This window comes from Canis aureus, chromosome 8, assembly GCF_053574225.1.
Source record: "Canis aureus isolate CA01 chromosome 8, VMU_Caureus_v.1.0, whole genome shotgun sequence".
Classification (NCBI taxonomy): Eukaryota; Metazoa; Chordata; class Mammalia; order Carnivora; family Canidae; genus Canis; species Canis aureus.
In genome coordinates, this window is record NC_135618.1 from 78,078,740 (window position 1) to 78,150,828 (window position 72,089).

Sequence of the window (72,089 nt, forward strand, 5' to 3'; positions counted from 1 at the left end):
GATGCGGGAGGGTTGTGCCCTGTCTTAGCTCTCACAGGGAAGCATGCCTAGAAGCCAGCTGTCAACTAGCTGCATTCTTATGGCAGGGTGAAGGTAGCAGTATTCTGAGACAGGAGGTTCCCAGATTACCACTCTACTGCACCTGGAGATACCCTCCAGGTCTGCATTGTTAACTTGCGTCTCAGAAGCCTCTGGCAAACGTGTCTGGTGAAGACGTGCGAAACTCACTCTGCAGGCAGTGTGGAACTGTGAGGGACTGAGGGTGAGCTCAACTCTCAGAAGTAAGATGTTTTTGGACAAGGCGTTCAGCTACCTACTCACGTATGGAACTTAGTATGTAGCACCAGTCTACCCCAGGAATTACTAGGAAATCGCTTGATTGAGCTTGGAGGCACTCGTCTTGTGAGCCGGGAGATTCCAGTTACCTCTCCCAACACTTGCGTCAAGCAGCGAGCCTAGGCCTTTTGGAAGCGAAAGGTAGCTGCAGGCAGGAGGTAGGGTTACAGGCCATAAGCTCAACTCTCAGAAGTGGGTATGCATGGGAGGCAGATGTCTGCTACCCTTTCGGACATGCGAGTGGGAACCTACCTACACTCGGATGAAGAAGGACTTTGGAAATCGCTGTATTCAACTCAGATACACGTGGGTTCAGGCACAACGATTCCACATGCTTTTCTCTCAACCTTTCCCTGCCACTAACATGAGGACGTTAGCAGCTCCTTCTACAGTCAAGCAGGATGCGAGAGGGTTGTGCCCTGTCCTTAGCTCTCACAGGGAAGCATGCCTTGAAGCCAGCTGTCAACTAGCTGCATTCTTATGGCAGGGTGAAGGTAGCAGTATTCCGAGACAGGAGGTTCCCAGATTACCACTCTACTGCACCTGGAGATACCCTCCAGGTCTGCATTGTTAACTTGCGTCTCAGAAGCCTCTGGCAAACGTCTCTGGTGAAGACGTGCGAAACTCACTCTGCAGGCAGTGTGGAACTGTGAGGGACTGAGGGTGAGCTCAACTCTCAGAAGTAAGATGTTTTTGGACAAGGCGTTCAGCTACCTTCTCACGTATGGAACTTAGTATGTAGCAACAGTCTACCCCAGGAATTACTGGGAAATCGCTTGATTGAGATTGGAGGCACTCGTCTTCTGTGCCGGGAGATTCCAGTTACCTCTCCCAACACTTGCGTCAAGCAGCGAACCTAGGCCTTTTGGAAGCGAAAGGTAGCGGCAGGCACGATGTAGGGTTACAGGCCATAAGCTCAACTCTCAGAAGTGTGTATGCATGGGAGGCAGATGTCTGCTACCCACTCGGACATGGGAGTTGGAACCTAGCTACACTCCTATTGAAGAAGGATGTTGGAAATCGCTGTATTCAATTCAGATACACAGGAGTTCAGGCCCAATGGTTACACATGCTTTTCCCACAATCTATCCCAGCCACTAACATAAGGAGGTTAGCAGGTACGTCTACAGTCAGGCAGGATGCGGGAGGGTTCTGCCCTGTCCTCAGCTCTCACAGGGAAGCATGCCTAGAAGCCAGCTCTCACCTAGCTGCATTCTTATGACAGTGTGAAGGTAGCAGTATTCTGAGTAAGGAGGTTCCCACATTACCACTCTACTGCACCTGGAGATAAACTCCAGGTCTGCATTGTTAACTTGCGTCTCAGAGGCCTCTGGCAAACGTCTCTGGTGAAGACGTGTGAAACTCACTCTGCAGGCAGTGTGGAACTGTGAGGGACTGAGGGTGAGCTCAACTCTCAGCAGTAAGATGATTTTGGACAAGGCATTCAGCTACCTTCTCACGTATGGAACTTAGTATGTAGCACCAGTCTACCCAGGAATTACTAGGAAATCGCTTGATTGAGCTTAGAGGCACTCGTCTTGTGTGCCGGGAGATTCCAGTTACCTCTCCCAACACTTGCGTCAAGCAGCGAGCCTAGGCCTTTTGGAAGCGAAAGGTAGCGGCAGGCACGATGTAGGGTTACAGGCCATAAGCTCAACTCTCAGAAGTGTGTATGCATGGGAGGCAGATGTCTGCTACCCACTCGGACATGGGAGTTGGAACCTAGCTACACTCCTATTGAAGAAGGATGTTGGAAATCGCTGTATTCAATTCAGAGTCACGGGAGTTCAGGCCCAATGCTTACACATGCTTTTCCCACAACCTATCACAGCCACTAACATAAGGAGGTTAGCAGGTACGTCTACAGTCAGGCAGGATGCGGGAGGGTTCTGCCCTGTCCTCAGCTCTCACAGGGAAGCATGCCTAGAAGCCAGCTCTCAACTAGCTGCATTCTTATGACAGTGTGAAGGTAGCAGTATTCTGAGTAAGGAGGTTCCCAGATTACCACTCTACTGCACCTGGAGATACCCTCCAGGTCTGCATTGTTAACTTGCGTCTCAGAGGCCTCTGGCAAAAGTCTCTGGTGAAGACGTGTGAAACTCACTCTGCAGGCAGTGTGGAACTGTGAGGGACTGAAGGTGAGCTCAACTCTCAGCAGTAAGATGATTTTGGACAAGGCGTTCAGCTACCTTCTCACATATGGAACTTAGTATGTAGCACCAGTCTACCCCAGGAATTACTGGGAAATCGCTGGATTGAGCTTGGAGGCACTCGTCTTGTGTGCCGGGAGATTCCAGTTACCTCTCCCAACACTTCGGTGAAGCAGCGAGCCTAGGCCTTTTGGAAGCGAAAGGTAGCTGCAGGACGGAGGTAGGGTTACAGGCCATAAGCTCAACCCTCAGAAGTGGGTATGCATGGGAGGCAGATGTCTGCTACCCCCTCGTACATGCGAGTGGGAACCTAGCTACACTGTGATGAAGAAGGACTTTGGAAATCGCTGTATTCAACTCAGATACACGTGGGTTCAGGCACAACGATTCCACATGCTTTTCTCTCAACCTTTCCCTGCCACTAACATGAGGACGTTAGCAGCTCCTTCTACAGTCAAGCAGGATGCGAGAGGGTTGTGCCCTGTCCTTAGCTCTCACAGGGAAGCATGCCTTGAAGCCAGCTGTCAACTAGCTGCATTCTTATGGCAGGGTGAAGGTAGCAGTATTCTGAGTAAGGAGGTTCCCACATTACCACTCTACTGCACCTGAAGATACCCTCCATGTCTGCATTGTTAACTTGCGTCTCAGAAGCCTCTGGCAAACGTGTCTGGTGAAGACGTGCGAAACTCACTCTGCAGGCAGTGTGGAACTGTGAGGGACTGAGGGTGAGCTCAACTCTCAGAAGTAAGATGTTTTTGGACAAGGCGTTCAGCTACCTACTCACGTATGGAACTTAGTATGTAGCACCAGTCTACCCCAGGAATTACTAGGAAATCGCTTGATTGAGCTTGGAGGCACTCGTCTTGTGAGCCGGGAGATTCCAGTTACCTCTCCCAACACTTGCGTCAAGCAGCGAGCCTAGGCCTTTTGGAAGCGAAAGGTAGCGGCAGGCAAGATGTAGGGTTACAGGCCATAAGCTCAACTCTCAGAAGTGTGTATGCATGGGAGGCAGATGTCTGCTACCCACTCGGACATGGGAGTTGGAACCTAGCTACACTCCTATTGAAAAGGATGTTGGAAATCGCTGTATTCAATTCAGATACACGGGAATTCAGGCCCAATGCTTACACATGCTTTTCCCACAATCTATCCCAGCCACTAACATAAGGAGGTTAGCAGGTACGTCTACAGTCAGGCAGGATGCGGGAGGGTTCTGCCCTGTCCTCAGCTCTCACAGGGAAGCATGCCTAGAAGGCAGCTCTCAACTAGCTGCATTCTTATGACAGTGTGAAGGTAGCAGTATTCTGAGTAAGGAGGTTCCCACATTACCACTCTACTGCACCTGGAGATACCCTCCAGGTCTGCATTGTTAACTTGCGTCTCAGAGGCCTCTGGCAAACGTCTCTGGTGAAGACGTGTGAAACTCACTCTGCAGGCAGTGTGGAACTGTGAGGGACTGAGGGTGAGCTCAACTCTCAGCAGTAAGATGATTTTGGACAAGGCGTTCAGCTACCTTCTCACATATGGAACTTAGTATGTAGCACCAGTCTACCCCAGGAATTACTGGGAAATCGCTGGATTGAGCTTGGAGGCACTAGTCTTGTGTGCCGGGAGATTCCAGTTACCTCTCCCAACACTTCGGTGAAGCAGCGAGCCTAGGCCTTTTGGAAGCGAAAGGTAGCTGCAGGCAGGAGGTAGGGTTACAGGCCAGAAGCTCAACTCTCAGAAGTGGGTATGCATGGGAGGCAGATGTCTGCTACCCACTCGTACATGCGAGTGGGAACCTAGCTACACTCTGATGAAGAAGGACTTTGGAAATCGCTGTATTCAACTCAGATACACGTGGGTTCAGGCACAACGATTCCACATGCTTTTCTCACAACCTTTCCCTGCCACTAACATGAGGACGTTAGCAGCTCCTTCTACAGTCAAGCAGGATGCGGGAGGGTTGTGCCCTGTCTTAGCTCTCACAGGGAAGCATGCCTAGAAGCCAGCTGTCAACTAGCTGCATTCTTATGGCAGGGTGAAGGTAGCAGTATTCTGAGACAGGAGGTTCCCACATTACCACTCTACTGCACCTGGAGATACCCTCCAGGTCTGCATTGTTAACTTGCGTCTCAGAAGCCTCTGGCAAACGTGTCTGGTGAAGACGTGCGAAACTCACTCTGCAGGCAGTGTGGAACTGTGAGGGACTGAGGGTGAGCTCAACTCTCAGAAGTAAGATGTTTTTGGACAAGGCGTTCAGCTACCTACTCACGTATGGAACTTAGTATGTAGCACCAGTCTACCCCAGGAATTACTAGGAAATCGCTTGATTGAGCTTGGAGGCACTCGTCTTGTGAGCCGGGAGATTCCAGTTACCTCTCCCACACTTGCGTCAAGCAGCGAGCCTAGGCCTTTTGGAAGCGAAAGGTAGCGGCAGGCACGATGTAGGGTTACAGGCCATAAGCTCAACTCTCAGAAGTGTGTATGCATGGGAGGCAGATGTCTGCTACCCACTCGGACATGGGAGTTGGAACCTAGCTACACTCCTATTGAAAAGGATGTTGGAAATCGCTGTATTCAATTCAGATACACGGGAATTCAGGCCCAATGCTTACACATGCTTTTCCCACAATCTATCCCAGCCACTAACATAAGGAGGTTAGCAGGTACGTCTACAGTCAGGCAGGATGCGGGAGGGTTCTGCCCTGTCCTCAGCTCTCACAGGGAAGCATGCCTAGAAGCCAGCTCTCAACTAGCTGCATTCTTATGACAGTGTGAAGGTAGCAGTATTCTGAGTAAGGAGGTTCCCACATTACCACTCTACTGCACCTGGAGATACCCTCCAGGTCTGCATTGTTAACTTGCGTCTCAGAGGCCTCTGGCAAACGTCTCTGGTGAAGACGTGTGAAACTCACTCTGCAGGCAGTGTGGAACTGTGACTAACTGAGGGTGAGCTCAACTCTCAGCAGTAAGATGATTTTGGACAAGGCGATCAGCTACCTTCTCACATATGGAACTTAGTATGTAGCACCAGTCTACCCCAGGAATTACTGGGAAATCGCTGGATTGAGCTTGGAGGCACTAGTCTTGTGTGCCGGGAGATTCCAGTTACCTCTCCCAACACTTGCGTCAAGCAGTGAACCTAGGCCTTTTGGAAGCGAAAGGTAGCGGCAGGCACGATGTTGGGTTACAGGCCATAAGCTCAACTCTCAGAAGTGTGTATGCATGGGAGGCAGATGTCTGCTACCCACTCGGACATGGGAGTTGGAACCTAGCTACACTCGTATTGAAGAAGGATGTTGGAAATCGCTGTATTCAATTCAGATACCCAGGAGTTCAGGCCCAATGCTTACACATGCTTTTCCCACAATCTATCCCAGCCACTAACATAAGGAGGTTAGCAGGTACGTCTACAGTCAGGCAGGATGCGGGAGGGTTCTGCCCTGGTCTCAGCTCTCACAGGGAAGCATGCCTAGAAGCCAGCTCTCAACTACCTACATTCTTATGACAGTGTGAAGGTAGCAGTATTCTGAGTAAGGAGGTTCCCAGATTACCACTCTACTGCACCTGGAGATACCCTCCAGGTCTGCATTGTTAACTTGCGTCTCAGAGGCCTCTGGCAAACGTCTCTGGTGAAGACGTGTGAAACTCACTCTGCAGGCAGTGTGGAACTGTGAGGGACTGAGGGTGAGCTCAACTCTCAGCAGTAAGATGATTTTGGACAAGGCGTTCAGCTACCTTCTCACATATGGAACTTAGTATGTAGCACCAGTCTACCCCAGGAATTACTGGGAAATCGCTGGATTGAGCTTGGAGGCACTAGTCTTGTGTGCCGGGAGATTCCAGTTACCTCTCCCAACACTTCGGTGAAGCAGCGAGCCTAGGCCTTTTGGAAGCGAAAGGTAGCTGCAGGCAGGAGGTAGGGTTACAGGCCAGAAGCTCAACTCTCAGAAGTGGGTATGCATGGGAGGCAGATGTCTGCTACCCACTCGTACATGCGAGTGGGAACCTAGCTACACTCTGATGAAGAAGGACTTTGGAAATCGCTGTATTCAACTCAGATACACGTGGGTTCAGGCACAACGATTCCACATGCTTTTCTCACATCCTTTCCCTGCCACTAACATGAGGACGTTAGCAGCTCCTTCTACAGTCAAGCAGGATGCGGGAGGGTTGTGCCCTGTCCTTAGCTCTCACAGGGAAGCATGCCTTGAAGCCAGCTGTCAACTAGCTGCATTCTTATGGCAGGGTGAAGGTAGCAGTATTCTGAGACAGGAGGTTCCCAGATTAGCACTCTACTGCACCTGGAGATACCCTACAGGTCTGCATTGTTAACTTGCGTCTCAGAAGCCTCTGGCAAACGTCTCTGGTGAAGACGTGCGAAACTCACTCTGCAGGCAGTGTGGAACTGTGAGGGACTGAGGGTGAGCTCAACTCTCAGCAGTAAGATGATTTTGGTCAAGGCGTTCAGCTGCCTTCTCACATATGGAACTTAGAATGTAGCACCAGTCTACCCCAGGAATTACTGGGAAATCGCTTGATTGAGATTGGAGGCACTCGTCTTGTGTGCCGGGAGATTCCAGTTACCTCTCCCAACACTTGCGTCAAGCAGCGAACCTAGGCGTTTTGGAAGCGAAAGGTAGCGGCAAGCACGATGTAGGGTTACAGGCCATAAGCTCAACTCTCAGAAGTGTGTATGCATGGGAGGCAGATGTCTGCTACCCACTCGGACATGGGAGTTGGGACCTAGCTACACTCCTATTGAAGAAGGATGTTGGAAATCGCTGTATTCAATTCAGATACACAGGAGTTCAGGCCCAATGCTTACACATGCTTTTCCCACAATTTATCCCAGCCGCTAACATAGGGAGGTTAGCAGGTACGTCTACAGTTAGGCAGGATGCGGGAGGGTTCTGCCCTGTCCTCAGCTCTCAATGGGAAGCATGCCTAGAAGCCAGCTCTCAACTAGCTGCATTCTTATGACAGTGTGAAGGTAGCAGTATTCTGAGTAAGGAGGTTCCCACATTACCACTCTACTGCACCTGGAGATACCCTCCAGGTCTGCATTGTTAACTTGCGTCTCAGAGGCCTCTGGCAAACGTCTCTGGTGAAGACGTGTGAAACTCACTCTGCAGGCAGTGTGGAACTGTGAGGGACTGAGGGTGAGCTCAACTCTCAGCAGTAAGATGATTTTGGACAAGGCGTTCAGCTACCTTCTCACATATGGAACTTAGTATGTAGCACCAGTCTACCCCAGGAATTACTGGGAAATCGCTGGATTGAGCTTGGAGGCACTAGTCTTGTGTGCCGGGAGATTCCAGTTACCTCTCCCAACACTTCGGTGAAGCAGCGAGCCTAGGCCTTTTGGAAGCGAAAGGTAGCTGCAGGACGGAGGTAGGGTTACAGGCCATAAGCTCAACCCTCAGAAGTGGGTATGCATGGGAGGCAGATGTCTGCTACCCCCTCGTACATGCGAGTGGGAACCTAGCTACACTGTGATGAAGAAGGACTTTGGAAATCGCTGTATTCAACTCAGATACACGTGGGTTCAGGCACAACGATTCCACATGCTTTTCTCTCAACCTTTCCCTGCCACTAACATGAGGACGTTAGCAGCTCCTTCTACAGTCAAGCAGGATGCGAGAGGGTTGTGCCCTGTCCTTAGCTCTCACAGGGAAGCATGCCTTGAAGCCAGCTGTCAACTAGCTGCATTCTTATGGCAGGGTGAAGGTAGCAGTATTCTGAGTAAGGAGGTTCCCACATTACCACTCTACTGCACCTGAAGATACCCTCCAGGTCTGCATTGTTAACTTGCGTCTCAGAAGCCTCTGGCAAACGTGTCTGGTGAAGACGTGCGAAACTCACTCTGCAGGCAGTGTGGAACTGTGAGGGACTGAGGGTGAGCTCAACTCTCAGAAGTAAGATGTTTTTGGACAAGGCGTTCAGCTACCTACTCACGTATGGAACTTAGTATGTAGCACCAGTCTACCCCAGGAATTACTAGGAAATCGCTTGATTGAGCTTGGAGGCACTCGTCTTGTGAGCCGGGAGATTCCAGTTACCTCTCCCAACACTTGCGTCAAGCAGCGAGCCTAGGCCTTTTGGAAGCGAAAGGTAGCGGCAGGCACGATGTAGGGTTACAGGCCATAAGCTCAACTCTCAGAAGTGTGTATGCATGGGAGGCAGATGTCTGCTACCCACTCGGACATGGGAGTTGGAACCTAGCTACACTCCTATTGAAAAGGATGTTGGAAATCGCTGTATTCAATTCAGATACACGGGAATTCAGGCCCAATGCTTACACATGCTTTTCCCACAATCTATCCCAGCCACTAACATAAGGAGGTTAGCAGGTACGTCTACAGTCAGGCAGGATGCGGGAGGGTTCTGCCCTGTCCTCAGCTCTCACAGGGAAGCATGCCTAGAAGCCAGCTCTCAACTAGCTGCATTCTTATGACAGTGTGAAGGTAGCAGTATTCTGAGTAAGGAGGTTCTCACATTACCACTCTACTGCACCTGGAGATACCCTCCAGGTCTGCATTGTTAACTTGCGTCTCAGAGGCCTCTGGCAAACGTCTCTGGTGAAGACGTGCGAAACTCACTCTGCAGGCAGTGTGGAACTGTGAGGGACTGTGGGTGAGCTCAACTCTCAGCAGTAAGATGATTTTGGACAAGGCGTTCAGCTACCTTCTCACATATGGAACTTAGTATGTAGCACCAGTCTACCCCAGGAATTACTGGGAAATCGCTGGATTGAGCTTGGAGGCACTAGTCTTGTGTGCCGGGAGATTCCAGTTACCTCTCCCAACACTTGCGTCAAGCAGTGAACCTAGGCCTTTTGGAAGCGAAAGGTAGCGGCAGGCACGATGTTGGGTTACAGGCCATAAGCTCAACACTCAGAAGTGTGTATGCATGGGAGGCAGATGTCTGCTACCCACTCGGACATGGGAGTTGGAACCTAGCTACACTCGTATTGAAGAAGGATGTTGGAAATCGCTGTATTCAATTCAGATACCCAGGAGTTCAGGCCCAATGCTTACACATGCTTTTCCCACAATCTATCCCAGCCACTAACATAAGGAGGTTAGCAGGTACGTCTACAGTCAGGCAGGATGCGGGAGGGTTCTGCCCTGGTCTCAGCTCTCACAGGGAAGCATGCCTAGAAGCCAGCCCTCAACTAGCTACATTCTTATGACAGTGTGAAGGTAGCAGTATTCTGAGTAAGGAGGTTCCCACATTACCACTCTACTGCACCTGGAGATACCCTCCAGGTCTGCATTGTTAACTTGCGTCTCAGAGGCCTCTGGCAAACGTCTCTGGTGAAGACGTGTGAAACTCACTCTGCAGGCAGTGTGGAACTGTGAGGGACTGAGGGTGAGCTCAACTCTCAGCAGTAAGATGATTTTGGACAAGGCGTTCAGCTACCTTCTCACATATGGAACTTAGTATGTAGCACCAGTCTACCCCAGGAATTACTGGGAAATCGCTGGATTGAGCTTGGAGGCACTAGTCTTGTGTGCCGGGAGATTCCAGTTACCTCTCCCAACACTTCGGTGAAGCAGCGAGCCTAGGCCTTTTGGAAGCGAAAGGTAGCTGCAGGCAGGAGGTAGGGTTACAGGCCAGAAGCTCAACTCTCAGAAGTGGGTATGCATGGGAGGCAGATGTCTGCTACCCACTCGTACATGCGAGTGGGAACCTAGCTACACTCTGATGAAGAAGGACTTTGGAAATCGCTGTATTCAACTCAGATACACGTGGGTTCAGGCACAACGATTCCACATGCTTTTCTCACAACCTTTCCCTGCCACTAACATGAGGACGTTAGCAGCTCCTTCTACAGTCAAGCAGGATGCGGGAGGGTTGTGCCCTGTCCTTAGCTCTCACAGGGAAGCATGCCTTGAAGCCAGCTGTCAACTAGCTGCATTCTTATGGCAGGGTGAAGGTAGCAGTATTCTGAGACAGGAGGTTCCCAGATTACCACTCTACTGCACCTGCAGATACCCTCCAGGTCTGCATTGTTAACTTGCGTCTCAGAAGCCTCTGGCAAACGTCTCTGGTGAAGACGTGCGAAACTCACTCTGCAGGCAGTGTGGAACTGTGAGGGACTGAGGGTGAGCTCAACTCTCAGCAGTAAGATGATTTTGGTCAAGGCGTTCAGCTGCCTTCTCACATATGGAACTTAGAATGTAGCACCAGTCTACCCCAGGAATTACTGGGAAATTGCTTGATTGAGATTGGAGGCACTCGTCTTGTGTGCCGGGAGATTCCAGTTACCTCTCCCAACACTTGCGTCAAGCAGCGAACCTAGGCGTTTTGGAAGCGAAAGGTAGCGGCAAGCACGATGTAGGGTTACAGGCCATAAGCTCAACTCTCAGAAGTGTGTATGCATGGGAGGCAGATGTCTGCTACCCACTCGGACATGGGAGTTGGGACCTAGCTACACTCCTATTGAAGAAGGATGTTGGAAATCGCTGTATTCAATTCAGATACACAGGAGTTCAGGCCCAATGCTTACACATGCTTTTCCCACAATTTATCCCAGCCGCTAACATAGGGAGGTTAGCAGGTACGTCTACAGTTAGGCAGGATGCGGGAGGGTTCTGCCCTGTCCTCAGCTCTCACAGGGAAGCATGCCTAGAAGCCAGCTCTCAACTAGCTGCATTCTTATGACAGTGTGAAGGTAGCAGTATTCTGAGTAAGGAGGTTCCCACATTACCACTCTACTGCACCTGGAGATACCCTCCAGGTCTGCATTGTTAACTTGCGTCTCAGAGGCCTCTGGCAAACGTCTCTGGTGAAGACGTGTGAAACTCACTCTGCAGACAGTGTGGAACTGTGAGGGACTGAGGGTGAGCTCAACTCTCAGCAGTAAGATGATTTTGGACAAGGCGTTCAGCTACCTTCTCACATATGGAACTTAGTATGTAGCACCAGTCTACCCCAGGAATTACTGGGAAATCGCTGGATTGAGCTTGGAGGCACTAGTCTTGTGTGCCGGGAGATTCCAGTTACCTCTCCCAACACTTCGGTGAAGCAGCGAGCCTAGGCCTTTTGGAAGCGAAAGGTAGCTGCAGGCAGGAGGTAGGGTTACAGGCCATAAGCTCAACTCTCAGAAGTGGGTATGCATGGGAGGCAGATGTCTGCTACCCTTTCGGACATGCGAGTGGGAACCTACCTACACTCGGATGAAGAAGGACTTTGGAAATCGCTGTATTCAACTCAGATACACGTGGGTTCAGGCACAACGATTCCACATGCTTTTCTCTCAACCTTTCCCTGCCACTAACATGAGGACGTTAGCAGCTCCTTCTACAGTCAAGCAGGATGCGAGAGGGTTGTGCCCTGTCCTTAGCTCTCACAGGGAAGCATGCCTTGAAGCCAGCTGTCAACTAGCTGCATTCTTATGGCAGGGTGAAGGTAGCAGTATTCTGAGACAGGAGGTTTCCAGATTACCACTCTACTGCACCTGGAGATACCCTCCAGGTCTGCATTGTTAACTTGCGTCTCAGAAGCCTCTGGCAAACGTCTCTGGTGAAGACGTGCGAAACTCACTCTGCAGGCAGTGTGGAACTGTGAGGGACTGAGGGTGAGCTCAACTCTCAGAAGTAAGATGTTTTTGGACATGGCGTTCAGCTATCTACTCACGTATGGAACTTAGTATGTAGCACCAGTCTACCCCAGGAATTACTAGGAAATCGCTTGATTGAGCTTGGAGGCACTCGTCTTGTGTGCCGGGAGATTCCAGTTACCTCTCCCAACACTTGCGTCAAGCAGCGAGCCTAGGCCTTTTGGAAGCGAAAGGTAGCGGCAGGCACGATGTAGGGTTACAGGCCATAAGCTCAACTCTCAGAAGTGTGTATGCATGGGAGGCAGATGTCTGCTACCCACTCGGACATGGGAGTTGGAACCTAGCTACACTCCTATTGAAGAAGGATGTTGGAAATCGCTGTATTCAATTCAGATACACGGGAGTTCAGGCCCAATGCTTACACATGCTTTTCCCACAACCTATCCCAGCCACTAACATAAGGAGGTTAGTAGGTAAGTCTACAGTCAGGCAGGATGCGGGAGGGTTCTGCCTTGTCCTCAGCTCTCAAAGGGAAGCTTGCCTAGAAGCCAGCTCTCAACTAGCTGCATTCTTATGACAGTGTGAAGGTAGCAGTATTCTGAGTAAGGAGGTTCCCAGATTACCACTCTACTGCACCTGGAGATACCCTCCAGGTCTGCATTGTTAACTTGCGTCTCAGAGGCCTCTGGCAAAAGTCTCTGGTGAAGACGTGTGAAACTCACTCTGCAGGCAGTGTGGAACTGTGAGGGACTGAGGGTGAGCTCAACTCTCAGCAGTAAGATGATTTTGGACAAGGCGTTCAGCTACCTTCTCACATATGGAACTTAGTATGTAGCACCAGTCTACCCCAGGAATTACTGGGAAATCGCTGGATTGAGCTTGGAGGCACTCGTCTTGTGTGCCGGGAGATTCCAGTTACCTCTCCCAACACTTCGGTGAAGCAGCGAGCCTAGGCCTTTTGGAAGCGAAAGGTAGCTGCAGGCAGGAGGTAGGGTTACAGGCCATAAGCTCAACTCTCAGAAGTGGGTATGCATGGGAGGCAGATGTCTGCTACCCACTCGTACATGCGAGTGGGAACCTAGCTACACTCTGATGAAGAAGGACTTTGGAAATCGCTGTATTCAACTCAGATACACGTGGGTTCAGGCACAACGATTCCACATGCTTTTCTCTCAACCTTTCCCTGCCACTAACATGAGGACGTTAGCAGCTCCTTCTACAGTCAAGCAGGATGCGGGAGGGTTGTGCCATGTCCTTAGCTCTCACAGGGAAGCATGCCTTGAAGCCAGCTGTCAACTAGCTGCATTCTTATGGCAGGGTGAAGGTAGCAGTATTCTGAGACAGGAGGTTCCCAGATTACCACTCTACTGCAAGTGCAGATACCCTCCAGGTCTGCATTGTTAACTTGCGTCTCAGAAGCCTCTGGCAAACGTCTCTGGTGAAGACGTGCGAAACTCACTCTGCAGGCAGTGTGGAACTGTGAGGGACTGAGGGTGAGCTCAACTCTCAGCAGTAAGATGAATTTGGACAAGGCGTTCAGCTACCTTCTCACATATGGAACTTCGTATGTAGCACCAGTCTACCCCAGGAATTACTGGGAAATCGCTGGATTGAGCTTGGAGGCACTAGTCTTGTGAGCCGGGAGATTCCAGTTACCTCTCCCAACACTTCGGTGAAGCAGCGAGCTTAGGCCTTTTGGAAGCGAAAGGTAGCTGCAGGCAGGAGGTAGGGTTACAGGCCATAAGCTCAACTCTCAGAAGTGGGTATGCATGGGAGGCAGATGTCTGCTACCCTTTCGGACATGCGAGTGGGAACCTACCTACACTCGGATGAAGAAGGACTTTGGAAATCGCTGTATTCAACTCAGATACACGTGGGTTCAGGCACAACGATTCCACATGCTTTTCTCTCAACCTTTCCCTGCCACTAACATGAGGACGTTAGCAGCTCCTTCTACAGTCAAGCAGGATGCGAGAGGGTTGTGCCCTGTCCTTAGCTCTCACAGGGAAGCATGCCTTGAAGCCAGCTGTCAACTAGCTGCATTCTTATGGCAGGGTGAAGGTAGCAGTATTCCGAGACAGGAGGTTCCCAGATTACCAATCTACTGCACCTGGAGATACCCTCCAGGTCTGCATTGTTAACTTGCGTCTCAGAAGCCTCTGGCAAACGTCTCTGGTGAAGACGTGCGAAACTCACTCTGCAGGCAGTGTGGAACTGTGAGGGACTGAGGGTGAGCTCAACTCTCAGAAGTAAGATGTTTTTGGACAAGGCGTTCAGCTACCTTCTCACGTATGGAACTTAGTATGTAGCAACAGTCTACCCCAGGAATTACTGGGAAATCGCTTGATTGAGATTGGAGGCACTCGTCTTCTGTGCCGGGAGATTCCAGTTACCTCTCCCAACACTTGCGTCAAGCAGCGAACCTAGGCCTTTTGGAAGCGAAAGGTAGCGGCAGGCACGATGTAGGGTTACAGGCCATAAGCTCAACTCTCAGAAGTGTGTATGCATGGGAGGCAGATGTCTGCTACCCACTCGGACATGGGAGTTGGAACCTAGCTACACTCCTATTGAAGAAGGATGTTGGAAATCGCTGTATTCAATTCAGATACACAGGAGTTCAGGCCCAATGGTTACACATGCTTTTCCCACAATCTATCCCAGCCACTAACATAAGGAGGTTAGCAGGTACGTCTACAGTCAGGCAGGATGCGGGAGGGTTCTGCCCTGTCCTCAGTTCTCACAGGGAAGCATGCCTAGAAGCCAGCTCTCACCTAGCTGCATTCTTATGACAGTGTGAAGGTAGCAGTATTCTGAGTAAGGAGGTTCCCACATTACCACTCTACTGCACCTGGAGATAAACTCCAGGTCTGCATTGTTAACTTGCGTCTCAGAGGCCTCTGGCAAACGTCTCTGGTGAAGACGTGTGAAACTTACTCTGCAGGCAGTGTGGAACTGTGAGGGACTGAGGGTGAGCTCAACTCTCAGCAGTAAGATGATTTTGGACAAGGCATTCAGCTACCTTCTCACGTATGGAACTTAGTATGTAGCACCAGTCTACCCAGGAATTACTAGGAAATCGCTTGATTGAGCTTAGAGGCACTCGTCTTGTGTGCCGGGAGATTCCAGTTACCTCTCCCAACACTTGCGTCAAGCAGCGAGCCTAGGCCTTTTGGAAGCGAAAGGTAGCGGCAGGCACGATGTAGGGTTACAGGCCATAAGCTCAACTCTCAGAAGTGTGTATGCATGGGAAGCAGATGTCTGCTACCCACTCGGACATGGGAGTTGGAACCTAGCTACACTCCTATTGAAGAAGGATGTTGGAAATCGCTGTATTCAATTCAGATACACGGGAATTCAGGCCCAATGCTTACACATGCTTTTCCCACAACCTATCCCAGCCACTAACATAAGGAGGTTAGTAGGTAAGTCTACAGTCAGGCAGGATGCGGGAGGGTTCTGCCCTGTCCTCAGCTCTCACAGGGAAGCATGCCTAGAAGCCAGCTCTCAAGTAGCTGCATTCTTATGACAGTGTGAAGGTAGCAGTATTCTGAGTAAGGAGGTTCCCAGATTACCACTCTACTGCACCTGGAGATACCCTCCAGGTCTGCATTGTTAACTTGCGTCTCAGAGGCCTCTGGCAAAAGTCTCTGGTGAAGACGTGTGAAACTCACTCTCCAGGCAGTGTGGAACTGTGAGGGACTGAGGGTGAGCTCAACTCTCAGCAGTAAGATGATTTTGGACAAGGCGTTCAGCTACCTTCTCACATATGGAACTTAGTATGTAGCACCAGTCTACCCCAGGAATTACTGGGAAATCGCTGGATTGAGCTTGGAGGCACTCGTCTTGTGTGCCGGGAGATTCCAGTTACCTCTCCCAACACTTCGGTGAAGCAGCGAGCCTAGGCCTTTTGGAAGCGAAAGGTAGCTGCAGGCAGGAGGTAGGGTTACAGGCCATAAGCTCAACTCTCAGAAGTGGGTTTGCATGGGAGGCAGATGTCTGCTACCCCCTCGTACATGCGAGTGGGAACCTAGCTACACTCTGATGAAGAAGGACTTTGGAAATCGCTGTATTCAACTCAGATACACGTGGGTTCAGGCACAACGATTCCACATGCTTTTCTCTCAACCTTTCCCTGCCACTAACATGAGGACGTTAGCAGCTCCTTCTACAGTCAAGCAGGATGCGAGAGGGTTGTGCCCTGTCCTTAGCTCTCACAGGGAAGCATGCCTTGAAGCCAGCTGTCAACTAGCTGCATTCTTATGGCAGGGTGAAGGTAGCAGTATTCTGAGACAGGAGGTTCCCAGATTACCACTCTACTGCACCTGGAGATACCCTCCAGGTCTGCATTGTTAACTTGCGTCTCAGAAGCCTCTGGCAAACGTCTCTGGTGAAGACGTGCGAAACTCACTCTGCAGGCAGTGTGGAACTGTGAGGGACTGAGGGTGAGCTCAACTCTCAGAAGTAAGATGTTTTTGGACAAGGCGTTCAGCTACCTTCTCACATATGGAACTTAGTATGTAGCACCAGTCTACCCCAGGCATTACTGGGAAATCGCTTGATTGAGATTGGAGGCACTCGTCTTGTGTGCCGGGAGATTCCAGTTACCTCTCCCAACACTTGCGTCAAGCAGCGAACCTAGGCCTTTTGGAAGCGAAAGGTAGCGGCAGGCACGATGTAGGGTTACAGGCCATAAGCTCAACTCTCAGAAGTGTGTATGCATGGGAGGCAGATGTCTGCTACCCACTCGGACATGGGAGTTGGAACCTAGCAACACTCCTATTGAAGAAGGATGTTGGAAATCGCTGTATTCAATTCAGATACACAGGAGTTCAGGCCCAATGCTTACACAAGCTTTTCCCACAATTTATCCCAGCCACTAACATAAGGAGGTTAGCAGGTACGTCTACAGTTAGGCAGGATGCGGGAGGGTTCTGCCCTGTCCTCAGCTCTCACAGGGAAGCATGCCTAGAAGCCAGCTCTCAACTAGCTGCATTCTTATGACAGTGTGAAGGTAGCAGTATTCTGAGTAAGGAGGTTCCCACATTACCACTCTACTGCACCTGGAGATACCCTCCAGGTCTGCATTGTTAACTTGCGTCTCAGAGGCCTCTGGCAAACGGCTCTGGTGAAGACGTGTGAAACTCACTCTGCAGGCAGTGTGGAACTGTGAGGGACTGAGGGTGAGCTCAACTCTCAGCAGTAAGATGATTTTGGACAAGGCGTTCAGCTACCTTCTCACATATGGAACTTAGTATGTAGCACCAGTCTACCCCAGGAATTACTGGGAAATCGCTGGATTGAGCTTGGAGGCACTAGTCTTGTGTGCCGGGAGATTCCAGTTACCTCTCCCAACACTTCGGTGAAGCAGCGAGCCTAGGCCTTTTGGAAGCGAAAGGTAGCTGCAGGCAGGAGGTAGGGTTACAGGCCATAAGCTCAACTCTCAGAAGTGGGTATGCATGGGAGGCAGATGTCTGCTACCCATTCGGACATGCGAGTGGGAACCTACCTACACTCGGATGAAGAAGGACTTTGGAAATCGCTGTATTCAACTCAGATACACGTGGGTTCAGGCACAACGATTCCACATGCTTTTCTCTCAACCTTTCCCTGCCACTAACATGAGGACGTTAGCAGCTCCTTCTACAGTCAAGCAGGATGCGAGAGGGTTGTGCCCTGTCCTTAGCTCTCACAGGGAAGCATGCCTTGAAGCCAGCTGTCAACTAGCTGCATTCTTATGGCAGGGTGAAGGTAGCAGTATTCCGAGACAGGAGGTTCCCAGATTACCACTCTACTGCACCTGGAGATACCCTCCAGGTCTGCATTGTTAACTTGCGTCTCAGAAGCCTCTGGCAAACGTCTCCGGTGAAGACGTGCGAAACTCACTCTGCAGGCAGTGTGGAACTGTGAGGGACTGAGGGTGAGCTCAACTCTCAGAAGTAAGATGTTTTTGGACAAGGCGTTCAGCTACCTTCTCACGTATGGAACTTAGTATGTAGCACCAGTCTACCCCAGGAATTACTGGGAAATCGCTTGATTGAGATTGGAGGCACTCGTCTTCTGTGCCGGGAGATTCCAGTTACCTCTCCCAACACTTGCGTCAAGCAGCGAACCTAGGCCTTTTGGAAGCGAAAGGTAGCGGCAGGCACGATGTAGGGTTACAGGCCATAAGCTCAACTCTCAGAAGTGTGTATGCATGGGAGGCAGATGTCTGCTACCCACTCGGACATGGGAGTTGGAACCTAGCTACACTCCTATTGAAGAAGGATGTTGGAAATCGCTGTATTCAATTCAGATACACAGGAGTTCAGGCCCAATGGTTACACATGCTTTTCCCACAATCTATCCCAGCCACTAACATAAGGAGGATAGTAGGTAAGTCTACAGTCAGGCAGGATGCGGGAGGGTTCTGCCCTGTCCTCAGCTCTCACAGGGAAGCATGCCTAGAAGCCAGCTCTCACCTAGCTGCATTCTTATGACAGTGTGAAGGTAGCAGTATTCTGAGTAAGGAGGTTCCCACATTACCACTCTACTGCACCTGGAGATAAACTCCAGGTCTGCATTGTTAACTTGCGTCTCAGAAGCCTCTGGCAAAAGTCTCTGGTGAAGACGTGTGAAACTCACTCTGCAGGCAGTGTGGAACTGTGAGGGACTGAGGGTGAGCTCAACTCTCAGCAGTAAGATGATTTTGGACAAGGCGTTCAGCTACCTTCGCACATATGGAACTTAGTATGTAGCACCAGTCTACCCCAGGAATTACTGGGAAATCGCTGGATTGAGCTTGGAGGCACTCGTCTTGTGTGCCGGGAGATTCCAGTTACCTCTCCCAGCACTTCGGTGAAGCAGCGAGCCTAGGCCTTTTGGAAGCGAAAGGTAGCTGCAGGCAGGAGGTAGGGTTACAGGCCATAAGCTCAACTCTCAGAAGTGGGTATGCATGGGAGGCAGATGTCTGCTACCCACTCGTCCATGCGAGTGGGAACCTAGCTACACTCTGATGAAGAAGGACTTTGGAAATCGCTGTATTCAACTCAGATACACGTGGGTTCAGGCACAACGATTCCACATGCTTTTCTCTCAACCTCTCCCTGCCACTAACATGAGGACTTTAGCAGCTCCTTCTACAGTCAAGCAGGATGCGGGAGGGTTGTGCCCTGTCCTTAGCTCTCACAGGGAAGCATGCCTTGAAGCCAGCTGTCAACTAGCTGCATTCTTATGGCAGGGTGAAGGTAGCAGTATTCTGAGACAGGAGGTTCCCAGATTACCACTCTACTGCACCTGGAGATACCTTCCAGGTCTGCATTGTTAACTTGCGTCTCAGAGGCCTCTGGCAAACGTCTCTGGTGAAGACGTGTGAAACTCACTCTGCAGGCAGTGTGGAACTGTGAGGGACTGAGGGTGAGCTCAACTCTCAGAGGTAAGATGATTTTGGACAAGGCGTTCAGCTACCTTCTCACATATGGAACTTAGTATGTAGCACCAGTCTACCCCAGGAATTACTGGGAAATCGCTGGATTGAGCTTGGAGGCACTAGTCTTGTGTGCCGGGAGATTCCAGTTACCTCTCCCAACACTTCGGTGAAGCAGCGAGCCTAGGCCTTTTGGAAGCGAAAGGTAGCTGCAGGCAGGAGGTAGGGTTACAGGCCAGAAGCTCAACTCTCAGAAGTGGGTATGCATGGGAGGCAGATGTCTGCTACCCACTCGTACATGCGAGTGGGAACCTAGCTACACTCTGATGAAGAAGGACTTTGGAAATCGCTGTATTCAACTCAGATACACGTGGGTTCAGGCACAACGATTCCACATGCTTTTCTCTCAACCTTTCCCTGCCACTAACATGAGGACGTTAGCAGCTCCTTCTATAGTCAAGCAGGATGCGGGAGGGTTGTGCCCTGTCTTAGCTCTCACAGGGAAGCATGCCTAGAAGCCAGCTGTCAACTAGCTGCATTCTTATGGCAGGGTGAAGGTAGCAGTATTCTGAGTAAGGATGTTCCCACATTACCACTCTACTGCACCTGGAGATACCCTCCAGGTCTGCATTGTTAACTTGCGTCTCAGAAGCCTCTGGCAAACGTCTCTGGTGAAGACGTGCGAAACTCACTCTGCAGGCAGTGTGGAACTGTGAGGGACTGAGGGTGAGCTCAACTCTCAGAAGTAAGATGTTTTTGGACAAGGCGTTCAGCTACCTACTCACGTATGGAACTTAGTATGTAGCACCAGTCTACCCCAGGAATTAGTAGGAAATCGCTTGATTGAGCTTGGAGGCACTCGTCTTGTGTGCCGGGAGATTCCAGTTACCTCTCCCAACACTTGCGTCAAGCAGCGAGCCTAGGCCTTTTGGAAGCGAAAGGTAGCGGCAGGCACGATGTAGGGTTACAGGCCATAAGCTCAACTCTCAGAAGTGTATATGCATGGGAGGCAGACGTCTGCTACCCACTCGGACATGGGAGTTGGAACCTAGCTACACTCCTATTGAAGAAGGATGTTGGAAATCGCTGTATTCAATTCAGATACACGGGAATTCAGGCCCAATGCTTACACATGCTTTTCCCACAACCTATCCCAGCCACTAACATAAGGAGGTTAGTAGGTAAGTCTACAGTCAGGCAGGATGCGGGAGGGTTCTGCCCTGTCCTCAGCTCTCACAGGGAAGCATGCCTAGAAGCCAGCTCTCAACTAGCTGCATTCTTATGACAGTGTGAAGGTAGCAGTATTCTGAGTAAGGAGGTTCCCAGATTACCACTCTACTGCACCTGGAGATACCCTCCAGGTCTGCATTGTTAACTTGCGTCTCAGAGGCCTCTGGCAAACGTCTCTGGTGAAGACGTGTGAAACTCACTCTGCAGGCAGTGTGGAACTGTGAGGGACTGAGGGTGAGCTCAACTCTCAGCAGTAAGATGATTTTGGACAAGGCGTTCAGCTACCTTCTCACATATGGAACTTAGTATGTAGCACCAGTCTACCCCAGGAATTACTGGGAAATCGCTGGATTGAGCTTGGAGGCACTCGTCTTGTGTGCCGGGAGATTCCAGTTACCTCTCCCAACACTTCGGTGAAGCAGCGAGCCTAGGCCTTTTGGAAGCGAAAGGTAGCTGCAGGCAGGAGGTAGGGTTACAGGCCAGAAGCTCAACTCTCAGAAGTGGGTATGCATGGGAGGCAGATGTCTGCTACCCACTCGTACATGCGAGTGGGAACCTAGCTACACTCTGATGAAGAAGGACTTTGGAAATCGCTGTATTCAACTCAGATACACGTGGGTTCAGGCACAACGATTCCACATGCTTTTCTCACAACCTTTCCCTGCCACTAACATGAGGACGTTAGCAGCTCCTTCTACAGTCAAGCAGGATGCGGGAGGGTTGTGCCCTGTCCTTAGCTCTCACAGGGAAGCATGCCTTGAAGCCAGCTGTCAACTAGCTGCATTCTTATGGCAGGGTGAAGGTAGCAGTATTCTGAGACAGGGGGTTCCCAGATTACCACTCTACTGCACCTGCAGATACCCTCCAGGTCTGCATTGTTAACTTGCGCCTCAGAAGCCTCTGGCAAACGTCTCTGGTGAAGACGTGCGAAACTCACTCTGCAGGCAGTGTGGAACTGTGAGGGACTGAGGGTGAGCTCAACTCTCAGAAGTAAGATGTTTTTGGACAAGGCGTTCAGCTACCTACTCACGTATGGAACTTAGTATGTAGCACCAGTCTACCCCAGGAATTACTAGGAAATCGCTTGATTGAGCTTGGAGGCACTCGTCTTGTGAGCCGGGAGATTCCAGTTACCTCTCCCAACACTTGCGTCAAGCAGCGAGCCTAGGCCTTTTGGAAGCGAAAGGTAGCGGCAGGCACGATGTAGGGTTACAGGCCATAAGCTCAACTCTCAGAAGTGTGTATGCATGGGAGGCAGATGTCTGCTACCCACTCGGACATGGGAGTTGGAACCTAGCTACACTCCTATTGAAAAGGATGTTGGAAATCGCTGTATTCAATTCAGATACACGGGAATTCAGGCCCAATGCTTACACATGCTTTTCCCACAATCTATCCCAGCCACTAACATAAGGAGGTTAGCAGGTACGTCTACAGTCAGGCAGGATGCGGGAGGGTTCTGCCCTGTCCTCAGCTCTCACAGGGAAGCATGCCTAGAAGCCAGCTCTCAACTAGCTGCATTCTTATGACAGTGTGAAGGTAGCAGTATTCTGAGTAAGGAGTTTCCCACATTACCACTCTACTGCACCTGGAGATACCCTCCAGTTCTGCATTGTTAACTTGCGTCTCAGAGGCCTCTGGCAAACGTCTCTGGTGAAGACGTGTGAAACTCACTCTGCAGGCAGTGTGGAACTGTGAGGGACTGAGGGTGAGCTCAACTCTCAGCAGTAAGATGATTTTGGACAAGGCGTTCAGCTACCTTCTCACATATGGAACTTAGTATGTAGCACCAGTGTACCCCAGGAATTACTGGGAAATCGCTGGATTGAGCTTGGAGGCACTAGTCTTGTGTGCCGGGAGATTCCAGTTACCTCTCCCAACACTTGCGTCAAGCAGTGAACCTAGGCCTTTTGGAAGCGAAAGGTAGCGGCAGGCACGATGTTGGGTTACAGGCCATAAGCTCAACTCTCAGAAGTGTGTATGCATGGGAGGCAGATGTCTGCTACCCACTCGGACATGGGAGTTGGAACCTAGCTACACTCGTATTGAAGAAGGATGTTGGAAATCGCTGTATTCAATTCAGATACCCAGGAGTTCAGGCCCAATGCTTACACATGCTTTTCCCACAATCTATCCCAGCCACTAACATAAGGAGGTTAGCAGGTACGTCTACAGTCAGGCAGGATGCGGGAGGGTTCTGCCCTGGTCTCAGCTCTCACAGGGAAGCATGCCTAGAAGCCAGCTCTCAACTAGCTACATTCTTATGACAGTGTGAAGGTAGCAGTATTCTGAGTAAGGAGGTTCCCACATTACCACTCTACTGCACCTGGAGATACCCTCCAGGTCTGCATTGTTAACTTGCGTCTCAGAGGCCTCTGGCAAACGTCTCTGGTGAAGACGTGTGAAACTCACTCTGCAGGCAGTGTGGAACTGTGAGGGACTGAGGGTGAGCTCAACTCTCAGCAGTAAGATGATTTTGGACAAGGCGTTCAGCTACCTTCTCACATATGGAACTTAGTATGTAGCACCAGTCTACCCCAGGAATTACTGGGAAATCTCTGGATTGAGCTTGGAGGCACTCGTCTTGTGTGCCGGGAGATTCCAGTTACCTCTCCCAACACTTCGGTGAAGCAGCGAGCCTAGGCCTTTTGGAAGCGAAAGGTAGCTGCAGGCAGGAGGTAGGGTTACAGGCCATAAGCTCAACTCTCAGAAGTGGGTATGCATGGGAGGCAGATGTCTGCTACCCACTCGTACATGCGAGTGGGAACCTAGCTACACTCTGATGAAGAAGGACTTTGGAAATCGCTGTATTCAACTCAGATACACGTGGGTTCAGGCACAACGATTCCACATGCTTTTCTCTCAACCTTTCCCTGCCACTAACATGAGGACGTTAGCAGCTCCTTCTACAGTCAAGCAGGATGCGGGAGGGTTGTGCCCTGTCCTTAGCTCTCACAGGGAAGCATGCCTTGAAGCCAGCTGTCAACTAGCTGCATTCTTATGGCAGGGTGAAGGTAGCAGTATTCTGAGACAGGAGGTTCCCAGATTACCACTCTACTGCAAGTGCAGATACCCTCCAGGTCTGCATTGTTAACTTGCGTCTCAGAAGCCTCTGGCAAACGTCTCTGGTGAAGACGTGCGAAACTCACTCTGCAGGCAGTGTGGAACTGTGAGGGACTGAGGGTGAGCTCAACTCTCAGCAGTAAGATGATTTTGGACAAGGCGTTCAGCTACCTTCTCACATATGGAACTTAGTATGTAGCACCAGTCTACCCCAGGAATTACTAGGAAATCGCTTGATTGAGCTTGGAGGCACTAGTCTTGTGAGCCGGGAGATTCCAGTTACCTCTCCCAACACTTCAGTGAAGCAGCGAGCCTAGGCCTTTTGGAAGCGAAAGGTAGCTGCAGGCAGGAGGTAGGGTTACAGGCCATAAGCTCAACTCTCAGAAGTGGGTATGCATGGGAGGCAGATGTCTGCTACCCACTCGTACATGCGAGTGGGAACCTAGCTACACTCTGATGAAGAAGGACTTTGGAAATCGCTGTATTCAACTCAGATACACGTGGGTTCAGGCACAACGATTCCACATGCTTTTCTCTCAACCTTTCCCTGCCACTAACATGAGGACGTTAGCAGCTCCTTCTACAGTCAAGCAGGAAGCGGGAGGGTTGTGCCCTGTCCTTAGCTCTCACAGGGAAGCATGCCTTGAAGCCAGCTGTCAACTAGCTGCATTCTTATGGCAGGGTGAAGGTAGCAGTATTCTGAGACAGGAGGTTCCCAGATTACCACTCTACTGCACCTGGAGATACCCTCCAGGTCTGCATTGTTAACTTGCGTCTCAGAAGCCTCTGGCAAACGTGTCTGGTGAAGACGTGCGAAACTCACTCTGCAGGCAGTGTGGAACTGTGAGGGACTGAGGGTGAGCTCAACTCTCAGAAGTAAGATGTTTTTGGACAAGGCGTTCAGCTACCTACTCACGTATGGAACTTAGTATGTAGCACCAGTCTACCCCAGGAATTACTAGGAAATCGCTTGATTGAGCTTGGAGGCACTCGTCTTGTGAGCCGGGAGATTCCAGTTACCTCTCCCAACACTTGCGTCAAGCAGCGAGCCTAGGCCTTTTGGAAGCGAAAGGTAGCGGCAGGCACGATGTAGGGTTACAGGCCATAAGCTCAACTCTCAGAAGTGTGTATGCATGGGAGGCAGATGTCTGCTACCCACTCGGACATGGGAGTTGGAACCTAGCTACACTCGTATTGAAGAAGGATGTTGGAAATCGCTATATTCAATTCAGATACACAGTTCAGGCCCAATGCTTACACATGCTTTTCCTACAATCTATCCCAGCCACTAACATAAGGAGGTTAGCAGGTACATCTACAGTCAGGCAGGATGCGGGAGGGTTCTGCCCTGTCCTCAGCTCTCACAGGGAAGCATGCCTAGAAGCCAGCTCTCAACTAGCTGCATTCTTATGACAGTGTGAAGGTAGCAGTATTCTGAGTAAGGAGGTTCCCACATTACCACTCTACTGCACCTGGAGATACCGTCCAGGTGTGCATTGTTAACTTGCGTCTCAGAGGCCTCTGGCAAACGTCTCTGGTGAAGACGTGTGAAACTCACTCTGCAGGCAGTGTGGAACTGTGAGGGACTGAGGGTGAGCTCAACTCTCAGCAGTAAGATGATTTTGGACAAGGCGTTCAGCTACCTTCTCACATATGGAACTTAGTATGTAGCACCAGTCTACCCCAGGAATTACTGGGAAATCGCTGGATTGAGCTTGGAGGCACTAGTCTTGTGTGCCGGGAGATTCCAGTTACCTCTCCCAACACTTCGGTGAAGCAGCGAGCCTAGGCCTTTTGGAAGCGAAAGGTAGCTGCAGGCATGAGGTAGGGTTACAGGCCATAAGCTCAACTCTCAGAAGTGGGTATGCATGGGAGGCAGATGTCTGCTACCCACTCGGACATGCGAGTGGGAACCTAGCTACACTCTGATGAAGAAGGACTTTGGAAATCGCTGTATTCAACTCAGATACACGTGGGTTCAGGCACAACGATTCCACTTGCTTTTCTCACCTTTCCCTGCCACTAACATGAGGACGTTAGCAGCTCCTTCTACAGTCAAGCAGGAAGCGGGAGGGTTGTGCCCTGTCTTAGCTCTCACAGGGAAGCATGCCTAGAAGCCAGCTCTCAACTAGCTGCATTCTTATGGCAGGGTGAAGGTAGCAGTATTCTGAGACAGGAGGTTCCCAGATTACCACTCTACTGCACCTGGAGATACCCTCCAGGTCTGCATTGTTAACTTGCGTCTCAGAAGCCTCTGGCAAACGTCTCTGGTGAAGACGTGCGAAACTCACTCTGCAGGCAGTGTGGAACTGTGAGGGACTGAGGGTGAGCTCAACTCTCAGAAGTAAGATGTTTTTGGACAAGGCGTTCAGCTACCTACTCACGTATGGAACTTAGTATGTAGCACCAGTCTACCCGAGGAATTACTAGGAAATCGCTTCATTGAGCTTGGAGGCACTCGTCTTGTGTGCCGGGAGATTCCAGTTACCTCTCCCAACACTTGCGTCAAGCAGCGAGCCAAGGCCTTTTGGAAGCGAAAGGTAGCGGCAGGCACGATGTAGGGTTACAGGCCATAAGCTCAACTCTCAGAAGTGTGTATGCATGGGAGGCAGATGTCTGCTACCCACTCGGACATGGGTGTTGGAACCTAGCTACACTCCTATTGAAGAAGGATGTTGGAAATCGCTGTATTCAATTCAGATACACGGGAGTTCAGGCCCAATGCTTACACATGCTTTTCCCACAACCTATCTCAGCCACTAACATAAGGAGGTTAGCAGGTACGTCTACAGTCAGGCAGGATGCGGGAGGGTTCTGCCCTGTCCTCAGCTCTCACAGGGAAGCATGCCTAGGAGCCAGCTCTCAACTAGCTGCATTCTTATGACAGTGTGAAGGTAGCAGTATTCTGAGTAAGGATGTTCCAACATTACCACTCTACTGCACCTAAGATACCGTCCAGGTCTGCATTGTTAACTTGCGTCTCAGAAGCCTCTGGCAAACGTCTCTGGTGAAGACGTGGGAAACTCACTCTGCAGGCAGTGTGGAACTGTGAGGGACTGAGGGAGAGCTCAACTCTCAGAGGTAAGATGATTTCGGACAAGGCGTTCAGCTACCTTCTCACATATGGAACTTAGTATGTAGCACCAGTCTACCCCAGGAATTACTGGGAAATCGCTGGATTGAGCTTGGAGGCACTAGTCTTGTGTGCCGGGAGATTCCAGTTACCTCTCCCAACACTTCGGTGAAGCAGCGAGCCTAGGCCTTTTCGAAGCGAAAGGTAGCTGCAGGCAGGAGGTAGGGTTACAGGCCATAAGCTCAACTCTCAGAAGTGGGTATGCATGGGAGGCAGATGTCTGCTACCCACTCGTACATGCGAGTGGGAACCTAGCTACACTCTGATGAAGAAGGACTTTGGAAATCGCTGTATTCAACTCAGATACACGTGGGTTCAGGCACAACGATTCCACATGCTTTTCTCTCAACCTTTCCCTGCCACTAACATGAGGACGTTAGCAGCTCCTTCTACAGTCAAGCAGGATGCGGGAGGGTTGTGCCCTGTCCTTAGCTCTCACAGGGAAGCATGCCTTGAAGCCAGCTGTCAACTAGCTGCATTCTTATGGCAGGGTGAAGGTAGCAGTATTCTGAGACAGGAGGTTCCCAGATTACCACTCTACTGCAAGTGCAGATACCCTCCAGGTCTGCATTGTTAACTTGCGTCTCAGAAGCCTCTGGCAAACGTCTCTGGTGAAGACGTGCGAAACTCACTCTGCAGGCAGTGTGGAACTGTGAGGGACTGAGGGTGAGCTCAACTCTCAGCAGTAAGATGATTTTGGACAAGGCGTTCAGCTACCTTCTCACATATGGAACTTAGTATGTAGCACCAGTCTACCCCAGGAATTACTAGGAAATCGCTTGATTGAGCTTGGAGGCACTAGTCTTGTGAGCCGGGAGATTCCAGTTACCTCTCCCAACACTTCGGTGAAGCAGCGAGCCTAGGCCTTTTGGAAGCGAAAGGTAGCGGCAGGCACGATGTTGGGTTACAGGCCATAAGCTCAACTCTCAGAAGTGTGTATGCATGGGAGGCAGATGTCTGCTACCCACTCGGACATGGGAGTTGGAACCTAGCTACACTCGTATTGAAGAAGGATGTTGGAAATCGCTGTATTCAATTCAGATACCCAGGAGTTCAGGCCCAATGCTTACACATGCTTTTCCCACAATCTATCCCAGCCACTAACATAAGGAGGTTAGCAGGTACGTCTACAGTCCGGCAGGATGCGGGAGGGTTCTGCCCTGGTCTCAGCTCTCACAGGGAAGCATGCCTAGAAGCCAGCTCTCAACTAGCTACATTCTTATGACAGTGTGAAGGTAGCAGTATTCTGAGTAAGGAGGTTCCCAGATTACCACTCTACTGCACCTGGAGATACTCTCCAGGTCTGCATTGTTAACTTGCGTCTCAGAGGCCTCTGGCAAACGTCTCTGGTGAAGACGTGTGAAACTCACTCTGCAGGCAGTGTGGAACTGTGAGGGACTGAGGGTGAGCTCAACTCTCAGCAGTAAGATGATTTTGGACAAGGCGTTCAGCTACCTTCTCACATATGGAACTTAGTATGTAGCACCAGTCTACCCCAGGAATTACTGGGAAATCGCTGGATTGAGCTTGGAGGCACTAGTCTTGTGTGCCGGGAGATTCCAGTTACCTCTCCCAACACTTCGGTGAAGCAGCGAGCCTAGGCCTTTTGGAAGCGAAAGGTAGCTGCAGGACGGAGGTAGGGTTACAGGCCATAAGCTCAACCCTCAGAAGTGGGTATGCATGGGAGGCAGATGTCTGCTACCCCCTCGTACATGCGAGTGGGAACCTAGCTACACTCTGATGAAGAAGGACTTTGGAAATCGCTGTATTCAACTCAGATACACGTGGGTTCAGGCACAACGATTCCACATGCTTTTCTCTCAACCTTTCCCTGCCACTAACATGAGGACGTTAGCAGCTCCTTCTACAGTCAAGCAGGATGCGAGAGGGTTGTGCCCTGTCCTTAGCTCTCACAGGGAAGCATGCCTTGAAGCCAGCTGTCAACTAGCTGCATTCTTATGGCAGGGTGAAGGTAGCAGTATTCTGAGTAAGGAGGTTCCCACATTACCACTCTACTGCACCTGAAGATACCCTCCAGGTCTGCATTGTTAACTTGCGTCTCAGAAGCCTCTGGCAAACGTGTCTGGTGAAGACGTGCGAAACTCACTCTGCAGGCAGTGTGGAACTGTGAGGGACTGAGGGTGAGCTCAACTCTCAGAAGTAAGATGTTTTTGGACAAGGCGTTCAGCTACCTACTCACGTATGGAACTTAGTATGTAGCACCAGTCTACCCCAGGAATTACTAGGAAATCGCTTGATTGAGCTTGGAGGCACTCGTCTTGTGTGCCGGGAGATTCCAGTTACCTCTCCCAACACTTGCGTCAAGCAGCGAGCCTAGGCCTTTTGGAAGCGAAAGGTAGCGGCAGGCACGATGTAGGGTTACAGGCCATAAGCTCAACTCTCAGAAGTGTGTATTCATGGGAGGCAGATGTCTGCTACCCACTCGGACATGGGTGTTGGAACCTAGCTACACTCCTATTGAAGAAGGATGTTGGAAATCGCTGTATTCAATTCAGATACACGGGAGTTCAGGCCCAATGCTTACACATGCTTTTCCCACAACCTATCCCAGCCACTAACATAAGGAGGTTAGCAGGTACGTCTACAGTCAGGCAGGATGCGGGAGGGTTCTGCCCTGTCCTCAGCTCTCACAGGGAAGCATGCCTAGGAGCCAGCTCTCAACTAGCTGCATTCTTATGACAGTGTGAAGGTAGCAGTATTCTGAGTAAGGAGGTTCCAACATTACCACTCTACTGCACCTGGAGATACCGTCCAGGTCTGCATTGTTAACTTGCGTCTCAGAAGCCTCTGGCAAACGTCTCTGGTGAAGACGTGGGAAACTCACTCTGCAGGCAGTGTGGAACTGTGAGGGACTGAGGGAGAGCTCAACTCTCAGAGGTAAGATGATTTTGGACAAGGCGTTCAGCTACCTTCTCACATATGGAACTTAGTATGTAGCACCAGTCTACCCCAGGAATTACTGGGAAATCGCTGGATTGAGCTTGGAGGCACTAGTCTTGTGTGCCGGGAGATTCCAGTTACCTCTCCCAACACTTCGGTGAAGCAGCGAGCCTAGGCCTTTTGGAAGCGAAAGGTAGCTGCAGGCAGGAGGTAGGGTTACAGGCCATAAGCTCAACTCTCAGAAGTGGGTATGCATGGGAGGCAGATGTCTGCTACCCACTCGTACATGCGAGTGGGAACCTAGCTACACTCTGATGAAGAAGGACTTTGGAAATCGCTGTATTCAACTCAGATACACGTGGGTTCAGGCACAACGATTCCACATGCTTTTCTCTCAACCTTTCCCTGCCACTAACATGAGGACGTTAGCAGCTCCTTCTACAGTCAAGCAGGATGCGGGAGGGTTGTGCCCTGTCCTTAGCTCTCACAGGGAAGCATGCCTTGAAGCCAGCTGTCAACTAGCTGCATTCTTATGGCACGGTGAAGGTAGCAGTATTCTGAGACAGGAGGTTCCCAGATTACCACTCTACTGCAAGTGCAGATACCCTCCAGGTCTGCATTGTTAACTTGCGTCTCAGAAGCCTCTGGCAAACGTCTCTGGTGAAGACGTGCGAAACTCACTCTGCAGGCAGTGTGGAACTGTGAGGGACTGAGGGTGAGCTCAACTCTCAGCAGTAAGATGATTTTGGACAAGGCGTTCAGCTACCTTCTCACATATGGAACTTAGTATGTAGCACCAGTCTACCCCAGGAATTACTAGGAAATCGCTTGATTGAGCTTGGAGGCACTAGTCTTGTGAGCCGGGAGATTCCAGTTACCTCTCCCAACACTTCGGTGAAGCAGCGAGCCTAGGCCTTTTGGAAGCGAAAGGTAGCTGCAGGCAGGAGGTAGGGTTACAGGCCATAAGCTCAACTCTCAGAAGTGGGTATGCATGGGAGGCAGATGTCTGCTACCCACTCGTACATGCGAGTGGGAACCTAGCTACACTCTGATGAAGAAGGACTTTGGAAATCGCTGTATTCAACTCAGATACACGTGGGTTCAGGCACAACGATTCCACATGCTTTTCTCTCAACCTTTCCCTGCCACTAACATGAGGACGTTAGCAGCTCCTTCTACAGTCAAGCAGGAAGCGGGAGGGTTGTGCCCTGTCCTTAGCTCTCACAGGGAAGCATGCCTTGAAGCCAGCTGTCAACTAGCTGCATTCTTATGGCAGGGTGAAGGTAGCAGTATTCTGAGACAGGAGGTTCCCAGATTACCACTCTACTGCACCTGGAGATACCCTCCAGGTCTGCATTGTTAACTTGCGTCTCAGAAGCCTCTGGCAAACGTCTCTGGTGAAGACGTGCGAAACTCACTCTGCAGGCAGTGTGGAACTGTGAGGGACTGAGGGTGAGCTCAACTCTCAGAAGTAAGATGTTTTTGGACAAGGCGTTCAGCTACCTACTCACGTATGGAACTTAGTATGTAGCACCAGTCTACCCCAGGAATTACTAGGAAATCGCTTGATTGAGCTTGGAGGCACTCGTCTTGTGTGCCGGGAGATTCCAGTTACCTCTACCAACACTTGCGTCAAGCAGCGAGCCTAGGCCTTTTGGAAGCGAAAGGTAGCGGCAGGCACGATGTAGGGTTACAGGCCATAAGCTCAACTCTCAGAAGTGTGTATGCATGGGAGGCAGATGTCTGCTACCCACTCGGACATGGGAGTTGGAACCTAGCTACACTCCTATTGAAGAAGGATGTTGGAAATCGCTGTATTCAATTCAGATACACGGGAATTCAGGCCCAATGCTTACACATGCTTTTCCCACAACCTATCCCAGCCACTAACATAAGGAGGTTAGTAGGTAAGTCTACAGTCAGGCAGGATGCGGGAGGGTTCTGCCCTGTCCTCAGCTCTCACAGGGAAGCATGCCTAGAAGCCAGCTCTCAACTAGCTGCATTCTTATGACAGTGTGAAGGTAGCAGTATTCTGAGTAAGGAGGTTCCTAGATTACCACTCTACTGCACCTGGAGATACCCTCCAGGTCTGCATTGTTAACTTGCGTCTCAGAGGCCTCTGGCAAAAGTCTCTGGTGAAGACGTGTGAAACTCACTCTGCAGGCAGTGTGGAACTGTGAGGGACTGAGGGTGAGCTCAACTCTCAGCAGTAAGATGATTTTGGACAAGGCGTTCAGCTACCTTCTCACATATGGAACTTAGTATGTAGCACCAGTCTACCCCAGGAATTACTGGGAAATCGCTGGATTGAGCTTGGAGGCACTAGTCTTGTGTGCCGGGAGATTCCAGTTACCTCTCCCAACACTTCGGTGAAGCAGCGAGCCTAGGCCTTTTGGAAGCGAAAGATAGCTGCAGGCAGGAGGTAGGGTTACAGGCCATAAGCTCAACTCTCAGAAGTGGGTATGCATGGGAGGCAGATGTCTGCTACCCACTCGTCCATGCGAGTGGGAACCTAGCTACACTCTGATGAAGAAGGACTTTAGAAATCGCTGTATTCAACTCAGATACACGTGGGTTCAGGCCCAACGATTCCACATGCTTTTCTCTCAACCTTTCCCTGCCACTAACATGAGGACGTTAGCAGCTCCTTCTACAATCAAGCAGGATGTAAGAGGGTTGTGCCCTGTCCTTAGCTCTCACAGGGAAGCATGCCTTGAAGCCAGCTGTCAACTAGCTGCATTCTTATGGCAGGGTGAAGGTAGCAGTATTCTGAGACAGGAGGTTCCCAGATTACCACTCTACTGCACCTGGAGATATCCTCCAGGTCTGCATTGTTAACTTGCGTCTCAGAAGCCTCTGGCAAACGTGTCTGGTGAAGACGTGCGAAACTCACTCTGCAGGCAGTGTGGAACTGTGAGGGACTGAGGGTGAGCTCAACTCTCAGCAGTAAGATGATTTTGGACAAGGCGTTCAGCTACCTTCTCACATATGGAACTTAGTATGTAGCACCAGTCTACCCCAGGAATTACTGGGAAATCGCTGGATTGAGCTTGGAGGCACTAGTCTTGTGTGCCGGGAGATTCCAGTTACCTCTCCCAACACTTCGGTGAAGCAGCGAGCCTAGGCCTTTTGGAAGCGAAAGATAGCTGCAGGCAGGAGGTAGGGTTACAGGCCATAAGCTCAACTCTCAGAAGTGGGTATGCATGGGAGGCAGATGTCTGCTACCCACTCGTCCATGCGAGTGGGAACCTAGCTACACTCTGATGAAGAAGGACTTTAGAAATCCCTGTATTCAACTCAGATACACGTGGGTTCAGGCCCAACGATTCCACATGCTTTTCTCTCAACCTTTCCCTGCCACTAACATGAGGACGTTAGCAGCTCCTTCTACAATCAAGCAGGATGCGAGAGGGTTGTGCCCTGTCCTTAGCTCTCACAGGGAAGCATGCCTTGAAGCCAGCTGTCAACTAGCTGCATTCTTATGGCAGGGTGAAGGTAGCAGTATTCTGAGACAGGAGGTTCCCAGATTACCACTCTACTGCACCTGGAGATATCCTCCAGGTCTGCATTGTTAACTTGCGTCTCAGAAGCCTCTGGCAAACGTCTCTGGTGAAGACGTGCGAAACTCACTCTGCAGGCAGTGTGGAACTGTGAGGGACTGAGGGTGAGCTCAACTCTCAGAAGTAAGATGTTTTTGGACAAGGCGTTCAGCTACCTACTCACGTATGGAACTTAGTATGTAGCACCAGTCTACCCGAGGAATTACTAGGAAATCGCTTCATTGAGCTTGGAGGCACTCGTCTTGTGTGCCGGGAGATTCCAGTTACCTCTCCCAACACTTGCGTCAAGCAGCGAGCCAAGGCCTTTTGGAAGCAAAAGGTAGCGGCAGGCACGATGTAGGGTTACAGGCCATAAGCTCAACTCTCAGAAGTGTGTATGCATGGGAGGCAGATGTCTGCTACCCACTCGGACATGGGTGTTGGAACCTAGCTACACCCCTATTGAAGAAGGATGTTGGAAATCGCTGTATTCAATTCAGATACACGGGAGTTCAGGCCCAATGCTTACACATGCTTTTCCCACAACCTATCCCAGCCACTAACATAAGGAGGTTAGCAGGTATGTCTACAGTCAGGCAGGATGCGGGAGGGTTCTGCCCTGTCCTCAGCTCTCACAGGGAAGCATGCCTAGGAGCCAGCTCTCAACTAGCTGCATTCTTATGACAGTGTGAAGGTAGCAGTATTCTGAGTAAGGAGGTTCCAACATTACCACTCTACTGCACCTGGAGATACCGTCCAGGTCTGCATTGTTAACTTGCGTCTCAGAAGCCTCTGGCAAACGTCTCTGGTGAAGACGTGGGAAACTCACTCTGCAGGCAGTGTGGAACTGTGAGGGACTGAGGGAGAGCTCAACTCTCAGAGGTAAGATGATTTTGGACAAGGCGTTCAGCTACCTTCTCACATATGGAACTTAGTATGTAGCACCAGTCTACCCCAGGAATTACTGGGAAATCGCTGGATTGAGCTTGGAGGCACTAGTCTTGTGTGCCGGGAGATTCCAGTTACCTCTCCCAACACTTCGGTGAAGCAGCGAGCCTAGGCCTTTTGGAAGCGAAAGGTAGCTGCAGGCAGGAGGTAGGGTTACAGGCCATAAGCTCAACTCTCAGAAGTGGGTATGCATGGGAGGCAGAAGTCTGCTACCCACTCGTACATGCGAGTGGGAACCTAGCTACACTCTGATGAAGAAGGACTTTGGAAATCGCTGTATTCAACTCAGATACACGTGGGTTCAGGCACAACGATTCCACATGCTTTTCTCTCAACCTTTCCCTGCCACTAACATGAGGACGTTAGCAGCTCCTTCTACAGTCAAGCAGGATGCGGGAGGGTTGTGCCCTGTCCTTAGCTCTCACAGGGAAGCATGCCTTGAAGCCAGCTGTCAACTAGCTGCATTCTTATGGCAGGGTGAAGGTAGCAGTATTCTGAGACAGGAGGTTCCCAGATTACCACTCTACTGCAAGTGCAGATACCCTCCAGGTCTGCATTGTTAACTTGCGTCTCAGAAGCCTCTGGCAAACGTCTCTGGTGAAGACGTGCGAAACTCACTCTGCAGGCAGTGTGGAACTGTGAGGGACTGAGGGTGAGCTCAACTCTCAGCAGTAAGATGATTTTGGACAAGGCGTTCAGCTACCTTCTCACATATGGAACTTAGTATGTAGCACCAGTCTACCCCAGGAATTACTAGGAAATCGCTTGATTGAGCTTGGAGGCACTAGTCTTGTGAGCCGGGAGATTCCAGTTACCTCTCCCAACACTTCGGTGAAGCAGCGAGCCTATGCCTTTTGGAAGCGAAACGTAGCTGCAGGCAGGAGGTAGGGTTACAGGCCATAAGCTCAACTCTCAGAAGTGGGTATGCATGGGAGGCAGATGTCTGCTACCCACTCGTACATGCGAGTGGGAACCTAGCTACACTCTGATGAAGAAGGACTTTGGAAATCGCTGTATTCAACTCAGATACACGTGGGTTCAGGCACAACGATTCCACATGCTTTTCTCTCAACCTTTCCCTGCCACTAACATGAGGACGTTAGCAGCTCTTTCTACAGTCAAGCAGGAAGCGGGAGGGTTGTGCCCTGTCCTTAGCTCTCACAGGGAAGCATGCCTTGAAGCCAGCTGTCAACTAGCTGCATTCTTATGGCAGGGTGAAGGTAGCAGTATTCTGAGACAGGAGGTTCCCAGATTACCACTCTACTGCACCTGGAGATACCCTCCAGGTCTGCATTGTTAACTTGCGTCTCAGAAGCCTCTGGCAAACGTGTCTGGTGAAGACGTGCGAAACTCACTCTGCAGGCAGTGTGGAACTGTGAGGGACTGAGGGTGAGCTCAACTCTCAGAAGTAAGATGTTTTTGGACAAGGCGTTCAGCTACCTACTCACGTATGGAACTTAGTATGTAGCACCAGTCTACCCCAGGAATTACTAGGAAATCGCTTGATTGAGCTTGGAGGCACTCGTCTTGTGAGCCGGGAGATTCCAGTTACCTCTCCCAACACTTGCGTCAAGCAGCGAGCCTAGGCCTTTTGGAAGCGAAAGGTAGCGGCAGGCACGATGTAGGGTTACAGGCCATAAGCTCAACTCTCAGAAGTGTGTATGCATGGGAGGCAGATGTCTGCTACCCACTCGGACATGGGAGTTGGAACCTAGCTACACTCGTATTGAAGAAGGATGTTGGAAATCGCTGTATTCAATTCAGATACACAGTTCAGGCACAATGCTTACACATGCTTTTCCCACAATCTATCCCAGCCACTAACATAAGGAGGTTAGCAGGTACATCTACAGTCAGGCAGGATGCGGGAGGGTTCTGCCCTGTCCTCAGCTCTCACAGGGAAGCATGCCTAGAAGCCAGCTCTCAACTAGCTGCATTCTTATGACAGTGTGAAGGTAGCAGTATTCTGAGTAAGGAGGTTCCCACATTACCACTCTACTGCACCTGGAGATACCGTCCAGGTGTGCATTGTTAACTTGCGTCTCAGAGGCCTCTGGCAAACGTCTCTGGTGAAGACGTGTGAAACTCACTCTGCAGGCAGTGTGGAACTGTGAGGGACTGAGGGTGAGCTCAACTCTCAGCAGTAAGATGATTTTGGACAAGGCGTTCAGCTACCTTCTCACATATGGAACTTAGTATGTAGCACCAGTCTACCCCAGGAATTACTGGGAAATCTCTGGATTGAGCTTGGAGGCACTAGTCTTGTGTGCCGGGAGATTCCAGTTACCTCTCCCAACACTTCGGTGAAGCAGCGAGCCTAGGCCTTTTGGAAGCGAAAGGTAGCTGCAGGCATGAGGTAGGGTTACAGGCCATAAGCTCAACTCTCAGAAGTGGGTATGCATGGGAGGCAGATGTCTGCTACCCACTCGGACATGCGAGTGGGAACCTAGCTACACTCTGATGAAGAAGGACTTTGGAAATCGCTGTATTCAACTCAGATACACGTGGGTTCAGGCACAACGATTCCACTTGCTTTTCTCACATTTCCCTGCCACTAACATGAGGACGTTAGCAGCTCCTTCTACAGTCAAGCAGGAAGCGGGAAGGTTGTGCCCTGTCTTAGCTCTCACAGGGAAGCATGCCTAGAAGCCAGCTCTCAACTAGCTGCATTCTTATGGCAGGGTGAAGGTAGCAGTATTCTGAGACAGGAGGTTCCCAGATTACCACTCTACTGCACCTGGAGATACCCTCCAGGTCTGCATTGTTAACTTGCGTCTCAGAAGCCTCTGGCAAACGTGTCTGGTGAAGACGTGCGAAACTCACTCTGCAGGCAGTGTGGAACTGTGAGGGACTGAGGGTGAGCTCAACTCTCAGAAGTAAGATGTTTTTGGACAAGGCGTTCAGCTACCTACTCACGTATGGAACTTAGTATGTAGCACCAGTCTACCCCAGGAATTACTAGGAAATCGCTTGATTGAGCTTGGAGGCACTCGTCTTGTGTGCCGGGAGATTCCAGTTACCTCTCCCAACACTTGCGTCAAGCAGCGAGCCTAGGCCTTTTGGAAGCGAAAGGTAGCGGCAGGCACGATGTAGGGTTACAGGCCATAAGCTCAACTCTCAGAAGTGTGTATTCATGGGAGGCAGATGTCTGCTACCCACTCGGACATGGGTGTTGGAACCTAGCTACACTCCTATTGAAGAAGGATGTTGGAAATCGCTGTATTCAATTCAGATACACGGGAGTTCAGGCCCAATGCTTACACATGCTTTTCCCACAACCTATCCCAGCCACTAACATAAGGAGGTTAGCAGGTACGTCTACAGTCAGGCAGGGTGCGGGAGGGTTCTGCCCTGTCCTCAGCTCTCACAGGGAAGCATGCCTAGGAGCCAGCTCTCAACTAGCTGCATTCTTATGACAGTGTGAAGGTAGCAGTATTCTGAGTAAGGAGGTTCCCACATTACCACTCTACTGCACCTGGAGATACCGTCCAGGTGTGCATTGTTAACTTGCGTCTCAGAGGCCTCTGGCAAACGTCTCTGGTGAAGACGTGTGAAACTCACTCTGCAGGCAGTGTGGAACTGTGAGGGACTGAGGGTGAGCTCAACTCTCAGCAGTAAGATGATTTTGGACAAGGCGTTCAGCTACCTTCTCACATATGGAACTTAGTATGTAGCACCAGTCTACCCCAGGAATTACTGGGAAATCGCTGGATTGAGCTTGGAGGCACTAGTCTTGTGTGCCGGGAGATTCCAGTTACCTCTCCCAACACTTCGGTGAAGCAGCGAGCCTAGGCCTTTTGGAAGCGAAAGGTAGCTGCAGGCAGGAGGTAGGGTTACAGGCCATAAGCTCAACTCTCAGAAGTGGGTATGCATGGGAGGCAGATGTCTGCTACCCACTCGTACATGCGAGTGGGAACCTAGCTACACTCTGATGAAGAAGGACTTTGGAAATCGCTGTATTCAACTCAGATACACGTGGGTTCAGGCACAACGATTCCACATGCTTTTCTCTCAACCTTTCCCTGCCACTAACATGAGGACGTTAGCAGCTCCTTCTACAGTCAAGCAGGATGCGGGAGGGTTGTGCCCTGTCCTTAGCTCTCACAGGGAAGCATGCCTTGAAGCCAGCTGTCAACTAGCTGCATTCTTATGGCAGGGTGAAGGTAGCAGTATTCTGAGACAGGAGGTTCCCAGATTACCACTCTACTGCAAGTGCAGATACCCTCCAGGTCTGCATTGTTAACTTGCGTCTCAGAAGCCTCTGGCAAACGTCTCTGGTGAAGACGTGCGAAACTCACTCTGCAGGCAGTGTGGAACTGTGAGGGACTGAGGGTGAGCTCAACTCTCAGCAGTAAGATGATTTTGGACAAGGCGTTCAGCTACCTTCTCACATATGGAACTTAGTATGTAGCACCAGTCTACCCCAGGAATTACTAGGAAATCGCTTGATTGAGCTTGGAGGCACTAGTCTTGTGAGCCGGGAGATTCCAGTTACCTCTCCCAACACTTCGGTGAAGCAGCGAGCCTAGGCCTTTTGGAAGCGAAAGGTAGCTGCAGGCAGGAGGTAGGGTTACAGGCCATAAGCTCAACTCTCAGAAGTGGGTATGCATGGGAGGCAGATGTCTGCTACCCACTCGTACATGCGAGTGGGAACCTAGCTACACTCTGATGAAGAAGGACTTTGGAAATCGCTGTATTCAACTCAGATACACGTGGGTTCAGGCACAACGATTCCACATGCTTTTCTCTCAACCTTTCCCTGCCACTAACATGAGGACGTTAGCAGCTCCTTCTACAGTCAAGCAGGAAGCGGGAGGGTTGTGCCCTGTCCTTAGCTCTCACAGGGAAGCATGCCTTGAAGCCAGCTGTCAACTAGCTGCATTCTTATGGCAGGGTGAAGGTAGCAGTATTCTGAGACAGGAGGTTCCCAGATTACCACTCTACTGCACCTGGAGATACCCTCCAGGTCTGCATTGTTAACTTGCGTCTCAGAAGCCTCTGGCAAACGTGTCTGGTGAAGACGTGCGAAACTCACTCTGCAGGCAGTGTGGAACTGTGAGGGACTGAGGGTGAGCTCAACTCTCAGAAGTAAGATGTTTTTGGACAAGGCGTTCAGCTACCTACTCACGTATGGAACTTAGTATGTAGCACCAGTCTACCCCAGGAATTACTAGGAAATCGCTTGATTGAGCTTGGAGGCACTCGTCTTGTGAGCCGGGAGATTCCAGTTACCTCTCCCAACACTTGCGTCAAGCAGCGAGCCTAGGCCTTTTGGAAGCGAAAGGTAGCGGTAGGCACGATGTAGGGTTACAGGCCATAAGCTCAACTCTCAGAAGTGTGTATGCATGGGAGGCAGATGTCTGCTACCCACTCGGACATGGGAGTTGGAACCTAGCTACACTCGTATTGAAGAAGGATGTTGGACATCGCTATATTCAATTCAGATACACAGTTCAGGCCCAATGCTTACACATGCTTTTCCTACAATCTATCCCAGCCACTAACATAAGGAGGTTAGCAGGTACATCTACAGTCAGGCAGGATGCGGGAGGGTTCTGCCCTGTCCTCAGCTCTCACAGGGAAGCATGCCTAGAAGCCAGCTCTCAACTAGGTGCATTCTTATGACAGTGTGAAGGTAGCAGTATTCTGAGTAAGGAGGTTCCCACATTACCACTCTACTGCACCTGGAGATACCGTCCAGGTGTGCATTGTTAACTTGCGTCTCAGAGGCCTCTGGCAAACGTCTCTGGTGAAGACGTGTGAAACTCACTCTGCAGGCAGTGTGGAACTGTGAGGGACTGAGGGTGAGCTCAACTCTCAGCAGTAAGATGATTTTGGACAAGGCGTTCAGCTACCTTCTCACATATGGAACTTAGTATGTAGCACCAGTCTACCCCAGGAATTACTGGGAAATCGCTGGATTGAGCTTGGAGGCACTAGTCTTGTGTGCCGGGAGATTCCAGTTACCTCTCCCAACACTTCGGTGAAGCAGCGAGCCTAGGCCTTTTGGAAGCGAAAGGTAGCTGCAGGCAGGAGGTAGGGTTACAGGCCATAAGCTCAACTCTCAGAAGTGGGTATGCATGGGAGGCAGATGTCTGCTACCCACTCGGACATGCGAGTGGGAACCTAGCTACACTCTGATGAAGAAGGACTTTGGAAATCGCTGTATTCAACTCAGATACACGTGGGTTCAGGCACAACGATTCCACTTGCTTTTCTCACCTTTCCCTGCCACTAACATGAGGACGTTAGTAGCTCCTTCTACAGTCAAGCAGGAAGCGGGAGGGTTGTGCCCTGTCTTAGCTCTCACAGGGAAGCATGCCTAGAAGCCAGCTCTCAACTAGCTGCATTCTTATGGCAGGGTGAAGGTAGCAGTATTCTGAGACAGGAGGTTCCCAGATTACCACTCTACTGCACCTGGAGATACCCTCCAGGTCTGCATTGTTAACTTGCGTCTCAGAAGCCTCTGGCAAACGTCTCTGGTGAAGACGTGCGAAACTCACTCTGCAGGCAGTGTGGAACTGTGAGGGACTGAGGGTGAGCTCAACTCTCAGAAGTAAGATGTTTTTGGACAAGGCGTTCAGCTACCTACTCACGTATGGAACTTAGTATGTAGCACCAGTCTACCCCAGGAATTACTAGGAAATCGCTTGATTGAGCTTGGAGGCACTCGTCTTGTGTGCCGGGAGATTCCAGTTACCTCTCCCAACACTTGCGTCAAGCAGCGAGCCTAGGCCTTTTGGAAGCGAAAGGTAGCGGCAGGCACGATGTAGGGTTACAGGCCATAAGCTCAACTCTCAGAAGTGTGTATGCATGGGAGGCAGATGTCTGCTACCCACTCGGACATGGGAGTTGGAACCTAGCTACACTCCTATTGAAGAAGGATGTTGGAAATCGCTGTATTCAATTCAGATACACGGGAATTCAGGCCCAATGCTTACACATGCTTTTCCCACAACCTATCCCAGCCACTAACATAAGGAGGTTAGTAGGTAAGTCTACAGTCAGGCAGGATGCGGGAGGGTTCTGCCCTGTCCTCAGCTCTCACAGGGAAGCATGCCTAGAAGCCAGCTCTCAACTAGCTGCATTCTTATGACAGTGTGAAGGTAGCAGTATTCTGAGTAAGGAGGTTCCTAGATTACCACTCTACTGCACCTGGAGATACCCTCCAGGTCTGCATTGTTAACTTGCGTCTCAGAGGCCTCTGGCAAAAGTCTCTGGTGAAGACGTGTGAAACTCACTCTGCAGGCAGTGTGGAACTGTGAGGGACTGAGGGTGAGCTCAACTCTCAGCAGTAAGATGATTTTGGACAAGGCGTTCAGCTACCTTCTCACATATGGAACTTAGTATGTAGCACCAGTCTACCCCAGGAATTACTGGGAAATCGCTGGATTGAGCTTGGAGGCACTAGTCTTGTGTGCCGGGAGATTCCAGTTACCTCTCCCAACACTTCGGTGAAGCAGCGAGCCTAGGCCTTTTGGAAGCGAAAGATAGCTGCAGGCAGGAGGTAGGGTTACAGGCCATAAGCTCAACTCTCAGAAGTGGGTATGCATGGGAGGCAGATGTCTGCTACCCACTCGTCCATGCGAGTGGGAACCTAGCTACACTCTGATGAAGAAGGACTTTAGAAATCGCTGTATTCAACTCAGATACACGTGGGTTCAGGCCCAACGATTCCACATGCTTTTCTCTCAACCTTTCCCTGCCACTAACATGAGGACGTTAGCAGCTCCTTCTACAATCAAGCAGGATGTAAGAGGGTTGTGCCCTGTCCTTAGCTCTCACAGGGAAGCATGCCTTGAAGCCAGCTGTCAACTAGCTGCATTCTTATGGCAGGGTGAAGGTAGCAGTATTCTGAGACAGGAGGTTCCCAGATTACCACTCTACTGCACCTGGAGATATCCTCCAGGTCTGCATTGTTAACTTGCGTCTCAGAAGCCTCTGGCAAACGTCTCTGGTGAAGACGTGCGAAACTCACTCTGCAGGCAGTGTGGAACTGTGAGGGACTGAGGGTGAGCTCAACTCTCAGCAGTAAGATGATTTTGGACAAGGCGTTCAGCTACCTTCTCACATATGGAGCTTAGTATGTAGCACCAGTCTACCCCAGGAATTACTAGGAAATCGCTTGATTGAGCTTGGAGGCACTAGTCTTGTGAGCCGGGAGATTCCAGTTACCTCTCCCAACACTTCGGTGAAGCAGCGAGCCTAGGCCTTTTGGAAGCGAAAGGTAGCTGCAGGCAGGAGGTAGGGTTACAGGCCATAAGCTCAACTCTCAGAAGTGGGTATGCATGGGAGGCAGATGTCTGCTACCCACTCGTACATGCGAGTGGGAACCTAGCTACACTCTGATGAAGAAGGACTTTGGAAATCGCTGTATTCAACTCAGATACACGTGGGTTCAGGCACAACGATTCCACATGCTTTTCTCTCAACCTTTCCCTGCCACTAACATGAGGACGTTAGCAGCTCCTTCTACAGTCAAGCAGGATGCGAGAGGGTTGTGCCCTGTCCTTAGCTCTCACAGGGAAGCATGCCTTGAAGCCAGCTGTCAACTAGCTGCATTCTTATGGCAGGGTGAAGGTAGCAGTATTCTGAGACAGGAGGTTCCCAGATTACCACTCTTCTGCACCTGGAGATACCCTCCAGGTCTGCATTGTTAACTTGCGTCTCAGAAGCCTCTGGCAAACGTCTCTGGTGAAGACGTGCGAAACTCACTCTGCAGGCAGTGTGGAACTGTGAGGGACTGAGGGTGAGCTCAAATCTCAGCAGTAAGATGATTTTGGACAAGGCGTTCAGCTACCTACTCACGTATGGAACTTAGTATGTAGCACCAGTCTACCCCAGGAATTACTAGGAAATCGCTTGATTGAGCTTGGAGGCACTCGTCTTGTGTGCCGGGAGATTCCAGTTACCTCTCCCAACACTTGCGTCAAGCAGCGAGCCTAGGCCTTTTGGAAGCGAAAGGTAGCGGCAGGCACGATGTAGGGTTACAGGCCATAAGCTCAACTCTCAGAAGTGTGTATGCATGGGAGGCAGATGTCTGCTACCCACTCGGACATGGGAGTTGGAACCTAGCTACACTCCTATTGAAGAAGGATGTTGGAAATCGCTGTATTCAATTCAGATACACGGGAATTCAGGCCCAATGCTTACACATGCTTTTCCCACAACCTATCCCAGCCACTAACTTAAGGAGGTTAGCAGGTACGTCTACAGTCAGGCAGGATGCGGGAGGGTTCTGCCCTGTCCTCAGCTCTCACAGGGAAGCATGCCTAGGAGCCAGCTCTCAACTAGCTGCATTCTTATGACAGTGTGAAGGTAGCAGTATTCTGAGTAAGGAGGTTCCAACATTACCACTCTACTGCACCTGGAGATACCGTCCAGGTCTGCATTGTTAACTTGCGTCTCAGAAGCCTCTGGCAAACGTCTCTGGTGAAGACGTGGGAAACTCACTCTGCAGGCAGTGTGGAACTGTGAGGGACTGAGGGAGAGCTCAACTCTCAGAGGTAAGATGATTTTGGACAAGGCGTTCAGCTACCTTCCCACATATGGAACTTAGTATGTAGCACCAGTCTACCCCAGGAATTACTGGGAAATCGCTGGATTGAGCTTGGAGGCACTAGTCTTGTGTGCCGGGAGATTCCAGTTACCTCTCCCAACACTTCGGTGAAGCAGCGAGCCTAGGCCTTTTGGAAGCGAAAGGTAGCTGCAGGCAGGAGGTAGGGTTACAGGCCATAAGCTCAACTCTCAGAAGTGGGTATGCATGGGAGGCAGATGTCTGCTACCCACTCGTACATGCGAGTGGGAACCTAGCTACACTCTGATGAAGAAGGACTTTGGAAATCGCTGTATTCAACTCAGATACACGTGGGTTCAGGCACAACGATTCCACATGCTTTTCTCTCAACCTTTCCCTGCCACTAACATGAGGACGTTAGCAGCTCCTTCTACAGTCAAGCAGGAAGCGGGAGGGTTGTGCCCTGTCCTTAGCTCTCACAGGGAAGCATGCCTTGAAGCCAGCTGTCAACTAGCTGCATTCTTATGGCAGGGTGAAGGTAGCAGTATTCTGAGACAGGAGTTTCCCAGATTACCACTCTACTGCACCTGGAGATACCCTCCAGGTCTGCATTGTTAACTTGCGTCTCAGAAGCCTCTGGCAAACGTGTCTGGTGAAGACGTGCGAAACAAACTCTGCAGGCAGTGTGGAACTGTGAGGGACTGAGGGTGAGCTCAACTCTCAGAAGTAAGATGTTTTTGGACAAGGCGTTCAGCTACCTACTCACGTTGGAACTTAGTATGTAGCACCAGTCTACCCCAGGAATTACTAGGAAATCGCTTGATTGAGCTTGGAGGCACTCGTCTTGTGTGCCGGGAGATTCCAGTTACCTCTCCCAACACTTGCGTCAAGCAGCGAGCCTAGGCCTTTTGGAAGCGAAAGGTAGCGGCAGGCACGATGTAGGGTTACAGGCCATAAGCTCAACTCTCAGAAGTGTGTATGCATGGGAGGCAGATGTATGCTACCCACTCGGACATGGGAGTTGGAACCTAGCTACACTCCTATTGAAGAAGGATGTTGGAAATCGCTGTATTCAATTCAGATGCACGGGAGTTCAGGCCCAATGCTTACACATGCTTTTCCCACAACCTATCCCAGCCACTAACATAAGGAGGTTAGTAGGTAAGCCTACTGTCAGGCAGGATGCGGGAGGGTTCTGCCCTGTCCTCAGCTCTCACAGGGAAGCATGCCTAGAAGCCAGCTCTCAACTAGCTGCATTCTTATGACAGTGTGAAGGTAGCAGTATTCTGAGTAAGGAGGTTCCCAGATTACCACTCTACTGCACCTGGAGATACCCTCCAGGTCTGCATTGTTAACTTGCGTCTCAGAGGCCTCTGGCAAAAGTCTCTGGTGAAGACGTGGGAAACTCACTCTGCAGGCAGTGTGGAACTGTGAGGGACTGAGGGTGAGCTCAACTCTCAGCAGTAAGATGATTTTGGACAAGGCGTTCAGCTACCTTCTCACATATGGAACTTAGTATGTAGCACCAGTCTACCCCAGGAATTACTGGGAAATCGCTGGATTGAGCTTGGAGGCACTAGTCTTGTGAGCCGGGAGATTCCAGTTACCTCTCCCAACACTTCGGTGAAGCAGCGAGCCTAGGCCTTTTGGAAGCGAAAGGTAGCTGCAGGCAGGAGGTAGGGTTACAGGCCATAAGCTCAACTCTCAGAAGTGGGTATGCATGGGAGGCAGATGTCTGCTACCCACTCGGACATGCGAGTGGGAACCTAGCTACACTCTGATGAAGAAGGACTTTGGAAATCGCTGTATTCAACTCAGATACACGTGGGTTCAGGCACAACGATTACACATGCTTTTCTCTCAACCTTTCCCTGCCACTAACATGAGGACGTTAGCAGCTCCTTCTACAGTCAAGCAGGATGCGAGAGGGTTGTGCCATGTCCTTAGCTCTCACAGGGAAGCATGCCTTGAAGCCAGCTGTCAACTAGCTGCATTCTTATGGCAGGGTGAAGGTAGCAGTATTCTGAGACAGGAGGTTCCCAGATTACCACTCTACTGCACCTGGAGATACCCTCCAGGTCTGCATTGTTAACTTGCGTCTCAGAAGCCTCTGGCAAACGTCTCTGGTGAAGACGTGCGAAAATCACTCTGCAGGCAGTGTGGAACTGTGAGGGACTGAGGGTCAGCTCAACTCTCAGCAGTAAGATGATTTTGGACAAGGCGTTCAGCTACCTACTCACGTATGGAACTTAGTATGTAGCACCAGTCTACCCCAGGAATTACTAGGAAATCGCTTGATTGAGCTTGGAGGCACTCGTCTTGTGTGCCGGGAGATTCCAGTTACCTCTCCCAACACTTGCGTCAAGCAGCGAGCCTAGGCCTTTTGGAAGCGAAAGGTAGCGGCAGGCACGATGTAGGGTTACAGGCCATAAGCTCAACTCTCAGAAGTGTGTATGCATGGGAGGCAGATGTCTGCTACCCACTCGGACATGGGAGTTGGAACCTAGCTACACTCCTATTGAAGAAGGATGTTGGAAATCGCTGTATTCAATTCAGATACACGGGAATTCAGGCCCAATGCTTACACATGCTTTTCCCACAACCTATCCCAGCCACTAACATAAGGAGGTTAGTAGGTAAGTCTACAGTCAGGCAGGATGCGGGAGGGTTCTGCCCTGTCCTCAGCTCTCACAGGGAAGCATGCCTAGAAGCCAGCTCTCAACTAGCTGCATTCTTATGACAGTGTGAAGGTAGCAGTATTCTGAGTAAGGAGGTTCCCAGATTACCACTCTACTGCACCTGGAGATACCCTCCAGGTCTGCATTGTTAACTTGCGTCTCAGAGGCCTCTGGCAAAAGTCTCTGGTGAAGACGTGTGAAACTCACTCTGCAGGCAGTGTGGAACTGTGAGGGACTGAGGGTGAGCTCAACTCTCAGCATTAAGATGATTTTGGACAAGGCGTTCAGCTACCTTCTCACATATGGAACTTAGTATGTAGCACCAGTCTACCCCAGGAATTACTGGGAAATCGCTGGATTGAGCTTGGAGGCACTCGTCTTGTGTGCCGGGAGATTCCAGTTACCTCTCCCAACACTTCGGTGAAGCAGCGAGCCTAGGCCTTTTGGAAGCGAAAGGTAGCTGCAGGCAGGAGGTAGGGTTACAGGCCATAAGCTCAACTCTCAGAAGTGGGTATGCATGGGAGGCAGATGTCTGCTACCCACTCGGACATGCGAGTGGGAACCTAGCTACACTCTGATGAAGAAGGACTTTGGAAATCGCTGTATTCAACTCAGATACACGTGGGTTCAGGCACAACGATTCCACATGCTTTTCTCTCAACCTTTCCCTGCCACTAACATGAGGACGTTAGCAGCTCCTTCTACAGTCAAGCAGGATGCGGGAGGGTTGTGCCATGTCCTTAGCTCTCACAGGGAAGCATGCCTTGAAGCCAGCTGTCAACTAGCTGCATTCTTATGGCAGGGTGAAGGTAGCAGTATTCTGAGACAGGAGGTTCCCAGATTACCACTCTACTGCACCTGGAGATACCCTCCAGGTCTGCCTTGTTAACTTGCGTCTCAGAAGCCTCTGGCAAACGTCTCTGGTGAAGACGTGCGAAACTCACTCTGCAGGCAGTGTGGAACTGTGAGGGACTGAGGGTGAGCTCAACTCTCAGCAGTAAGATGATTTTGGACAAGGCGTTCAGCTACCTTCTCACATATGGAACTTAGTATGTAGCACCAGTCTGCCCCAGGAATTACTGGGAAATCGCTTGATTGAGCTTGGAGGCACTAGTCTTGTGAGCCGGGAGATTCCAGTTACCTCTCCCAACACTTCGGTGAAGCAGCGAGCCTAGGCCTTTTGGAAGCGAAAGGTAGCTGCAGGCAGGAGGTAGGGTTACAGGCCATAAGCTCAACTCTCAGAAGTGGGTATGCATGGGAGGCAGATGTCTGCTACCCCCTCGTACATGCGAGTGGGAACCTAGCTGCACTCTGATGAAGAAGGACTTTGGAAATCGCTGTATTCAACTCAGATACACGTGGGTTCAGGCACAACGATTCCACATGCTTTTCTCTCAACCTTTCCCTGCCACTAACATGAGGACGTTAGCAGCTCCTTCTACAGTCAAGCAGGAAGCGGGAGGGTTGTGCCCTGTCCTTAGCTCTCACAGGGAAGCATGCCTTGAAGACAGGTGTCAACTAGCTGCATTCTTATGGCAGGGTGAAGGTAGCAGTATTCTGAGAGAGGAGTTTCCCAGATTACCACTCTACTGCACCTGGAGATACCCTCCAGGTCTGCATTGTTAACTTGCGTCTCAGAAGCCTCTGGCAAACGTCTCTGGTGAAGACGTGCGAAACTCACTCTGCAGGCAGTGTGGAACTGTGAGGGACTGAGGGTCAGCTCAACTCTCAGCAGTAAGATGATTTTGGACAAGGCGTTCAGCTACCTACTCACGTATGGAACTTAGTATGTAGCACCAGTCTACCCCAGGAATTACTAGGAAATCGCTTGATTGAGCTTGGAGGCACTCGTCTTGTGTGCCGGGAGATTCCAGTTACCTCTCCCAACACTTGCGTCAAGCAGCGAGCCTAGGCCTTTTGGAAGCGAAAGGTAGCGGCAGGCACGATGTAGGGTTACAGGCCATAAGCTCAACTCTCAGAAGTGTGTATGCATGGGAGGCAGATGTCTGCTACCCACTCGGACATGGGAGTTGGAACCTAGCTACACTCCTATTGAAGAAGGATGTTGGAAATCGCTGTATTCAATTCAGATACACGGGAATTCAGGCCCAATGCTTACACATGCTTTTCCCACAACCTATCCCAGCCACTAACATAAGGAGGTTAGTAGGTAAGTCTACAGTCAGGCAGGATGCGGGAGGGTTCTGCCCTGTCCTCAGCTCTCACAGGGAAGCATGCCTAGAAGCCAGCTCTCAACTAGCTGCATTCTTATGACAGTGTGAAGGTAGCAGTATTCTGAGTAAGGAGGTTCCAACATTACCACTCTACTGCACCTGGAGATACCGTCCAGGTCTGCATTGTTAACTTGCGTCTCAGAAGCCTCTGGCAAACGTCTCTGGTGAAGACGTGGGAAACTCACTCTGCAGGCAGTGTGGAACTGTGAGGGACTGAGGGAGAGCTCAACTCTCAGAGGTAAGATGATTTTGGACAAGGCGTTCAGCTACCTTCTCACATATGGAACTTAGTATGTAGCACCAGTCTACCCCAGGAATTACTGGGAAATCGCTGGATTGAGCTTGGAGGCACTAGTCTTGTGTGCCGGGAGATTCCAGTTACCTCTCCCAACACTTCGGTGAAGCAGCGAGCCTAGGCCTTTTGGAAGCGAAAGGTAGCTGCAGGCAGGAGGTAGGGTTACAGGCCATAAGCTCAACTCTCAGAAGTGGGTATGCATGGGAGGCAGAAGTCTGCTACCCACTCGTACATGCGAGTGGGAACCTAGCTACACTCTGATGAAGAAGGACTTTGGAAATCGCTGTATTCAACTCAGATACACGTGGGTTCAGGCACAACGATTCCACATGCTTTTCTCTCAACCTTTCCCTGCCACTAACATGAGGACGTTAGCAGCTCCTTCTACAGTCAAGCAGGATGCGGGAGGGTTGTGCCCTGTCCTTAGCTCTCACAGGGAAGCATGCCTTGAAGCCAGCTGTCAACTAGCTGCATTCTTATGGCAGGGTGAAGGTAGCAGTATTCTGAGACAGGAGGTTCCCAGATTACCACTCTACTGCAAGTGCAGATACCCTCCAGGTCTGCATTGTTAACTTGCGTCTCAGAAGCCTCTGGCAAACGTCTCTGGTGAAGACGTGCGAAACTCACTCTGCAGGCAGTGTGGAACTGTGAGGGACTGAGGGTGAGCTCAACTCTCAGCAGTAAGATGATTTTGGACAAGGCGTTCAGCTACCTTCTCACATATGGAACTTAGTATGTAGCACCAGTCTACCCCAGGAATTACTAGGAAATCGCTTGATTGAGCTTGGAGGCACTAGTCTTGTGAGCCGGGAGATTCCAGTTACCTCTCCCAACACTTCGGTGAAGCAGCGAGCCTATGCCTTTTGGAAGCGAAACGTAGCTGCAGGCAGGAGGTAGGGTTACAGGCCATAAGCTCAACTCTCAGAAGTGGGTATGCATGGGAGGCAGATGTCTGCTACCCACTCGTACATGCGAGTGGGAACCTAGCTACACTCTGATGAAGAAGGACTTTGGAAATCGCTGTATTCAACTCAGATACACGTGGGTTCAGGCACAACGATTCCACATGCTTTTCTCTCAACCTTTCCCTGCCACTAACATGAGGACGTTAGCAGCTCTTTCTACAGTCAAGCAGGAAGCGGGAGGGTTGTGCCCTGTCCTTAGCTCTCACAGGGAAGCATGCCTTGAAGCCAGCTGTCAACTAGCTGCATTCTTATGGCAGGGTGAAGGTAGCAGTATTCTGAGACAGGAGGTTCCCAGATTACCACTCTACTGCACCTGGAGATACCCTCCAGGTCTGCATTGTTAACTTGCGTCTCAGAAGCCTCTGGCAAACGTGTCTGGTGAAGACGTGCGAAACTCACTCTGCAGGCAGTGTGGAACTGTGAGGGACTGAGGGTGAGCTCAACTCTCAGAAGTAAGATGTTTTTGGACAAGGCGTTCAGCTACCTACTCACGTATGGAACTTAGTATGTAGCACCAGTCTACCCCAGGAATTACTAGGAAATCGCTTGATTGAGCTTGGAGGCACTCGTCTTGTGAGCCGGGAGATTCCAGTTACCTCTCCCAACACTTGCGTCAAGCAGCGAGCCTAGGCCTTTTGGAAGCGAAAGGTAGCGGCAGGCACGATGTAGGGTTACAGGCCATAAGCTCAACTCTCAGAAGTGTGTATGCATGGGAGGCAGATGTCTGCTACCCACTCGGACATGGGAGTTGGAACCTAGCTACACTCGTATTGAAGAAGGATGTTGGAAATCGCTGTATTCAATTCAGATACACAGTTCAGGCACAATGCTTACACATGCTTTTCCCACAATCTATCCCAGCCACTAACATAAGGAGGTTAGCAGGTACATCTACAGTCAGGCAGGATGCGGGAGGGTTCTGCCCTGTCCTCAGCTCTCACAGGGAAGCATGCCTAGAAGCCAGCTCTCAACTAGCTGCATTCTTATGACAGTGTGAAGGTAGCAGTATTCTGAGTAAGGAGGTTCCCACATTACCACTCTACTGCACCTGGAGATACCGTCCAGGTGTGCATTGTTAACTTGCGTCTCAGAGGCCTCTGGCAAACGTCTCTGGTGAAGACGTGTGAAACTCACTCTGCAGGCAGTGTGGAACTGTGAGGGACTGAGGGTGAGCTCAACTCTCAGCAGTAAGATGATTTTGGACAAGGCGTTCAGCTACCTTCTCACATATGGAACTTAGTATGTAGCACCAGTCTACCCCAGGAATTACTGGGAAATCTCTGGATTGAGCTTGGAGGCACTAGTCTTGTGTGCCGGGAGATTCCAGTTACCTCTCCCAACACTTCGGTGAAGCAGCGAGCCTAGGCCTTTTGGAAGCGAAAGGTAGCTGCAGGCATGAGGTAGGGTTACAGGCCATAAGCTCAACTCTCAGAAGTGGGTATGCATGGGAGGCAGATGTCTGCTACCCACTCGGACATGCGAGTGGGAACCTAGCTACACTCTGATGAAGAAGGACTTTGGAAATCGCTGTATTCAACTCAGATACACGTGGGTTCAGGCACAACGATTCCACTTGCTTTTCTCACATTTCCCTGCCACTAACATGAGGACGTTAGCAGCTCCTTCTACAGTCAAGCAGGAAGCGGGAAGGTTGTGCCCTGTCTTAGCTCTCACAGGGAAGCATGCCTAGAAGCCAGCTCTCAACTAGCTGCATTCTTATGGCAGGGTGAAGGTAGCAGTATTCTGAGACAGGAGGTTCCCAGATTACCACTCTACTGCACCTGGAGATACCCTCCAGGTCTGCATTGTTAACTTGCGTCTCAGAAGCCTCTGGCAAACGTGTCTGGTGAAGACGTGCGAAACTCACTCTGCAGGCAGTGTGGAACTGTGAGGGACTGAGGGTGAGCTCAACTCTCAGAAGTAAGATGTTTTTGGACAAGGCGTTCAGCTACCTACTCACGTATGGAACTTAGTATGTAGCACCAGTCTACCCCAGGAATTACTAGGAAATCGCTTGATTGAGCTTGGAGGCACTCGTCTTGTGTGCCGGGAGATTCCAGTTACCTCTCCCAACACTTGCGTCAAGCAGCGAGCCTAGGCCTTTTGGAAGCGAAAGGTAGCGGCAGGCACGATGTAGGGTTACAGGCCATAAGCTCAACTCTCAGAAGTGTGTATTCATGGGAGGCAGATGTCTGCTACCCACTCGGACATGGGTGTTGGAACCTAGCTACACTCCTATTGAAGAAGGATGTTGGAAATCGCTGTATTCAATTCAGATACACGGGAGTTCAGGCCCAATGCTTACACATGCTTTTCCCACAACCTATCCCAGCCACTAACATAAGGAGGTTAGCAGGTACGTCTACAGTCAGGCAGGGTGCGGGAGGGTTCTGCCCTGTCCTCAGCTCTCACAGGGAAGCATGCCTAGGAGCCAGCTCTCAACTAGCTGCATTCTTATGACAGTGTGAAGGTAGCAGTATTCTGAGTAAGGAGGTTCCCACATTACCACTCTACTGCACCTGGAGATACCGTCCAGGTGTGCATTGTTAACTTGCGTCTCAGAGGCCTCTGGCAAACGTCTCTGGTGAAGACGTGTGAAACTCACTCTGCAGGCAGTGTGGAACTGTGAGGGACTGAGGGTGAGCTCAACTCTCAGCAGTAAGATGATTTTGGACAAGGCGTTCAGCTACCTTCTCACATATGGAACTTAGTATGTAGCACCAGTCTACCCCAGGAATTACTGGGAAATCGCTGGATTGAGCTTGGAGGCACTAGTCTTGTGTGCCGGGAGATTCCAGTTACCTCTCCCAACACTTCGGTGAAGCAGCGAGCCTAGGCCTTTTGGAAGCGAAAGGTAGCTGCAGGCAGGAGGTAGGGTTACAGGCCATAAGCTCAACTCTCAGAAGTGGGTATGCATGGGAGGCAGATGTCTGCTACCCACTCGTACATGCGAGTGGGAACCTAGCTACACTCTGATGAAGAAGGACTTTGGAAATCGCTGTATTCAACTCAGATACACGTGGGTTCAGGCACAACGATTCCACATGCTTTTCTCTCAACCTTTCCCTGCCACTAACATGAGGACGTTAGCAGCTCCTTCTACAGTCAAGCAGGATGCGGGAGGGTTGTGCCCTGTCCTTAGCTCTCACAGGGAAGCATGCCTTGAAGCCAGCTGTCAACTAGCTGCATTCTTATGGCAGGGTGAAGGTAGCAGTATTCTGAGACAGGAGGTTCCCAGATTACCACTCTACTGCAAGTGCAGATACCCTCCAGGTCTGCATTGTTAACTTGCGTCTCAGAAGCCTCTGGCAAACGTCTCTGGTGAAGACGTGCGAAACTCACTCTGCAGGCAGTGTGGAACTGTGAGGGACTGAGGGTGAGCTCAACTCTCAGCAGTAAGATGATTTTGGACAAGGCGTTCAGCTACCTTCTCACATATGGAACTTAGTATGTAGCACCAGTCTACCCCAGGAATTACTAGGAAATCGCTTGATTGAGCTTGGAGGCACTAGTCTTGTGAGCCGGGAGATTCCAGTTACCTCTCCCAACACTTCGGTGAAGCAGCGAGCCTAGGCCTTTTGGAAGCGAAAGGTAGCTGCAGGCAGGAGGTAGGGTTACAGGCCATAAGCTCAACTCTCAGAAGTGGGTATGCATGGGAGGCAGATGTCTGCTACCCACTCGTACATGCGAGTGGGAACCTAGCTACACTCTGATGAAGAAGGACTTTGGAAATCGCTGTATTCAACTCAGATACACGTGGGTTCAGGCACAACGATTCCACATGCTTTTCTCTCAACCTTTCCCTGCCACTAACATGAGGACGTTAGCAGCTCCTTCTACAGTCAAGCAGGAAGCGGGAGGGTTGTGCCCTGTCCTTAGCTCTCACAGGGAAGCATGCCTTGAAGCCAGCTGTCAACTAGCTGCATTCTTATGGCAGGGTGAAGGTAGCAGTATTCTGAGACAGGAGGTTCCCAGATTACCACTCTACTGCACCTGGAGATACCCTCCAGGTCTGCATTGTTAACTTGCGTCTCAGAAGCCTCTGGCAAACGTGTCTGGTGAAGACATGCGAAACTCACTCTGCAGGCAGTGTGGAACTGTGAGGGACTGAGGGTGAGCTCAACTCTCAGAAGTAAGATGTTTTTGGACAAGGCGTTCAGCTACCTACTCACGTATGGAACTTAGTATGTAGCACCAGTCTACCCCAGGAATTACTAGGAAATCGCTTGATTGAGCTTGGAGGCACTCGTCTTGTGAGCCGGGAGATTCCAGTTACCTCTCCCAACACTTGCGTCAAGCAGCGAGCCTAGGCCTTTTGGAAGCGAAAGGTAGCGGTAGGCACGATGTAGGGTTACAGGCCATAAGCTCAACTCTCAGAAGTGTGTATGCATGGGAGGCAGATGTCTGCTACCCACTCGGACATGGGAGTTGGAACCTAGCTACACTCGTATTGAAGAAGGATGTTGGACATCGCTATATTCAATTCAGATACACAGTTCAGGCCCAATGCTTACACATGCTTTTCCTACAATGTATCCCAGCCACTAACATAAGGAGGTTAGCAGGTACATCTACAGTCAGGCAGGATGCGGGAGGGTTCTGCCCTGTCCTCAGCTCTCACAGGGAAGCATGCCTAGAAGCCAGCTCTCAACTAGGTGCATTCTTATGACAGTGTGAAGGTAGCAGTATTCTGAGTAAGGAGGTTCCCACATTACCACTCTACTGCACCTGGAGATACCGTCCAGGTGTGCATTGTTAACTTGCGTCTCAGAGGCCTCTGGCAAACGTCTCTGGTGAAGACGTGTGAAACTCACTCTGCAGGCAGTGTGGAACTGTGAGGGACTGAGGGTGAGCTCAACTCTCAGCAGTAAGATGATTTTGGACAAGGCGTTCAGCTACCTTCTCACATATGGAACTTAGTATGTAGCACCAGTCTACCCCAGGAATTACTGGGAAATCGCTGGATTGAGCTTGGAGGCACTAGTCTTGTGTGCCGGGAGATTCCAGTTACCTCTCCCAACACTTCGGTGAAGCAGCGAGCCTAGGCCTTTTGGAAGCGAAAGGTAGCTGCAGGCAGGAGGTAGGGTTACAGGCCATAAGCTCAACTCTCAGAAGTGGGTATGCATGGGAGGCAGATGTCTGCTACCCACTCGGACATGCGAGTGGGAACCTAGCTACACTCTGATGAAGAAGGACTTTGGAAATCGCTGTATTCAACTCAGATACACGTGGGTTCAGGCACAACGATTCCACTTGCTTTTCTCACCTTTCCCTGCCACTAACATGAGGACGTTAGCAGCTCCTTCTACAGTCAAGCAGGAAGCGGGAGGGTTGTGCCCTGTCTTAGCTCTCACAGGGAAGCATGCCTAGAAGCCAGCTCTCAACTAGCTGCATTCTTATGGCAGGGTGAAGGTAGCAGTATTCTGAGACAGGAGGTTCCCAGATTACCACTCTACTGCACCTGGAGATACCCTCCAGGTCTGCATTGTTAACTTGCGTCTCAGAAGCCTCTGGCAAACGTCTCTGGTGAAGACGTGCGAAACTCACTCTGCAGGCAGTGTGGAACTGTGAGGGACTGAGGGTGAGCTCAACTCTCAGAAGTAAGATGTTTTTGGACAAGGCGTTCAGCTACCTACTCACGTATGGAACTTAGTATGTAGCACCAGTCTACCCCAGGAATTACTAGGAAATCGCTTGATTGAGCTTGGAGGCACTCGTCTTGTGTGCCGGGAGATTCCAGTTACCTCTCCCAACACTTGCGTCAAGCAGCGAGCCTAGGCCTTTTGGAAGCGAAAGGTAGCGGCAGGCACGATGTAGGGTTACAGGCCATAAGCTCAACTCTCAGAAGTGTGTATGCATGGGAGGCAGATGTCTGCTACCCACTCGGACATGGGAGTTGGAACCTAGCTACACTCCTATTGAAGAAGGATGTTGGAAATCGCTGTATTCAATTCAGATACACGGGAATTCAGGCCCAATGCTTACACATGCTTTTCCCACAACCTATCCCAGCCACTAACATAAGGAGGTTAGTAGGTAAGTCTACAGTCAGGCAGGATGCGGGAGGGTTCTGCCCTGTCCTCAGCTCTCACAGGGAAGCATGCCTAGAAGCCAGCTCTCAACTAGCTGCATTCTTATGACAGTGTGAAGGTAGCAGTATTCTGAGTAAGGAGGTTCCTAGATTACCACTCTACTGCACCTGGAGATACCCTCCAGGTCTGCATTGTTAACTTGCGTCTCAGAGGCCTCTGGCAAAAGTCTCTGGTGAAGACGTGTGAAACTCACTCTGCAGGCAGTGTGGAACTGTGAGGGACTGAGGGTGAGCTCAACTCTCAGCAGTAAGATGATTTTGGACAAGGCGTTCAGCTACCTTCTCACATATGGAACTTAGTATGTAGCACCAGTCTACCCCAGGAATTACTGGGAAATCGCTGGATTGAGCTTGGAGGCACTAGTCTTGTGTGCCGGGAGATTCCAGTTACCTCTCCCAACACTTCGGTGAAGCAGCGAGCCTAGGCCTTTTGGAAGCGAAAGATAGCTGCAGGCAGGAGGTAGGGTTACAGGCCATAAGCTCAACTCTCAGAAGTGGGTATGCATGGGAGGCAGATGTCTGCTACCCACTCGTCCATGCGAGTGGGAACCTAGCTACACTCTGATGAAGAAGGACTTTAGAAATCGCTGTATTCAACTCAGATACACGTGGGTTCAGGCCCAACGATTCCACATGCTTTTCTCTCAACCTTTCCCTGCCACTAACATGAGGACGTTAGCAGCTCCTTCTACAATCAAGCAGGATGTAAGAGGGTTGTGCCCTGTCCTTAGCTCTCACAGGGAAGCATGCCTTGAAGCCAGCTGTCAACTAGCTGCATTCTTATGGCAGGGTGAAGGTAGCAGTATTCTGAGACAGGAGGTTCCCAGATTACCACTCTACTGCACCTGGAGATATCCTCCAGGTCTGCATTGTTAACTTGCGTCTCAGAAGCCTCTGGCAAACGTCTCTGGTGAAGACGTGCGAAACTCACTCTGCAGGCAGTGTGGAACTGTGAGGGACTGAGGGTGAGCTCAACTCTCAGCAGTAAGATGATTTTGGACAAGGCGTTCAGCTACCTTCTCACATATGGAGCTTAGTATGTAGCACCAGTCTACCCCAGGAATTACTAGGAAATCGCTTGATTGAGCTTGGAGGCACTAGTCTTGTGAGCCGGGAGATTCCAGTTACCTCTCCCAACACTTCGGTGAAGCAGCGAGCCTAGGCCTTTTGGAAGCGAAAGGTAGCTGCAGGCAGGAGGTAGGGTTACAGGCCATAAGCTCAACTCTCAGAAGTGGGTATGCATGGGAGGCAGATGTCTGCTACCCACTCGTACATGCGAGTGGGAACCTAGCTACACTCTGATGAAGAAGGACTTTGGAAATCGCTGTATTCAACTCAGATACACGTGGGTTCAGGCACAACGATTCCACATGCTTTTCTCTCAACCTTTCCCTGCCACTAACATGAGGACGTTAGCAGCTCCTTCTACAGTCAAGCAGGATGCGAGAGGGTTGTGCCCTGTCCTTAGCTCTCACAGGGAAGCATGCCTTGAAGCCAGCTGTCAACTAGCTGCATTCTTATGGCAGGGTGAAGGTAGCAGTATTCTGAGACAGGAGGTTCCCAGATTACCACTCTTCTGCACCTGGAGATACCCTCCAGGTCTGCATTGTTAACTTGCGTCTCAGAAGCCTCTGGCAAACGTCTCTGGTGAAGACGTGCGAAACTCACTCTGCAGGCAGTGTGGAACTGTGAGGGACTGAGGGTGAGCTCAAATCTCAGCAGTAAGATGATTTTGGACAAGGCGTTCAGCTACCTACTCACGTATGGAACTTAGTATGTAGCACCAGTCTACCCCAGGAATTACTAGGAAATCGCTTGATTGAGCTTGGAGGCACTCGTCTTGTGTGCCGGGAGATTCCAGTTACCTCTCCCAACACTTGCGTCAAGCAGCGAGCCTAGGCCTTTTGGAAGCGAAAGGTAGCGGCAGGCACGATGTAGGGTTACAGGCCATAAGCTCAACTCTCAGAAGTGTGTATGCATGGGAGGCAGATGTCTGCTACCCACTCGGACATGGGAGTTGGAACCTAGCTACACTCCTATTGAAGAAGGATGTTGGAAATCGCTGTATTCAATTCAGATACACGGGAATTCAGGCCCAATGCTTACACATGCTTTTCCCACAACCTATCCCAGCCACTAACTTAAGGAGGTTAGCAGGTACGTCTACAGTCAGGCAGGATGCGGGAGGGTTCTGCCCTGTCCTCAGCTCTCACAGGGAAGCATGCCTAGGAGCCAGCTCTCAACTAGCTGCATTCTTATGACAGTGTGAAGGTAGCAGTATTCTGAGTAAGGAGGTTCCAACATTACCACTCTACTGCACCTGGAGATACCGTCCAGGTCTGCATTGTTAACTTGCGTCTCAGAAGCCTCTGGCAAACGTCTCTGGTGAAGACGTGGGAAACTCACTCTGCAGGCAGTGTGGAACTGTGAGGGACTGAGGGAGAGCTCAACTCTCAGAGGTAAGATGATTTTGGACAAGGCGTTCAGCTACCTTCCCACATATGGAACTTAGTATGTAGCACCAGTCTACCCCAGGAATTACTGGGAAATCGCTGGATTGAGCTTGGAGGCACTAGTCTTGTGTGCCGGGAGATTCCAGTTACCTCTCCCAACACTTCGGTGAAGCAGCGAGCCTAGGCCTTTTGGAAGCGAAAGGTAGCTGCAGGCAGGAGGTAGGGTTACAGGCCATAAGCTCAACTCTCAGAAGTGGGTATGCATGGGAGGCAGATGTCTGCTACCCACTCGTACATGCGAGTGGGAACCTAGCTACACTCTGATGAAGAAGGACTTTGGAAATCGCTGTATTCAACTCAGATACACGTGGGTTCAGGCACAACGATTCCACATGCTTTTCTCTCAACCTTTCCCTGCCACTAACATGAGGACGTTAGCAGCTCCTTCTACAGTCAAGCAGGAAGCGGGAGGGTTGTGCCCTGTCCTTAGCTCTCACAGGGAAGCATGCCTTGAAGCCAGCTGTCAACTAGCTGCATTCTTATGGCAGGGTGAAGGTAGCAGTATTCTGAGACAGGAGTTTCCCAGATTACCACTCTACTGCACCTGGAGATACCCTCCAGGTCTGCATTGTTAACTTGCGTCTCAGAAGCCTCTGGCAAACGTGTCTGGTGAAGACGTGCGAAACAAACTCTGCAGGCAGTGTGGAACTGTGAGGGACTGAGGGTGAGCTCAACTCTCAGAAGTAAGATGTTTTTGGACAAGGCGTTCAGCTACCTACTCACGTTGGAACTTAGTATGTAGCACCAGTCTACCCCAGGAATTACTAGGAAATCGCTTGATTGAGCTTGGAGGCACTCGTCTTGTGTGCCGGGAGATTCCAGTTACCTCTCCCAACACTTGCGTCAAGCAGCGAGCCTAGGCCTTTTGGAAGCGAAAGGTAGCGGCAGGCACGATGTAGGGTTACAGGCCATAAGCTCAACTCTCAGAAGTGTGTATGCATGGGAGGCAGATGTATGCTACCCACTCGGACATGGGAGTTGGAACCTAGCTACACTCCTATTGAAGAAGGATGTTGGAAATCGCTGTATTCAATTCAGATGCACGGGAGTTCAGGCCCAATGCTTACACATGCTTTTCCCACAACCTATCCCAGCCACTAACATAAGGAGGTTAGTAGGTAAGCCTACAGTCAGGCAGGATGCGGGAGGGTTCTGCCCTGTCCTCAGCTCTCACAGGGAAGCATGCCTAGAAGCCAGCTCTCAACTAGCTGCATTCTTATGACAGTGTGAAGGTAGCAGTATTCTGAGTAAGGAGGTTCCCAGATTACCACTCTACTGCACCTGGAGATACCCTCCAGGTCTGCATTGTTAACTTGCGTCTCAGAGGCCTCTGGCAAAAGTCTCTGGTGAAGACGTGGGAAACTCACTCTGCAGGCAGTGTGGAACTGTGAGGGACTGAGGGTGAGCTCAACTCTCAGCAGTAAGATGATTTTGGACAAGGCGTTCAGCTACCTTCTCACATATGGAACTTAGTATGTAGCACCAGTCTACCCCAGGAATTACTGGGAAATCGCTGGATTGAGCTTGGAGGCACTAGTCTTGTGAGCCGGGAGATTCCAGTTACCTCTCCCAACACTTCGGTGAAGCAGCGAGCCTAGGCCTTTTGGAAGCGAAAGGTAGCTGCAGGCAGGAGGTAGGGTTACAGGCCATAAGCTCAACTCTCAGAAGTGGGTATGCATGGGAGGCAGATGTCTGCTACCCACTCGGACATGCGAGTGGGAACCTAGCTACACTCTGATGAAGAAGGACTTTGGAAATCGCTGTATTCAACTCAGATACACGTGGGTTCAGGCACAACGATTCCACATGCTTTTCTCTCAACCTTTCCCTGCCACTAACATGAGGACGTTAGCAGCTCCTTCTACAGTCAAGCAGGATGCGAGAGGGTTGTGCCATGTCCTTAGCTCTCACAGGGAAGCATGCCTTGAAGCCAGCTGTCAACTAGCTGCATTCTTATGGCAGGGTGAAGGTAGCAGTATTCTGAGACAGGAGGTTCCCAGATTACCACTCTACTGCACCTGGAGATACCCTCCAGGTCTGCATTGTTAACTTGCGTCTCAGAAGCCTCTGGCAAACGTCTCTGGTGAAGACGTGCGAAAATCACTCTGCAGGCAGTGTGGAACTGTGAGGGACTGAGGGTCAGCTCAACTCTCAGCAGTAAGATGATTTTGGACAAGGCGTTCAGCTACCTACTCACGTATGGAACTTAGTATGTAGCACCAGTCTACCCCAGGAATTACTAGGAAATCGCTTGATTGAGCTTGGAGGCACTCGTCTTGTGTGCCGGGAGATTCCAGTTACCTCTCCCAACACTTGCGTCAAGCAGCGAGCCTAGGCCTTTTGGAAGCGAAAGGTAGCGGCAGGCACGATGTAGGGTTACAGGCCATAAGCTCAACTCTCAGAAGTGTGTATGCATGGGAGGCAGATGTCTGCTACCCACTCGGACATGGGAGTTGGAACCTAGCTACACTCCTATTGAAGAAGGATGTTGGAAATCGCTGTATTCAATTCAGATACACGGGAATTCAGGCCCAATGCTTACACATGCTTTTCCCACAACCTATCCCAGCCACTAACATAAGGAGGTTAGTAGGTAAGTCTACAGTCAGGCAGGATGCGGGAGGGTTCTGCCCTGTCCTCAGCTCTCACAGGGAAGCATGCCTAGAAGCCAGCTCTCAACTAGCTGCATTCTTATGACAGTGTGAAGGTAGCAGTATTCTGAGTAAGGAGGTTCCCAGATTACCACTCTACTGCACCTGGAGATACCCTCCAGGTCTGCATTGTTAACTTGCGTCTCAGAGGCCTCTGGCAAAAGTCTCTGGTGAAGACGTGTGAAACTCACTCTGCAGGCAGTGTGGAACTGTGAGGGACTGAGGGTGAGCTCAACTCTCAGCATTAAGATGATTTTGGACAAGGCGTTCAGCTACCTTCTCACATATGGAACTTAGTATGTAGCACCAGTCTACCCCAGGAATTACTGGGAAATCGCTGGATTGAGCTTGGAGGCACTCGTCTTGTGTGCCGGGAGATTCCAGTTACCTCTCCCAACACTTCGGTGAAGCAGCGAGCCTAGGCCTTTTGGAAGCGAAAGGTAGCTGCAGGCAGGAGGTAGGGTTACAGGCCATAAGCTCAACTCTCAGAAGTGGGTATGCATGGGAGGCAGATGTCTGCTACCCACTCGGACATGCGAGTGGGAACCTAGCTACACTCTGATGAAGAAGGACTTTGGAAATCGCTGTATTCAACTCAGATACACGTGGGTTCAGGCACAACGATTCCACATGCTTTTCTCTCAACCTTTCCCTGCCACTAACATGAGGACGTTAGCAGCTCCTTCTACAGTCAAGCAGGATGCGGGAGGGTTGTGCCATGTCCTTAGCTCTCACAGGGAAGCATGCCTTGAAGCCAGCTGTCAACTAGCTGCATTCTTATGGCAGGGTGAAGGTAGCAGTATTCTGAGACAGGAGGTTCCCAGATTACCACTCTACTGCACCTGGAGATACCCTCCAGGTCTGCCTTGTTAACTTGCGTCTCAGAAGCCTCTGGCAAACGTCTCTGGTGAAGACGTGCGAAACTCACTCTGCAGGCAGTGTGGAACTGTGAGGGACTGAGGGTGAGCTCAACTCTCAGCAGTAAGATGATTTTGGACAAGGCGTTCAGCTACCTTCTCACATATGGAACTTAGTATGTAGCACCAGTCTGCCCCAGGAATTACTGGGAAATCGCTTGATTGAGCTTGGAGGCACTAGTCTTGTGAGCCGGGAGATTCCAGTTACCTCTCCCAACACTTCGGTGAAGCAGCGAGCCTAGGCCTTTTGGAAGCGAAAGGTAGCTGCAGGCAGGAGGTAGGGTTACAGGCCATAAGCTCAACTCTCAGAAGTGGGTATGCATGGGAGGCAGATGTCTGCTACCCCCTCGTACATGCGAGTGGGAACCTAGCTGCACTCTGATGAAGAAGGACTTTGGAAATCGCTGTATTCAACTCAGATACACGTGGGTTCAGGCACAACGATTCCACATGCTTTTCTCTCAACCTTTCCCTGCCACTAACATGAGGACGTTAGCAGCTCCTTCTACAGTCAAGCAGGAAGCGGGAGGGTTGTGCCCTGTCCTTAGCTCTCACAGGGAAGCATGCCTTGAAGACAGGTGTCAACTAGCTGCATTCTTATGGCAGGGTGAAGGTAGCAGTATTCTGAGAGAGGAGTTTCCCAGATTACCACTCTACTGCACCTGGAGATACCCTCCAGGTCTGCATTGTTAACTTGCGTCTCAGAAGCCTCTGGCAAACGTCTCTGGTGAAGACGTGCGAAACTCACTCTGCAGGCAGTGTGGAACTGTGAGGGACTGAGGGTCAGCTCAACTCTCAGCAGTAAGATGATTTTGGACAAGGCGTTCAGCTACCTACTCACGTATGGAACTTAGTATGTAGCACCAGTCTACCCCAGGAATTACTAGGAAATCGCTTGATTGAGCTTGGAGGCACTCGTCTTGTGTGCCGGGAGATTCCAGTTACCTCTCCCAACACTTGCGTCAAGCAGCGAGCCTAGGCCTTTTGGAAGCGAAAGGTAGCGGCAGGCACGATGTAGGGTTACAGGCCATAAGCTCAACTCTCAGAAGTGTGTATGCATGGGAGGCAGATGTCTGCTACCCACTCGGACATGGGAGTTGGAACCTAGCTACACTCCTATTGAAGAAGGATGTTGGAAATCGCTGTATTCAATTCAGATACACGGGAATTCAGGCCCAATGCTTACACATGCTTTTCCCACAACCTATCCCAGCCACTAACATAAGGAGGTTAGTAGGTAAGTCTACAGTCAGGCAGGATGCGGGAGGGTTCTGCCCTGTCCTCAGCTCTCACAGGGAAGCATGCCTAGAAGCCAGCTCTCAACTAGCTGCATTCTTATGACAGTGTGAAGGTAGCAGTATTCTGAGTAAGGAGGTTCCAACATTACCACTCTACTGCACCTGGAGATACCGTCCAGGTCTGCATTGTTAACTTGCGTCTCAGAAGCCTCTGGCAAACGTCTCTGGTGAAGACGTGGGAAACTCACTCTGCAGGCAGTGTGGAACTGTGAGGGACTGAGGGAGAGCTCAACTCTCAGAGGTAAGATGATTTTGGACAAGGCGTTCAGCTACCTTCTCACATATGGAACTTAGTATGTAGCACCAGTCTACCCCAGGAATTACTGGGAAATCGCTGGATTGAGCTTGGAGGCACTAGTCTTGTGTGCCGGGAGATTCCAGTTACCTCTCCCAACACTTCGGTGAAGCAGCGAGCCTAGGCCTTTTGGAAGCGAAAGGTAGCTGCAGGCAGGAGGTAGGGTTACAGGCCATAAGCTCAACTCTCAGAAGTGGGTATGCATGGGAGGCAGAAGTCTGCTACCCACTCGTACATGCGAGTGGGAACCTAGCTACACTCTGATGAAGAAGGACTTTGGAAATCGCTGTATTCAACTCAGATACACGTGGGTTCAGGCACAACGATTCCACATGCTTTTCTCTCAACCTTTCCCTGCCACTAACATGAGGACGTTAGCAGCTCCTTCTACAGTCAAGCAGGATGCGGGAGGGTTGTGCCCTGTCCTTAGCTCTCACAGGGAAGCATGCCTTGAAGCCAGCTGTCAACTAGCTGCATTCTTATGGCAGGGTGAAGGTAGCAGTATTCTGAGACAGGAGGTTCCCAGATTACCACTCTACTGCAAGTGCAGATACCCTCCAGGTCTGCATTGTTAACTTGCGTCTCAGAAGCCTCTGGCAAACGTCTCTGGTGAAGACGTGCGAAACTCACTCTGCAGGCAGTGTGGAACTGTGAGGGACTGAGGGTGAGCTCAACTCTCAGCAGTAAGATGATTTTGGACAAGGCGTTCAGCTACCTTCTCACATATGGAACTTAGTATGTAGCACCAGTCTACCCCAGGAATTACTAGGAAATCGCTTGATTGAGCTTGGAGGCACTAGTCTTGTGAGCCGGGAGATTCCAGTTACCTCTCCCAACACTTCGGTGAAGCAGCGAGCCTATGCCTTTTGGAAGCGAAACGTAGCTGCAGGCAGGAGGTAGGGTTACAGGCCATAAGCTCAACTCTCAGAAGTGGGTATGCATGGGAGGCAGATGTCTGCTACCCACTCGTACATGCGAGTGGGAACCTAGCTACACTCTGATGAAGAAGGACTTTGGAAATCGCTGTATTCAACTCAGATACACGTGGGTTCAGGCACAACGATTCCACATGCTTTTCTCTCAACCTTTCCCTGCCACTAACATGAGGACGTTAGCAGCTCTTTCTACAGTCAAGCAGGAAGCGGGAGGGTTGTGCCCTGTCCTTAGCTCTCACAGGGAAGCATGCCTTGAAGCCAGCTGTCAACTAGCTGCATTCTTATGGCAGGGTGAAGGTAGCAGTATTCTGAGACAGGAGGTTCCCAGATTACCACTCTACTGCACCTGGAGATACCCTCCAGGTCTGCATTGTTAACTTGCGTCTCAGAAGCCTCTGGCAAACGTGTCTGGTGAAGACGTGCGAAACTCACTCTGCAGGCAGTGTGGAACTGTGAGGGACTGAGGGTGAGCTCAACTCTCAGAAGTAAGATGTTTTTGGACAAGGCGTTCAGCTACCTACTCACGTATGGAACTTAGTATGTAGCACCAGTCTACCCCAGGAATTACTAGGAAATCGCTTGATTGAGCTTGGAGGCACTCGTCTTGTGAGCCGGGAGATTCCAGTTACCTCTCCCAACACTTGCGTCAAGCAGCGAGCCTAGGCCTTTTGGAAGCGAAAGGTAGCGGCAGGCACGATGTAGGGTTACAGGCCATAAGCTCAACTCTCAGAAGTGTGTATGCATGGGAGGCAGATGTCTGCTACCCACTCGGACATGGGAGTTGGAACCTAGCTACACTCGTATTGAAGAAGGATGTTGGAAATCGCTGTATTCAATTCAGATACACAGTTCAGGCACAATGCTTACACATGCTTTTCCCACAATCTATCCCAGCCACTAACATAAGGAGGTTAGCAGGTACATCTACAGTCAGGCAGGATGCGGGAGGGTTCTGCCCTGTCCTCAGCTCTCACAGGGAAGCATGCCTAGAAGCCAGCTCTCAACTAGCTGCATTCTTATGACAGTGTGAAGGTAGCAGTATTCTGAGTAAGGAGGTTCCCACATTACCACTCTACTGCACCTGGAGATACCGTCCAGGTGTGCATTGTTAACTTGCGTCTCAGAGGCCTCTGGCAAACGTCTCTGGTGAAGACGTGTGAAACTCACTCTGCAGGCAGTGTGGAACTGTGAGGGACTGAGGGTGAGCTCAACTCTCAGCAGTAAGATGATTTTGGACAAGGCGTTCAGCTACCTTCTCACATATGGAACTTAGTATGTAGCACCAGTCTACCCCAGGAATTACTGGGAAATCTCTGGATTGAGCTTGGAGGCACTAGTCTTGTGTGCCGGGAGATTCCAGTTACCTCTCCCAACACTTCGGTGAAGCAGCGAGCCTAGGCCTTTTGGAAGCGAAAGGTAGCTGCAGGCATGAGGTAGGGTTACAGGCCATAAGCTCAACTCTCAGAAGTGGGTATGCATGGGAGGCAGATGTCTGCTACCCACTCGGACATGCGAGTGGGAACCTAGCTACACTCTGATGAAGAAGGACTTTGGAAATCGCTGTATTCAACTCAGATACACGTGGGTTCAGGCACAACGATTCCACTTGCTTTTCTCACATTTCCCTGCCACTAACATGAGGACGTTAGCAGCTCCTTCTACAGTCAAGCAGGAAGCGGGAAGGTTGTGCCCTGTCTTAGCTCTCACAGGGAAGCATGCCTAGAAGCCAGCTCTCAACTAGCTGCATTCTTATGGCAGGGTGAAGGTAGCAGTATTCTGAGACAGGAGGTTCCCAGATTACCACTCTACTGCACCTGGAGATACCCTCCAGGTCTGCATTGTTAACTTGCGTCTCAGAAGCCTCTGGCAAACGTGTCTGGTGAAGACGTGCGAAACTCACTCTGCAGGCAGTGTGGAACTGTGAGGGACTGAGGGTGAGCTCAACTCTCAGAAGTAAGATGTTTTTGGACAAGGCGTTCAGCTACCTACTCACGTATGGAACTTAGTATGTAGCACCAGTCTACCCCAGGAATTACTAGGAAATCGCTTGATTGAGCTTGGAGGCACTCGTCTTGTGTGCCGGGAGATTCCAGTTACCTCTCCCAACACTTGCGTCAAGCAGCGAGCCTAGGCCTTTTGGAAGCGAAAGGTAGCGGCAGGCACGATGTAGGGTTACAGGCCATAAGCTCAACTCTCAGAAGTGTGTATTCATGGGAGGCAGATGTCTGCTACCCACTCGGACATGGGTGTTGGAACCTAGCTACACTCCTATTGAAGAAGGATGTTGGAAATCGCTGTATTCAATTCAGATACACGGGAGTTCAGGCCCAATGCTTACACATGCTTTTCCCACAACCTATCCCAGCCACTAACATAAGGAGGTTAGCAGGTACGTCTACAGTCAGGCAGGGTGCGGGAGGGTTCTGCCCTGTCCTCAGCTCTCACAGGGAAGCATGCCTAGGAGCCAGCTCTCAACTAGCTGCATTCTTATGACAGTGTGAAGGTAGCAGTATTCTGAGTAAGGAGGTTCCCACATTACCACTCTACTGCACCTGGAGATACCGTCCAGGTGTGCATTGTTAACTTGCGTCTCAGAGGCCTCTGGCAAACGTCTCTGGTGAAGACGTGTGAAACTCACTCTGCAGGCAGTGTGGAACTGTGAGGGACTGAGGGTGAGCTCAACTCTCAGCAGTAAGATGATTTTGGACAAGGCGTTCAGCTACCTTCTCACATATGGAACTTAGTATGTAGCACCAGTCTACCCCAGGAATTACTGGGAAATCGCTGGATTGAGCTTGGAGGCACTAGTCTTGTGTGCCGGGAGATTCCAGTTACCTCTCCCAACACTTCGGTGAAGCAGCGAGCCTAGGCCTTTTGGAAGCGAAAGGTAGCTGCAGGCAGGAGGTAGGGTTACAGGCCATAAGCTCAACTCTCAGAAGTGGGTATGCATGGGAGGCAGATGTCTGCTACCCACTCGTACATGCGAGTGGGAACCCAGCTACACTCTGATGAAGAAGGACTTTGGAAATCGCTGTATTCAACTCAGATACACGTGGGTTCAGGCACAACGATTCCACATGCTTTTCTCTCAACCTTTCCCTGCCACTAACATGAGGACGTTAGCAGCTCCTTCTACAGTCAAGCAGGATGCGGGAGGGTTGTGCCCTGTCCTTAGCTCTCACAGGGAAGCATGCCTTGAAGCCAGCTGTCAACTAGCTGCATTCTTATGGCAGGGTGAAGGTAGCAGTATTCTGAGACAGGAGGTTCCCAGATTACCACTCTACTGCAAGTGCAGATACCCTCCAGGTCTGCATTGTTAACTTGCGTCTCAGAAGCCTCTGGCAAACGTCTCTGGTGAAGACGTGCGAAACTCACTCTGCAGGCAGTGTGGAACTGTGAGGGACTGAGGGTGAGCTCAACTCTCAGCAGTAAGATGATTTTGGACAAGGCGTTCAGCTACCTTCTCACATATGGAACTTAGTATGTAGCACCAGTCTACCCCAGGAATTACTAGGAAATCGCTTGATTGAGCTTGGAGGCACTAGTCTTGTGAGCCGGGAGATTCCAGTTACCTCTCCCAACACTTCGGTGAAGCAGCGAGCCTAGGCCTTTTGGAAGCGAAAGGTAGCTGCAGGCAGGAGGTAGGGTTACAGGCCATAAGCTCAACTCTCAGAAGTGGGTATGCATGGGAGGCAGATGTCTGCTACCCACTCGTACATGCGAGTGGGAACCTAGCTACACTCTGATGAAGAAGGACTTTGGAAATCGCTGTATTCAACTCAGATACACGTGGGTTCAGGCACAACGATTCCACATGCTTTTCTCTCAACCTTTCCCTGCCACTAACATGAGGACGTTAGCAGCTCCTTCTACAGTCAAGCAGGAAGCGGGAGGGTTGTGCCCTGTCCTTAGCTCTCACAGGGAAGCATGCCTTGAAGCCAGCTGTCAACTAGCTGCATTCTTATGGCAGGGTGAAGGTAGCAGTATTCTGAGACAGGAGGTTCCCAGATTACCACTCTACTGCACCTGGAGATACCCTCCAGGTCTGCATTGTTAACTTGCGTCTCAGAAGCCTCTGGCAAACGTGTCTGGTGAAGACGTGCGAAACTCACTCTGCAGGCAGTGTGGAACTGTGAGGGACTGAGGGTGAGCTCAACTCTCAGAAGTAAGATGTTTTTGGACAAGGCGTTCAGCTACCTACTCACGTATGGAAGTTAGTATGTAGCACCAGTCTACCCCAGGAATTACTAGGAAATCGCTTGATTGAGCTTGGAGGCACTCGTCTTGTGAGCCGGGAGATTCCAGTTACCTCTCCCAACACTTGCGTCAAGCAGCGAGCCTAGGCCTTTTGGAAGCGAAAGGTAGCGGTAGGCACGATGTAGGGTTACAGGCCATAAGCTCAACTCTCAGAAGTGTGTATGCATGGGAGGCAGATGTCTGCTACCCACTCGGACATGGGAGTTGGAACCTAGCTACACTCGTATTGAAGAAGGATGTTGGACATCGCTATATTCAATTCAGATACACAGTTCAGGCCCAATGCTTACACATGCTTTTCCTACAATCTATCCCAGCCACTAACATAAGGAGGTTAGCAGGTACATCTACAGTCAGGCAGGATGCGGGAGGGTTCTGCCCTGTCCTCAGCTCTCACAGGGAAGCATGCCTAGAAGCCAGCTCTCAACTAGCTGCATTCTTATGACAGTGTGAAGGTAGCAGTATTCTGAGTAAGGAGGTTCCCACATTACCACTCTACTGCACCTGGAGATACCGTCCAGGTGTGCATTGTTAACTTGCGTCTCAGAGGCCTCTGGCAAACGTCTCTGGTGAAGACGTGTGAAACTCACTCTGCAGGCAGTGTGGAACTGTGAGGGACTGAGGGTGAGCTCAACTCTCAGCAGTAAGATGATTTTGGACAAGGCGTTCAGCTACCTTCTCACATATGGAACTTAGTATGTAGCACCAGTCTACCCCAGGAATTACTGGGAAATCGCTGGATTGAGCTTGGAGGCACTAGTCTTGTGTGCCGGGAGATTCCAGTTACCTCTCCCAACACTTCGGTGAAGCAGCGAGCCTAGGCCTTTTGGAAGCGAAAGGTAGCTGCAGGCAGGAGGTAGGGTTACAGGCCATAAGCTCAACTCTCAGAAGTGGGTATGCATGGGAGGCAGATGTCTGCTACCCACTCGGACATGCGAGTGGGAACCTAGCTACACTCTGATGAAGAAGGACTTTGGAAATCGCTGTATTCAACTCAGATACACGTGGGTTCAGGCACAACGATTCCACTTGCTTTTCTCACCTTTCCCTGCCACTAACATGAGGACGTTAGCAGCTCCTTCTACAGTCAAGCAGGAAGCGGGAGGGTTGTGCCCTGTCTTAGCTCTCACAGGGAAGCATGCCTAGAAGCCAGCTCTCAACTAGCTGCATTCTTATGGCAGGGTGAAGGTAGCAGTATTCTGAGACAGGAGGTTCCCAGATTACCACTCTACTGCACCTGGAGATACCCTCCAGGTCTGCATTGTTAACTTGCGTCTCAGAAGCCTCTGGCAAACGTCTCTGGTGAAGACGTGCGAAACTCACTCTGCAGGCAGTGTGGAACTGTGAGGGACTGAGGGTGAGCTCAACTCTCAGAAGTAAGATGTTTTTGGACAAGGCGTTCAGCTACCTACTCACGTATGGAACTTAGTATGTAGCACCAGTCTACCCCAGGAATTACTAGGAAATCGCTTGATTGAGCTTGGAGGCACTCGTCTTGTGTGCCGGGAGATTCCAGTTACCTCTCCCAACACTTGCGTCAAGCAGCGAGCCTAGGCCTTTTGGAAGCGAAAGGTAGCGGCAGGCACGATGTAGGGTTACAGGCCATAAGCTCAACTCTCAGAAGTGTGTATGCATGGGAGGCAGATGTCTGCTACCCACTCGGACATGGGAGTTGGAACCTAGCTACACTCCTATTGAAGAAGGATGTTGGAAATCGCTGTATTCAATTCAGATACACGGGAATTCAGGCCCAATGCTTACACATGCTTTTCCCACAACCTATCCCAGCCACTAACATAAGGAGGTTAGTAGGTAAGTCTACAGTCAGGCAGGATGCGGGAGGGTTCTGCCCTGTCCTCAGCTCTCACAGGGAAGCATGCCTAGAAGCCAGCTCTCAACTAGCTGCATTCTTATGACAGTGTGAAGGTAGCAGTATTCTGAGTAAGGAGGTTCCTAGATTACCACTCTACTGCACCTGGAGATACCCTCCAGGTCTGCATTGTTAACTTGCGTCTCAGAGGCCTCTGGCAAAAGTCTCTGGTGAAGACGTGTGAAACTCACTCTGCAGGCAGTGTGGAACTGTGAGGGACTGAGGGTGAGCTCAACTCTCAGCAGTAAGATGATTTTGGACAAGGCGTTCAGCTACCTTCTCACATATGGAACTTAGTATGTAGCACCAGTCTACCCCAGGAATTACTGGGAAATCGCTGGATTGAGCTTGGAGGCACTAGTCTTGTGTGCCGGGAGATTCCAGTTACCTCTCCCAACACTTCGGTGAAGCAGCGAGCCTAGGCCTTTTGGAAGCGAAAGATAGCTGCAGGCAGGAGGTAGGGTTACAGGCCATAAGCTCAACTCTCAGAAGTGGGTATGCATGGGAGGCAGATGTCTGCTACCCACTCGTCCATGCGAGTGGGAACCTAGCTACACTCTGATGAAGAAGGACTTTAGAAATCGCTGTATTCAACTCAGATACACGTGGGTTCAGGCCCAACGATTCCACATGCTTTTCTCTCAACCTTTCCCTGCCACTAACATGAGGACGTTAGCAGCTCCTTCTACAATCAAGCAGGATGTAAGAGGGTTGTGCCCTGTCCTTAGCTCTCACAGGGAAGCATGCCTTGAAGCCAGCTGTCAACTAGCTGCATTCTTATGGCAGGGTGAAGGTAGCAGTATTCTGAGACAGGAGGTTCCCAGATTACCACTCTACTGCACCTGGAGATATCCTCCAGGTCTGCATTGTTAACTTGCGTCTCAGAAGCCTCTGGCAAACGTCTCTGGTGAAGACGTGCGAAACTCACTCTGCAGGCAGTGTGGAACTGTGAGGGACTGAGGGTGAGCTCAACTCTCAGCAGTAAGATGATTTTGGACAAGGCGTTCAGCTACCTTCTCACATATGGAGCTTAGTATGTAGCACCAGTCTACCCCAGGAATTACTAGGAAATCGCTTGATTGAGCTTGGAGGCACTAGTCTTGTGAGCCGGGAGATTCCAGTTACCTCTCCCAACACTTCGGTGAAGCAGCGAGCCTAGGCCTTTTGGAAGCGAAAGGTAGCTGCAGGCAGGAGGTAGGGTTACAGGCCATAAGCTCAACTCTCAGAAGTGGGTATGCATGGGAGGCAGATGTCTGCTACCCACTCGTACATGCGAGTGGGAACCTAGCTACACTCTGATGAAGAAGGACTTTGGAAA